This window comes from Aquarana catesbeiana, linkage group LG01 (genome assembly GCF_042186555.1).
Source record: "Aquarana catesbeiana isolate 2022-GZ linkage group LG01, ASM4218655v1, whole genome shotgun sequence".
In the NCBI taxonomy this organism is placed as follows: domain Eukaryota; kingdom Metazoa; phylum Chordata; class Amphibia; order Anura; family Ranidae; genus Aquarana; species Aquarana catesbeiana.
Genome location: NC_133324.1, coordinates 958,195,369 through 958,267,457, shown reverse-complemented (window position 1 = coordinate 958,267,457; position 72,089 = coordinate 958,195,369). Strand labels below are relative to the sequence as shown.

Here is a 72,089-nt window from a genome sequence, read left to right as displayed (position 1 = left end):
GGAGGAGGATATCAAATGTTTGGTGCTGACAACACTGCTTGATTCTCGGTACAAGGGTAATGTATTTGCAGGGGGCACACTGAGCAAAGCAAAAACTTGGCTGCAAGAAGAGCACACTTTTGTGTTCGAGCAACAAAAAAGAGCCGCCAGTGGAGACGAAGGACCAGAACCAAAATGGAGAACAAGGGTAGAAGAGGAGGAGGAACCCAGTCCCTCTGATCTTCTTGAGAAAATGTATGCAAACATTTTGGGGGCTCATGGAACTCCTGCTGAAGAGAGTGATGAGCACTCCATCTCAGAGCAGTTGGAAAAGTACCTCTGTGAGCCACTGATAGACAAGACAGACTGGTCTGCCACTGGAATGGTGGAAACAGAATGCACCCTGCCTGTGCCACCTTGAACCACTGGCAAGAAAATTTCTCTGAATACTCTTTCACTGGGAACAGAAGAGGCAGGTGGACAGTGAGATTGGAATCATCTATGACAAGAGGAGCAGGCTCACATTAGAAAATGCAGAGGGACGGTGTTTCCTGAACTACAACCTGAAGCTCTTAAACTGGGAGTACTAAGAGAACTTTTAAGCGATGGATGCGGGAGAAGAAGAGAATCAGGGACTGGAACTGAAGCTAAAAGCCTAAAACAAAAGAATGTGCACTTTTGTATTGTTTACAAACTTACCTCAGTAATGGCCATTATCTATTGCTGTTAATTACATTGATTTCTTATAAAAGTTTTGATTACCTCACCCGTTTGTGTATTTTTAAGATACATAGTTGTTTTTTTTATCTAAATTTACATACAAGTGCACTGATTGGAGGCTTGTTGGGAACTTCTGTTTAATAAATGCTTAATTTAAGCAATTGTCTGTATGCCATGAAACATCTTAAGAACTCCTTGAAGAAAAAATTGTGTAACACCTTTCCAGACACTGAGAGGTTACCATTTCCGGGACAGCGTGTTTCTCAGGCTTAGGTCAAAGGAAGAGTGATGGAGAAGGCGGCCTGCGACCGATGGCTTTAAACAATTCTTTAGTTCTCAGCACCCAGGGCTGTTAGGTTCCAGCAACCATCAGCAGTGTCTGCATCATATGGTGCAGGATTATCTAGGGGCAGGAGAAGACTTGGAGACCTTTCCAACTGAGCATCCACTGGGTTACTGGGCCTTGAGGATGGACCACTGGCCAGAACTTGCTCAACATGCAAATCGAGCTACTGGCCTGTCCTGCATCCAGTGTGCTTTCGGAGTGGACATTCAGTGATGCTGGAGGTTTTGTGACGGATAAAAGAGTGTGTCTGTCCACAGACTTTGTTGGCCAGCTGACATTTATCAAAATGAATCAGTCCTGGATCAACAGCAGCTTTCAATCCCCTGATGCTGATTGAATTTGCTAGGGATTTAGGATCCCTTGAAGACTTCCTCTGCTGCCTACCCTATTCCCAAATCTTGATTATGCTAGCTTCCAACAATGTTTTTGGTTTAGGGCAACATCAAAGGCCCATTTTTTTTTTCATTTTTATGCAACTTTTTTTTATAGTTTATGCAATTTTTTCCATTTTTTTGGATTTTGGAATTTTTTTCCACTTTGATGCACTTTTAGATCACCATTGAACTTTATTTTGTCCTAGAGGATCCCTCTATCAATCCATTTGTTGACACATTTTATGAATTACCATTATTTTATGCACAGTCACTTTATTTATGTGATTTCACTGTAGTTTATGTATTGAGGTTAATACTGTTTCACTCATGCACTTCATGCACTTAGTATTTGACATATTTTTTATCATCCTTATTATTTATGCCCTTTAGTTAGTGCCACATATTTCTTATTATCCTTCTTCCAGTGATTGCATTTCTAAGGGAGAAAGGCCTGAGATTTCATCACTATTTGGACGACATTTTGCTTCTAGCAGACAGTCAAGATACGCTGATTCATCACTGGGAGATACTGATCAACACACTTCAGAGTTTCGGGTGGCTGATCAACTGGAAAAAAGCAATCATCAACCTACACAGAACATGATCTTTCTAGGGGCAGAGATCAACACTCTGTCAAACAAGAAATTGGGAACTAAAGAAGTGGGACTTTGAGGGCACATGGGTATTCAGACTATGAAACCGTAAAATAATTTTTAAATTTTATTGGTTTTACAAAAAGACATATTGATTTAAAAACAATACAGCATGCGTGTGACAACCTTATTGCATATATCAGGTGGAAGGGGGGGGGGGAAAGGGGGGGTAGGGGGAAAGGAGGGGGGGAGGGGGAAGGGGGGGGAGGGGGAAAGGGGGGGAGGGGGGAGGGGGAAAGGGGGGGAGGGGGGAGGGGGAAAGGGGGGGAGGGGGGAGGGGGAAAGGGGGGGAGGGGGGAGGGGGAAAGGGGGGGAGGGGGGAGGGGGAAAGGGGGGGAGGGGGAAAGGGGGAGGGGGAAAGGGGGGGAGGGGGAAAGGGGGAGGGGGAAAGGGGGAGGGGGAAGGGGGGAGGGGGAAAGGGGGAGGGGGAAGGGGAAATAGTAGCTTTGATGCTGGGCTATATGCAGACTTACCTAAGGTAGATTAGGAGACAGTGCGGGGTACAATGGTGCCTCTGACTGGGGTAGTGTCTGTTAGCTAAGGAGAGAGGACACTGATGTGTCCTTAAATAGGATCCCCAACCGGAAGGTGCCGATCCTCTGGAGCTCAGCGCCTCCCGGCCCCACCGCATGTGCCGGACCCCGCCGCAGCCACGCAACGATGACCCGACGCAGGGACGGTGATAGACTCACCGCGCATGCGGTGGCGCCCGGCCTATTGCCCAGCAGCAGAGGCGGGTACTAAACGGGGAACCCAAAGAGTCCCCGTGCCCCCCGTCAATCGCCGCTCATCCGGCCAGAGAGTCGAACCGGATGCGCGGCGCTGTGCAGTGGAACTCACTCGGGCAAAACCCAAACTGCTCCCCAGGAGACCACAACCAGGGGGATTACCATGAAACCAATTCAAAGGGGAGAAAGCAGCATATTAACAAATATGATGTAGTGTGTAATTATTACATAAAAAAAACTTTTTTAGAGTCAGCTAAAAATTATATAGGACATAGATATTGTCAATCTAAATAGCTTTGTTTATATTGATATTAGTTAAAAATCAGGGAAAAGTATTTAGTAAGTATTTAGTAACTATCAGATTCAAATATGAAGTTAATCCCTGAATTGGAGATTGTATGTGCACTGATTAGTGTGTCTGGGGAGCTTTTATTGGGGGTGTGGTTGTTTAAAGAAATGGTCTGTATGATTGAGATTAATTTTATCCGGGTGCTTTAGTGGCATTCAAACGTTCGATCCACAGAGTTTCCTTTTGTAGTATGAACCTATCCCATTCACCCCCTCTGGAATCTTTGGGGACAACGGCCAGAACAGTAAAAAAGACAGATGAAGTTTCGAAACGGTGATATAGATCAAGATGTCTGCTGATAGTTGTGAGCATTTTACCGTTTCCTGAATAATAAATAAGATCATTTATTCTCTGTCTTAGCTGTCTGGCCGTTTTCCCCACATAAAAAGCTCCACAGACACAGATCATCAGATACACTACCCCTTGTGTACTACATGTGGCCGAAAATTTGGGGTGATAGGTCTCACCATTGGGCAGTGAGATATGATGTCCAGGCATTATCCATGGGCAAAAAGCACAGTTGTCACAGGGTGATGTTCCCCTTGGCAATTGAACTGTAGATGGATTAGAAGTGCTGTAGTGGCTAGACACAAGTTTGTCTTTCAGTGAATTTGCAGGTCTAAATACTAGTTCTGGGTGTGTATTGACGTATTTACTCAAAATAGGATCTTCAAGTAGAAAATGCCAATGTGTGTCCATGATGAGAATTTAGTAACTATTTTGACAGTAGACTCCTTAGGTTGAGCTCTAGTTATGTATAGTAGGTAATTTTGTGTTTTGCGCTTGGCTTTGTTGAAAGCCTCACGCAGAAGGGATCGGCTGTAGCCTCTAGCTAGGAGGCGTGATCTTAACAAGTTTGCTTGATGTTGGAAGTCTGCTAGGTTTGTGCAATTGCGACGGAGTCGAATATATTGTGCATAGGTTATACTCCGAATAAGTGTTGGAGGGTGTGCACTAGCAGCGTGTAGTAATGTGTTTACAGCCGTTGTTTTTCTAAATAAATTTGTTGATAAAACATTATTTGCATCCTTGTAGATCACAAGATCTAAAAAGTTGTTAGTTTTTATGCACAATATATTCGACTCCTTTGCCGCTCCAAAGAAGCTGCTGGCAGGACATTTTGTGACGCCTTGCCAGCGCACCGCTCCAGTGTGAAAGCCCTCAGGCTTTCACACTGGAGTGAATGGAGCCGCTTTTTTCAGGCGCTATTTTTTTGTGCTGTAGCGCCTGAAAAACGCCGGCAGTGTGAAAGGGGTCTTAGGGAGTGGGACTCATGTGGTTACAGTCAGGTGATTTATGAATTGAACCTTTTTGTGTACACACTCACATGGTGGTTGTTATCCACTACATCAGGGATATTCAATTAGTGGACCTCCAGCTGTTGCAGAACTACAAATCCCCATGAGGCATAGCAAGACTCTGACAGCCACAAGCATGACACCCAGAGGCATGATGGGACTTTTTTTTGCAAAGAGCTGGAGGTCCACTAATTGCAGATCCCTGGACTACATATTATATCAGTGATAGCAGACTATGGATCGAGTGCCATTATTAGTGTTTTATGCTATACATTTTGAACACCAATTTTTTTATATATAAAAACACATTTATTGTGGGGAGATTAGCTCGTGGGGAACACCTTTTCTTGAAATCAAGGTCAGCGTGTATATGCAGTTTCTTAAAAATCTGGGGGGTTACCAGCTTTATTTGCAGGTGGTTTGCAAAGTCATAAAAATAAACAAAACGGCACACTGGAGGCTCCCGGCTGGATTGTGCACTGAGATTACTATACATATATGAACAGTGAACATGGCAGAGGACAATTTTGATCCCTGATAATGCATCTGCTCCCATAACTATGCAATGCGAAGACTGATTTCTCTGCTTAGGCAGTCTCAGTCTTACTACACAGAATGCTTGCAAGAAATGCCTGGACCCAATTCATCTTCTTCTGATGGTGGCTTTAACGTTGCTATGATTGTCATGGCCTGGCTTGGCATTGGTTTTTTACTCTATACCTACTCAGACCCAGGAGTCTCTGAGGAGCCAGGGCAACTAGAAAGCCAACTAGCCCACACAACGATCCGAGTCATGAACCTCCAGCTTCTCCAGTAGACTAGCACCTCCAGGAGGCTTTCAAACTGCTACAGTTTTGCACAACCAAATGAAAGCAGAATGGCCAGACTACTCTCTAACGGTTACATACAAAGAAAAAATTGTGCGCTTGCATTAGATAATTTAAATCTATATTACTACATGATTATCATAAGTAGATAAACAAATAAATAAAAACATAAATAAAAACATAAATAAAAAACACCAAAGTTAATTGTGAGTGAATTAGAAAGTCGCTATGCTACAGAGCAAACAGCGACATGTAAGTCAAATACTAATATTGACCATTGCATACATATAAACCAACAATAAAGTTATAAACTGGTGTGTAAAAAAGAAAAAACAAACAAACAAAGGTTATTCCACCCAAGTGCAAAGTCATAAGTGAAAAAGTTCAAAATTGCATCCTGAGTCGCAGGAAAAACGCATATCCAAAGTTCATGAATTGCATTCCTTAGTGTGTATAAAGGAATAAGGGGACGTGAAGGGACCTCCAACCACCAGTGGATCCGACGGTTGAGAATAGATGTATCCTTACCAGACACGTTGGACCTCCTTTATAGCAAGGTCTTAGAAGCATGCAGATTTAGCCCTCTGCAGGGACAGTAGATGTCATCTCACCACACAGCTGGAGATGGTTCCGACACTTCCGCATTGATGTAAACACTCCCTCGTTTGGACTCGTAGGTAAAGAAGGGGAGAAAGAAAAAACTCCAATGGTATAGTATGTAAAAAAGGGGAACTTTATTGCCTCAGACAACTAGGCATCTTTAAAACATCCAAAACATAAAAGCCGGCAAAATATAAAAACAACAGAGACGCCCGTGCTAGGTTACATGGGGCTCTATGGCGATCTAGCGTACACTGCGTAGCCACGCCCTACATGTTTCATGATAGGTCACGTCTTCAAAGGGGCACCTTTTTCTTATATATATAAGCTTCTCTTGGGGGAAGCATTTTGTAGGGGGTACACATTTGCAACTTGGCTCTTTCTCAAAGTGGCGATTTCTATAAGTGAAATGCACTTCTGACTCTGCACTTCAGCGAATGCACTTCAGCGAAGGGACACAAGATAAACACTTTGAAAACCAGCACACAGACATCAGGTGAACTTGTTTACTCCTTTAGCTCTTTTTTCTTGTAACATGCTTTCTCTACCACTGCTTTTGACAACTCCGTCCTCCATCCTAAAACTCTCTCTCCTTCACCCCTCTCCCCCCCCCCCACTTCATATAAATCACACTCCCATATTACCTCCCTCACCCTCTTGCTTCTCCTAACCTCTGGAGATATATCCCCCAAACCCCGGGCCTCCATCATTTAACTGTACCCCATGCACCCATCACCCTCTGGCAGCAGCCGCAATCAACACAATTTAGTTCCCATTTCCATTCTTCCAAAAACCAGACTCCCTTTCTCTTGTGCCCTTTGGAACTCCCGCTCTGTCTGCAACAAGCTCACCTCTCTCCATGACCTCTTTATTGCCAACTCATTTAACCTACTCGCCATTACTGAAACCTGGCTCCACGAATCCGACACTGCATCTTCTGCTGCCCTATCCCATGGTGGTCTTCTCTGGACTCACTCCCCCAGATCCAGCGGATGTAAGGGAGGTGGTGTCGGAATCCTTCTAGCCCCACATAGCAGCTTTCAGGTACTTCAGCCACCTCCCTCTCTGTCACTCTCCTCTTTCGAAGCACACTGTATTTGTCTTTTCACTCCAATTTCGCTAAGAATAGCTGTGATCTACAGGCCCCCTGGACCAGTATCAACCTTTCTTGAAGACTTCTCTGCCTGGCTACCCTACTTTCTTTCTTCTGAAATCCCCACTATCATTCTCGGGGACTTCAACATCCCTATTAATACTAACACTCCTTCCACTTCCAAACTTCTTAGCCTAAAATCCTCCTTTGACCTGAAGCAGTGGATACATGCTCCAACTCACTCAAAAGGCAATATCCTTGACCTCGTGTTCTCTCACCTTTGCACTCCATGCAACCTCTCTAACTATCCATCCCCTCTCTCTGATCACCACCTTATTAGTTTCACTCTCTCCCTTTCCTTCACCTCCTCTCCCTCCAACCACCTTAAAGTTAACCGCAGAAACCTACGTCATCTCAACCCTTCTCTTCTCTATCAACAACCTCTACGACAAAATCTCACCCCTATCCTGCACCAACCTAGCCACTTCTGTGTACAACGCTTCACTTCTAGCCTCACTGAACTCACTTGCCCCCCTCACTACACACAGAATCAAGCCCAGACCCCTTCAACCTTGGCAAACAGATGATACTAGAAGTCTGAAAAAACGTAGTCGTGCTCTGGAGCGCCTGTGGCGTAAGACTAAGTCCCAGAGAGATTTCAACCAATATAAATCTGCCCTCCAAAAATACAATTCCAGCCTCCTCTCTGCCAAGCAGACCTATTTTACCACTCTCATTAGCAACTTATCATCCTGTCCCCGTCAACTCTTCTCCACCTTCAACTCTCTACTTCGTCCTCCACCCGCCAACTCACTCACTGCACATGAGATCGCCAATCACTTCAAACAGAAGATTGATACTATTCGCGCGGAGATCTCTACTGTGCCGACACCCTCCACGCTTTACACTTCATACCCACAGGCACAATCATTATTTCCCTCTTTCAACCCCACCACTACAGACAAAGTTGCTAAACTACTTGCTAATGTCCACCTTACCACCTGCCCTCTGGATCCTGTTCCCTCACAAATGCTACGTTCACCCTCTGGCCCTATACTACACTCTCTAACCCACATCTTCAATCTCTCCCTCTCTTCTGGCATCTTCCCTAACTCTCTAAAACATGCACTTGTCAGACCCATACTTAAAAGCCCTCACTGGACCCATCCAATCTTAACAACCTATGCCCCATCTCCTTGCTCCCCTTCTTATCCAAACTCCTCGAACGTCTGGTCTACAACTGACTGAGTGTCCACCTCACTGATAATGGCCTTCTTGATCCCCTTCAGTCTGGATTTCGTCCTCAACACTCCACAGAAACTGCTCTCCTAAAACTATCAAACGATCTACTAACGGCCAAAACCAATCGACACTATTCTGTACTCCTACTCCTGGACCTCTCTGCTGCCTTTGATATGGTTGACCTCCCCCTCCTCCTCAAAAAACTACACGCCTTTGGTCTCCGTGACTGTACACTTTGCTGGTTCTCATCCTACTTATCCAACTGCACCTTTAGCGTTTCTTATAACTCTACTTCCTCCTCTCCCTTTCTCTGTTGGGGTCCCTCAGGGTTCTGTTCTTGGACCTCTACTATTTTCAATCTACACTGCCTCCCTGGGTCAACTGATAGCCTCCCATGGCTTCCAATGCCACCTCTATGCCGACACCCAAATCTATTTCTCTACCCCTCGGCTCACTCTGTCTGTCTCCTCACGTATCAGTAATTTACTCTCAGATATCACACCACTTCCTTAAACTCAATCTAGCCAAAACAGAACTTTTTGCCTCTTCCCCTGATCTCTCTGTCAAAATCGATGGCACAACTATAAGCCCATCCCCATAATAAATATATATATATATATATATATATATATATATATATATGTATCTCATCAGTTATAGTTATAAGTGGATGCTACATTGCATTTTGGACTTGGCAATTTATATTTTACAGTGGAAGATATTCAGATAACGTTTTTTTAGCCACACATAGTTATTATTCATGCATTTGAAAGAGATTAATATGTTATGTATATGGTTTAGTTTTGTTTGATTGCATGGAGTTTTATTTTTGATGTGCATGTAATTCTCCTTTTCCTACATTTTTCAGTTTTGATTGCCAAGTCTGCTCTGCTTGCTTTCCAGCAAAAGGACATTGACCTCTTCACCAGCAATGTCTTCAGATGCACATCTCACTCTGTGAAGCCTACTGAAGCTGTGAACCAGAGGGAGGACATTTCCTCCGAACAACCATCTGCGCTGGATGTCTCACACAGCATTGCTGCTAGTATGGGCCCCTCAAACCTCCCTTCCAGCACCAAAGAGGATACCTCAGGGGAGGGGCAAGAGGGAGTTGCTAACACAACGCAGCATGCACCCTGGAGCAGAACATGTCACCGGTGAAAAAATATCTTCATTTTAGCCCCACCTAAAGGGCTAATTTTCCACTCGCACCAGTATGGCGCAAAAGAAAAATGTGGGATGAGATAACCTTGGCTGTTAATGTCGTGGGTGGCGAACCCCATATTGTGCACCAGGTTAAAAAGTATATGGTTGACTTGGTTAGACACACAAAGGAGAAACTGGCTTTGGTGGTTGTCAGCTGTGGAGTGTTCAGGCCAGGAGTCTTTGAAAATCAAAAAAAATTACGAAAAAGCCCTGCTGCCCATCATACAGTTCGATATCATCAGTGGTGTGGACAGCCGTGATGACAAATGCTTGGGCGACTGGTAAGAAAAACACACACAGCAAATTGGCTAACATTTGTCTATGTTGTCTCAAATGGTCTTTGGCCTTTACAGAAAACAAGTGAAATGTTTAGAAATTTTAAAGGCATTTTTTTCATCTCTAGGTGGCTCTGACTTACCTGCGATTGATGACTTCCTGGCAGAAGAGCAAACTCCTGGCCTGCAACCACATATTAATGAGGGCCTGGTACTCCTGCTGATAAGGAAGTGTTTCCCCAAATGTGTAACCAGATGATATTGACCAACATACAAACTCACATATTATTGCTCTATTCCCAGCAGGAGGTCAGGGGAGAGGTTTGCCAGCCCACTACACACGAGCCAGAGTGCAAATTTTGGTAAATAATGAGCTAGTGGAATGCCCTTTTCAAAATTGGCCATAGTTTGATAAAAAATGACACGTGTTAGAGGAATAACCACTAAGAATTTACTCTATTAGTATCTTTAGGTTACCCCATGCTCAATACAACAATGTGTATAACCTTCATATAAAACAAAATCCATTAATTATCCTTAACCAGTTTTCTACCGGCGCATTGTATAATGACACCAGCAGGAACATATTGTCCCTCTGGGCAAGCGTCAAATAATGTCCCCCCCCCATTCTCGCAGCTACTGCATGCACGGTGATCAGTGATGAGGTGTGTCCCTTGGGACACAGCCCATCCCTCATCAGGGTGAAGAGCCAATGAAAATGGCACTTTACTACATGACCAGCTGTGTCCAATTACTGCTGGTAACAAAATTTCCATAAACCACAATAATTTGCTTTTACTGGTGCTCCTCCTCACACACTACTCCTGTGCGAGGAGGAGATTGCGTTAACAGCTAGTAAATCGCAGTGGTGGGCTGGTGACAGGTACTTGGGTACTCTGATGGGCTGGTGACTGAGTATTGGTCACCAGCCCATCAGAGTATCTGAGTACTTTTTTGCAGACCAAAAGAGTACCCGATTACCTCTCTGCAGCCCATTAGATTATCTATACTCAGCCCATGCTTCATAGAATATATGTTGGGGTGTTTGCTTTACAAAATGGGGTCTTTTTGTGGGTGTTTCCATTGCCCTGGTGCTCCAGGGCCTTCACAGGTGTGATAGGTTGTCAGGAAATTATATGTGAATTTTACGCTCCCAGAATCTGTATGTGGCCAGGCTGTGTAAAAGTCTCACATATGTGGTATCACCGTACTCAGGAGGAGTAGCAGAATGTATTTGGGGGTGTAAATGGAAGTATGCATACGCTCTGTGTGGGAAATAACTTTTTGCAGTCAGTCAAGCTTTTACTATGACCAAATACGCTGGTAAAAACTGGGACATTATTATGTCTGGGTTTTAAAAAGGATTTTTTTTAACACAGAATGAGCAGAAAGATACAGAACTTTCATCTTTATTTTTGAATCTGAAAAAAAAAAAAAAAAAATAGAAAAGAATTCAGCTATTCCCTGGCACATACACTCCTTTTGAGTAGTATATAAAAGCAAAAATAAACCCATTTGGCCTACAAGTACAAATCTTCCCTACTCCGGACCATATGGAGACTTCATTTAAAAGATGAATGGGGGAATAATCTCTCTACTTGCTCAAGAAAGATGATATCCCTTCTGATCAATGAGTATCGGAGAAGAATAAAGGACCTAGACAGGGAAATAGATTCCATTTATGCCCAACTAGTTCATTTCAAAAACTATATGGCATATCCACAATCTGAGAAGGATCTAAATGAACATTTAGAACAGTACAATTGAGAAATTTTGACCACTAAGGAGAAGAAATTCCTTAGAGACAAAATTGCTTTTCAAGAAAACAAGGCATATACTTGGAATGATACACATTTTTAGAACTAGACCCAATTATAGGACAAGACAAAATAATAAGGAACAGGTTCTGTCTGATGCCTCATCTGTATCTTCTCTCTCCATTTCTCCTAGAGGATTGTCTAGATTTAACAAATCATGTAAAACCAAAAGGAAATCACCCAGTGGTGGAAAATTCTAATAAAAAACACATCACTGAACAAGCTTCTTCCAGCAGTTTGAACAAAAGTGCTCACACGGTGTTAGGTAACACTTCAGGTGGTTTGGGTTCTTCTCTTTCTACTTCTGCTGCTTCTTCAGCCACTAATATTTCACTTATTCCACCTTCTAAATCTTGTGCACAGAGGAACATACCTCTATGACACTATCATGATTAGATCCTTCGGGACCAAACACTGAACAACTCTCCGACTTCACAGCTCAGTTAAATTTGACCACTAATGTTTCTTCTGAGACCCAATTAAACATTGTTAATCTATCCACATATATTCTCACTTCCACAGAGACAGAGGTTCTAGCACGGGGCCTAAGTTTCAGTCCTAGCAATGACCTTGATAAATTTGAGGTCATAAAAGATCTTCAATTATTTGCTAGGAAAACAATTCTTAAACAACTATACTCTAAAGAGGGATTGAGTAATCCCTGCCTTGAACCTCAAGAATTGCAAGCCATTGATTCACTTATTGCTTTGTTGGAGGAAAATGACCCCCTGACCTGGTTGATCTGGAACACTTGCTCCAGCGTTTGGATCAATCCGAACCAATCATACATCCAACCAGACCAACTAATAAGAAAAAAAAATCAGATAAATTCTGGGCACTAAGCATCAACTCGAATGTCATGACATTTAAGTTAACTAGCAATTAGATTAGAAGATTAAAAGTAAAGCATAGGGGCTATAATAATTTGTCCTAAGATGAATGCGAGGCTCTTCAATCCTTGGCATCAAATTGCATGATCACGGTAAAGCCCTCCGATATGGGGGGGGGGGGCGCAATATCGTGATCATGGATAACCAAAAATACGTTGACATTTATTTCTCCAATTTATTTATTTTTTCCTTTATTTCATGCACATTTATGAATTTTGTTTTTTGGGGTGAACACCACTTTAAAGAATCTGAAATTTCCAGTAATTGTTTTTCAATTCTGTTAGTAATGGAGGACATGCATTCTTTGTAAAATTTGCAGATTGCTTATCACTTTTAAAGGGAAAAAAAGGTCACGCTACAAATGGAAAGTCCATACAGTGGTTCTTGGATGGACGATATTAATTCAATCTAGTGCCGATCACCCAGGTGAATCAGAGGTTATATCAAACGTGCCAACGTTTCAAAATGTGTCAAACTCCTGAGGGGGAGGGGCACAGAGAGTGTGGAGATCCCAGGGGAGGAACAGAGAGGTTTACCCACAGTTCTCGTATTAACCCCACAAATAAATAATTCCCTCGCCTCTGTTCCTCTAAACCCAGCAGTCTCTTTGCCAGGTCTCGTGTGGCCAGGAGTTTGAGGATCCAATCCATTTCATCCTATATCCAACCTCCGGTCCGTCAGCGGATCTCCCCTATGAGGAAAGGCCCTGGCTGGGTATAAGCCAACTGCCCAACTTACCTGCCAGCTGGTAAGCAGGTTTTTCTTTAGGTGGTGGCACGTTTGATATAAGTTCTGATTCACCTGGGTGATCGGCACTAGATTGAATTAATATCGTCCATCCAAGAACCACTGTATGGACTTTCCATTTGTAGCGCGGCCTTTTTTTCCCTTCAGTTTATTTGTGTTATCACATTCTGAACTGCTGCTTTTTGGACTTTATTTTTTATTTTATTTTTGGTTTAGTTATTGTGAATTTCATAATTATTTTCACATATGCTTCAATGTATATTATTTCTGACCTAGCGCTGTTTTTTTCTTACTTATCACTTTTAAAACTATGATGTTTTACTCTTTCCAATTAACAGTGATCTAAATTTTATATGGACGAGGTCTGCACTGGTTTTTGGCTGTAGCCAACCTAAAATCTAAAAGAGTGACAATAATGGACTCTCTAAGCGAGGAATATAAAACATACTGCGCTGTTCTACAAAAAGTGCTGTACGGCATCCACACACTCTGTTCCTCAGCAAAGTTTGTTGAAGCAGACTGGACTTGGATTGTGAGTGCTGACTGCCAAAAACAAAGTGATTCCTATGACTGTGGAGTGCATGTCATTCTAAATTCATACATTATATGTAATGGTCTGAAATACGTGTGGGGTTTTGACAGCAATAAAGTTGGACAGTGGATACACAGCAAGATACTGCAAGTGGATTACTCATACCTAAAAATGAAACAAACAGCAGTACACACATGTAGCAGGAAAAATGAAGAAATACAGCCCACCAATGGTCAAAATAGCAGAACAGGACCACACAGGAGGAGGACATGAGTACTTTCACATCCCGTTACTGCAATTCAGAAGGCTGGACATTTTGTACATCTTCTTTTACTGCTCCGGTGACAATATCCATGAAGAAAAACAGATCCTTTGCGTTGTTTGTCGAAACTGGTACCACCAGAAGTGTGGAGGATAGAAGGGTAGACCACCAACATATTTTGTTTGTTTACATTTGTTTGTTTGCAAGAAATTAGCACAAAATGTTTAATACAATTTGTAATCACCTATTTTGAAGCATGTTAAAATGATCTTGTTTTGCTTGTTTAGCTCTTATTGCCATAAACAACTTTGAACAAAAATATAAAAAAAAAAAAAAAAAAAATGTTTTAATAAAGGTTACATTTGATTGGTATTAGGGAGAACACTGTTCTCAGATTATAACATTTATATATCTGGTTATCCCCGTGTTTCCTTCATAAGGCAAATAGAGTGGTAGGGAGCATTTCCATATTCCCCAACCAGTAAGTTATACCTGACATGTACATGTTAAGATACTCATGTAATTTTCTTCAGCTAATGTTTATTAAGAATGATATTATAATTATAGATGTATAACCTTTTTATACTGTTTTAAAAGTGTTTTTTTTTTTTTAACATGTTTATTGGAATTTTGGGTTGTATTTCTATAAAGGTCATTTCAATGTTTTTGCTGGTTCTGTTTTTATTAATTTTATTTCTACATATTATATTTGCTTATCATGCTGTTATAAGTACATAACAATCTGCCCTACAATATGAAACTACTAATAAATAAGAACTTTTTTGAAAATTAGGTGTTCTATCATACAGCTTGCACACTATATATTTATTCTAAAAATCAGGGGAAAAAACAATCCTCCTTACGAGTGATGGCGCAATAGCCAATTTATGCATGGAAAACAAAATATAAAAACATAGTGCAATATTTCAAAAAAAAAAAAAAAAACATAATGATCCATGATGTGGGTGATTAAAATGCTCACTCATAATTTCATGATCAGTAACTGTTCAGTTAACCTCCCTGGCGGTATTCCCGAGAGTGACTCGGGGTTGATTTTCTCTGCCAGGAGCGGTAAACCCCGAGTCACGCTCAGGGTAACATTGCAGAGCTGTCAGCGGAGTCCCATTACTTTGTCCTGGCGATCCAGCGACGTCCTCCGCTGTGATTTCTGGCGAGATCACCGACGAGAGCGCCGACCGGCATCTGACTTCCTGGTTCCGTTCCCTGCGAGCAGCAGCGGTGCATGAGAGCGGAACTGGGCGGGTAATTCAAAAGTGACACACACACATCAAAGAGGTGATACATTGTAATCTGAGAGGATTACACTGTAACATCTCAGATCTGACACTAGATCACTGTACAGTGCCCCTTGCCTGCCATTTTACTGTCATTTGTGCCCATAAAATATTCATAACATGGCATCTAAAAAAGTGCCACTTTACTACAAAAGCACTTTTGGACCAGTTGAGTGACAGGGACATGGAGTTGCTCGCAGGACTGAGAGATAGTGAGTGGTGGGGAGATTTGTCTTCTGACACTGATCTGGCAAGTGACAATGGTGATGATCCTGCACCTGACCTCAGCGATGTGTGCACTTGGTGCCCTATTGACTATCAGAAAAAGGTTAAATATGTTCCTAGGTATGTTTAACTATAATATTCCACCCATAATCCCCATGTAGAAAAATAATTCTATGCATATTCTTATCAGAAATTAGTTAAATAGGTTCCTATGTATATTTATAAACAATATTCCACCCATAATCCCCATTTAGAAAAATTTATGTATGCATATTTTTTTTATCAAAAATAAGTTAAATAGGTTGCTATGTATGTTTAACTACAATGTTCCATCCATAATCCCCATGTAGAAAAATAATTAACCTATTTCTGATAAGAATATGCATATAAGTTTAAAATTATAACTGTTTTTAACCCTGTGAGGGAAGACTGTTTTCTTTATTTGCCAATCGAATAAACATGGGCAAGGAAGCCTTTAACCTTGCATACGGCTGGATTCCATGTCTTCACTTGGAGATAATCAGCCACAATATTATCTCTAGATATAGTATTGTTAGGTGTTTTTGTAAAGTTAGAAGATTGTGTTCAATGCACTGTGCGCTTTGTAGCTTTACTATGTATTTTAGCATTTCATGATTACATTTAAATGTTCCCATACAAAATAAGGGTTTAACCACTTTAGCCCCAGAAGATTTTACCTCCTTACCGACCAGAGCATTTATTCGGCACTGTGTCGCTTTAGCTGTCAAATTGTGCGGTCGTGCGACATAGTACACAAAAAAAATTGTTTTTTTTTTTTTTTTTTTTTCCGCAGACAAAGCGTTCTTTTGGTGGTTTTTGATCACCTGTGCAGTTATTTTTTGCGGTGTAAACAGAACAAAATTTTTTTTTTACATTTTGCTATAATAAATATCCCACAAAAATGTATATAAAAAAAAATGTGCTCATCAGTTTAGGTCAATATGTATTCTATATATTTTTGGAAGTCACACAATTATAGAAATATTTTATTTCACTATAATATTTTTTTCATCATATAGATATATGTATATTTTTCACCACAAAGATATATATAGATATCTCTCTCTCTATCTACATATCTACAACCCCTGGCAAAAATGATGGAATCACCAGTCCCTGAGGATGTTCCTTCAGTTGTTTATTGTTGTAGAAAAAAAAGCAGATCACAGACATGGCCAAAAACTAAAAGGCATTTCAAATGGCAACTTTCTGGCTTTAAGAAACACTAAAAGAAATGAAGAAAAATAATTGTGGTGGCCAGTAACAGTTGGAATAAATTATGGAATCACTCAACTCTGAGGAAAAAACGATGGAATTACCCTGTAAATTTTCATTACTAACACTAACACTTGCATCAGATTAAATCTGCTTGTTAGTATGTAGGTAAAAAGGAGTGATCACACCCTGGAGAGCTGTTGCAACAAGTGGACTGACATGAAGCATGGCTCCAACACCAGAGATATCAATTGAAAAAAAGGAGAGGATTATCAAACTCCTTAAAGAGGGTAAATCATCACGCAGTGTTGCACAAGATGTTGGTTGTTCACGGTCGGCTGTGTCTAAAACATGGACCAAATACAAACATGGGAAGGTGGTTAAAGGGAAGCATACTGGTAGACCAAGGAAGACATCAAAGCGTCAAGACAGAAAACGTAAAGCAATGTGCCTTGAAAACAGAAAATGTACAACAAAACAAATGAGGAACAAATGGGAGGAAACTGGAGTCAACATCTGTGACCGAACTGTAAGAAACCGTCTAAAGGAAATGGGATTTACATACAGAAAAGCTAAAAGAAAGCCATCTCTAACACCTAAACACAAAAAAACAAGGTTACAATGGGCTAAGGAAAGGCAATCGTGGACTGTGGATGATTGGATGAAAGTCACATTCAGTGATGAATCTCGAATCTGCATTGGGCAAGGTGATGATGCTGGAACTTTTGTTTGGTGCCGTTCCAATGAAATTTATGCAGATGGCTGTCTGAAGAAAACATGCAAATTTCCACAGTCAATTATGATATGGGGCTGCATGTCAGGTAAAGGCACTGGGGAGACGGCTGTCATTAAATCTTCAATAAATGCACAGGTTTGAAATTTTGGACAATTTTCTTATCCCCTCTATTGAAAGGATGTTTGGGGGATGATGAAATCATTTATGAAGATGATAATGCATCTTGCCATAGAGCAAAAACTGTGAAAAAATTCATTGAAGAAAGACACATAAGGTCAATGTCATGGCCTGTAAACAGTCCGGATCTCAATCCAGTTGAAAATCTGTGGTGGAAGTTAAAGAAAATGGTCCATGACAAGGCTCCAACCTGCAAAGATGATTTGGCAACAGCAATCAGAGAAGGCTGGAGCCAGATTGATGAAGAGTTCTGTTTATCACTCATTAAGTCAATGCCTCAGAGACTGCAAGCAGTTATAAAAGCCAGAGGTGGTGCAACAAAGTACTAGTGATGTGTTGGAGTGTTATTTTGTTTGTTTTTCATGATTCCATAATTTTTTTCCTCAGAGTTGAGTGATTCCATAATTTATTCCCTGTGCTTGTTCTATAAATCTAACTGTTACTGGCCACCACAATTATTTTTCTTTTAGTGTTTCTTAAAGCCAGAAAGTTGCCATTTGAAATGCCTTTAGTTTTTGGCCATGTCTGTGATCTGCTTTTTTTCTACAACAATAAACAACTGAAGGAACTTCCTCAGGGACTGGTGATTCCAGAATTTTTGCCAGGGGTTGTATCTATCTATCTATCGAGAGAGATCTATATATATCTTTTATATACATGTTGGATTGATTTGGTATTATATTCATGGTTATGTGTTGATTTTTATTAACTGTACACTCACGTTGGATTGGGTGTTATCTACATTATGGTTTTGTGCCAATTTCTTCACTATTTTTGCTTTATTAGTATTTCACAAAATTTGGTGCAGCATTACATTGTTTGTATCTATATTGGTACCATGCTCATTCTATATTTTTACATATTTTTAGTAAAAAAAAACGAAGTTACTTACTGGTAACGTTCTTTCCCGGAGTCTTTCAGGACAGCCACCTGAGAGCTTGGCTCCTCCCTTCTGTTTGGAAACACCTGCGCCAGCTTGTATAAATTTCCTCCTCCCCTGCTGGCTCCTCAGTTCTTTAAAGAGCACCTCCAGTCCGCTGGGGAGACACAAGAATATATGATAAACACAATTCATTATATCACATTTCCTGTAAGGAAATCTCTATGTCTTGATACACAATTGGGTGGGTACCCGGCTGTCCTGAAAGACTCCGGGAAAGAACGTTACCAGTAAGTAACTTCGTTTTTCCCCTAATCGTCTTTCAGGACAGCCACCTGAGAGGATAAACGAGCACTTACCCCTAGGGCGGGACCACGGCTTGTAAGACCTTGCGTCCAAAGGTCTGATCTTTAGCCGCCCAAAGATCCACTCTATAGTGTCTTACAAAGGTGGCAAAGCTGGACCAAGTTGCCGCTTTACAAATCTGTTCCGGCGTGGCTCCAGCTCTCTCTGCTTGCGACGCAGCCATTGCCCTGGTGGAGTGTGCCCTGATACCCTCTGGGACCTGCATACCTCCTAACCTATAGGCCTGTTCAATGGCTTCTTTTAGCCATCTGGCTATGGTACGTCTTGTGGCCTTTTGCCCTTTCCTTGCTCCAGAAATCAAAATAAATAAGGAGTCCGTCTTCCTAATATCTTTGGTTGCTTCTAAGTAATGCAAAACACATCTCCTTACATCTAAACTATGGAACTTTACTTCTTGTTCCTTAGAAGGATTTGGGCAAAATGATGGCAACACAATCTCCTGGCCTCTGTGGAATTTCGAGGCCACTTTAGGGAGAAATGCCGGATCCATTCTAAAAATTATGTGATCCGGAAAAATCTGAAAAAAGGGAGGCCTGATTGATAGGGCCTCCATCTCACAAACCCTTTTAGCCGTAGTAATTGCCACCAAAAAAACTGCTTTAAACGTCAGCATCTTCAGGCTGCAATCATCCAGTGGCTCAAAGGGGTGAGCTGTCATAGTTTGCAGCACTAATGACAGATCCCACTTTGGAAAAACTGTACCCTGTATCGGTCTTTGTCTGCTCAGTGATCTAAAGAGTCTGATTACCCACGGATCAGATGCTAATCTCTTCTCCAGGTAAACAGAAAGTGCTGACACTTGACTTTTAAGCGTGCTAAGACTTAGTCCCTTGTCTATCCCGTCCTGTAGGAACTCCAGGACTGCCACTGAGCCTCGTGTATTTAATTTTTTGTCTATACACCATCTGTTGAAACACCTCCATACTTTTTGGTAGATGTTCCTTGTCTACATCTTCCTGCTTTTCAGCATTGTGTCTATTAGACGGCCTGAGAACCCTTTCGCTTCTAGCAACTGCTCCTCAGACACCATGCAGCCAAGTTCCATCTTTCCACTTGGGGGCAGTGTACTGGGCCCTGGGAGAGTAGATCTTCCTGGATCGGTAAAAACCAGGGGGGTTCTACCACGAGTTCTCTGAGCATAGAGAACCACGGTCTCTTGGGCCAATAGGGCGCTATGAGAATTAGCGTTGTATTCTCCGTACGTAGTTTTCTTATTACCGCTGGTAGGAGAATAGGTGGGGGAAAGGCATAGCATTTTCTGAATGCCCATGCTTGTGCCAGCGCATCTACCCCGAGCGCTCCGTCCTCTCTTTCCAGGGAGAAGAATGCTCTGACTTTCCTGTTTTCCTTTGAGGCAAACAAGTCCACCTGAGGTGTTCCCCACTTGTGAGCTATCTGCTCGAATACCTCCTGGCTTAGCGCCCAATCGCCTTCTCTCACCTTTTTCCTGCTGAGGAAATCTGCCACTTTGTTTAAATCCCCTTTCAAGTGGATTGCTGACAAATAGAGTAGGTTTCTTTCTCCCCACTTCAAGATTTCCTCTGCTAATGTCCACAGGGCTCCGCTCCTTGTTCCTCCCTGTTTGTTTATATAGGCGATCACTGACACATTGTCGGACCTGACCTGTAAATGTTGACCCTTGAACTCTGACTGGAAGGCTTGAAGTGCATACCATACTGCTCTTAATTCCTTCCAGTTGGATGATCTCCTCCTCTCTTCTTTCCCCCAAGTCCCTTGCGCTATCTGAGCGCTTAAATGCGCTCCCCACCCTACGCCACTTGCGTCTGTGGTTAGGATTCGGGAAATGGGTAGATTCCACAGCCGTCCCTTGTTTATGTTCTCTATTGTCCTCCACCACCATAAGGTTCCTTTCACCCTTGCTGATAAAAGAACCCTGGTGTCTAAGGACTCCTGCTTGTGATCCCACATTTTTAACAGGAACACCTGCAGTGGCCGAAAATGCAGGCCTGCCCATTGGACCGCTGGAATCGCAGATGTCAACAGTCCCAGTGTTGACATTATCTGCCTTATGGCACACGGTATATTGGCTTGTAATAAGCTTACTTCCTTCTGAATTTTCCCTATCTTTTCTTTGGGCAGAAACAGTCTTTGTTGCGCTGAATCTATGACATACCCCAAGTATACTATTTGCTGACTGGGTTGTAAATTGGATTTTTCCAAATTTACCAGCCAACCCAGACTTTCTAAGTACGTCTGTGTGTAGCTGAGGTTTTCTAGTAACTTCCGGGGCGACTCTGCAAATAGGAGAAGGTCGTCCAAATAAGCTATGACAGATATGCCTTTGACCCGTAATGGTGCCAGAGCTTCGGCCAGAATCTTGGTAAAAATTCTGGGCGATGAGGAGAGGCCGAAGGGTAGAGCCTGAAATTGAAGATGCCTGATTCCTCTTCCCGTGTCTATCGCAAACCTTAGAAATTTTTGACACTCCCGCTGTATCGGGATGTGCAGGTATGCGTCCTTTAGGTCTAGGGAGACCATATAACAGTTTGGGGGCAGAAGGGCCCTTACTGAATATATGGACTCCATTCTGAACCTTTTGTAGGTTATGGATAAATTTAGAGGCTTGAGGTTGAGGATGGGTCTGGTCTTTCCTGAAGTTTTCTGAACTCCGAATATGTGGGAGTAGAAACCCTGCCCTCTCTCTCCCCTTGGTACCTTGATTATCACCTTTTGTTGCTGGAGCTCCTCTAAGGATCTCATTAACCCTCTGGCCTTCTCCTTGTTTTTTGGGGGTTTGGTGATGTATAATCTGTTTGGGGGTGCTTTTGAGAACTCCAAACGATATCCCTCCTTTATTGTTCTCAAAATGAATTTGTTGGAAGATATCTCTTCCCATTGCGGAAGGAAGGCCCCCAGTCTTCCCCCTACTACGACTATTGTGTCATTTCTTTTGGGTTTGCTCAGGAGGACGAAAAATCGCCCCCCCTTTGCCTTTCCCTCTCTGAACCCAAGGTTTCCTCTGGGTTTCCATTTTGGGAGCTGCAAATCGGGGTCTTGTATTCCCTCTTTGCCTTCTTTTATTTTGTTGTGGCTGTTTCCAATTTGCCTTACGTTTTAGTGGAAACGCCTTCTTTTTATCTGCCGTTCGATCCAGCACCTTCTCTAAGCCTGGTCCGAATAGCAGATCCCCTGTAAAAGGAATTCCACAGAGCTTGGCCTTGGACGCGCAGTCACCCTGCCATGTCTTAAGCCATAATGCTCTTCTAGTGGAATTGGCTAGGGCGGAGGACCTGGCTGCCATTCGCACCAATTCTGCGGATGCGTCTGCGATATAAGCAAGACCTCGCAGCAGTGTGGGAAATGAGTTTAGGATTTGCTCCTTTGCAGTACCTGCCTCAATGTGAGCCTGTAATTGGTTTAACCAGAACTCTACGTTCCTAGCTACCACCGTGACCGCCATTGCTGGCTTCAGGCTACCCACGGTTGAGTCCCATGACTTTTTTAACAGGGAGTCCATCCTTTTATCCATTGGCTCAGACAAAACCCCCATGTCCTCAAAGGCCAAGTCCGTGTGCCTCGACACTTGCGAGAAGGCCGCATCTAGTTTTGGAATCTTGTTCCATACTGATGCTGGGTCCTCCGAGAAGGGAAATCGCCTTTTTAAGGCCTTAGAAAAAAATGGCTTCCTTTCAGGTTCCTGCCATTCCTTCTTAATAGCCTCTATAAGGACCTCATGAACAGGAAAATTCTTCTTTTCCTGTTCCCCCAGGCCCTCATACATCTGATCATGCAGCGACAATGTCTTTTTCTCTGTTGGTATACCTAGCGTGGTATAGATGGCCCCTAATAGATGATCTACCTCATCTAAAGAGAGTTTATATCGGGATGGCTTCCTGGAATCCCCATCCAGGGCTTCCCCCTCAGACTCTTGGGAGCCAGATGTTGCACTGTCCGGCTCCTCCACCTCCTCCCTAGGGGCTACTGAAGAGCCTGCACTCGTGGAGGGTATTGCCTGTGTTTTTGGTAATGGTGTTGTCAGAGGAGCAGTCAAAAGCTGTGGCATTTGGAAACCCTCAAAGAAGGTTTTGAAGGATTCGAAGGTATTAGACAATTCCTTAACTGACGCCGCTAGCTCACCCTGCTCTGAAGAGTGTTCTTGTACTAGTTTACTAATACACTCTTTGCATAATGCCTTTTCCCAGGTATCTTTAAGGGTAACTTTACAGGAAGGACACCTCTTTTTTGAAACATGAGAGACCCTGGTTTTTTCTGTTTTCTGAAAAGACATAAGACAAAAAAACCCCATACCATTAATACACAGTACCCTTCCCCCGCACATTTGCAGGAGTGCAACACTTCATTCGGGCTTGCCTCACCAGGGGCCCTATGAAACCACCCTCTGACACATGAGGGTCCTTTAACCTACTCCCCCCTTTCCCTTAGCCCAAAATTGATGGGGGGGGCGGGGGGGGGGGTGGTGGTACAGGCCAGGGGAGCTCCACCCTAGGTTCCCCTTACCTTCACATGGCTGGAGCTGGTCTCTGCTGGAGCAGTGCGGTCTAGGTCCTCTGCATCCGCCATCCTCGTGTCACATCCGGAGCCTGTGCTGTCTCTACAGCTTGTCTGGCTCCTCTCCAGCCCATGCCTGGCTCCTTTTCAGCGTTCTTGGCCCGGAACCGGAAGCCGCGAACCCGGAAGTGCCCGCCCCCTTTCGGCCGGATATGACGTCACCCGCCACAGGCCGTGCAATCCCAATACCCGGCATGTTTGTTTTTTCACATGCTGCTGGGGGTATGAGACTGCAGGAGCTGCGCTCCGCTTCACTGCACTCAGCGTTTGAAAAGGCCGCCCCCCCGACCTCGACCTGCACTCAGGGATGCGGGGGTGGCAATCAGAAAAACGACTTTCCTGACCAGGTTAGTGTAACTGCTGCTCACAGGGCTTTGCCTCACCAGGCTGCTCTGTACACCAACCTCTCTGGTCTGTCCTAGGAGTCCCCACTCCTCTTTCAGGACATGTTTGCCTGAGCCTCCTCTGGCTCTCCTGGCTGGTTCCTATGGTGTCTCCCCACTGGAGGAAACACAAATAACTGAGGAGCCAGCAGGGGAGGAGGAAATTTATACAAGCTGGCGCAGGTGTTTCCAAACAGAAGGGAGGAGCCAAGCTCTCAGGTGGCTGTCCTGAAAGACGATTAGGGGAAAATAAAATAAAAAATAAATAAAAGTAAGCGTATAGGGTCTACAAAAAAAGGAGATATTTATGGCATTTTTAGTATATATATTTTTTTTTAATAGTAATGGGGGTGAATTGCAATTTTTAAAATCAGGACTGCGACATTATGGCGGAAACATCGGACACTTTTTGTTGTGGCCATTGTCATTTATACAGCAAATTTTGCTACAAATAGCCATTGCTTTCTGTATAAAATATATAAAAAGCAGTGCAGCGCAAAACATTGCTAAATAAATGATGGTAAAAAGAAAACAGTCTATGCTCTTCGCATAAAATCTTCATGTAAAAATGGTCAGCAAGCGCAAACAAGTGTCCAGTAAAGTGATTAAATATTGATAGATTAGGTGACTGAGTGACAACCTCCACTAACGCTACTCCTTGCGGTTCGCCTCAAGAAATGGACACTTGAATGAATCAGTTAGGTCTCATGGGCCGTTCCCTTAAGGGATAAGGCAAAACAGTATCTCTGGGTAGAGCTGGATAGATGCCGGTAACTTGCTAGATCATAAGGACTCTCACCATCGACTCCGGGTGGATAGGTACCGTATTTATCAACGTATAACACGTACCTCAATTTAAGAGGGAAGTTTCAGGAAAAAAACTTTTTTTTTTTTTTTTTTTTTAAATAAACCACTTTGAAGCAAAATAATGGTCAGTGCCAATTAATGCAGCCGGATTAATGCCCATCTGCAGCCTGATGTTTATCTTCAGCCTCACCATCTCCCATGCAGTGCAGGAAATCAGGAGGGGGGACGGGCGCCACCGGAATCACCAAGCCTTCATCTAATGTTTACAGTACTCGGCAGTCGCACGCACGTCCCGCCTCCGCCATCGGACCAGCTCCTGTGATTGACAGAACACTGGTCCGGTGCCGGTGGCATAGGCGGGACGTGTGTGTGATGTCAGAGCCAAGTGGGCGGGACATGACGGCTCGGTGATTCCAGCGGCGCTCATCCCCCTCCTTCTCCAAGGTACGATATTGGAGTATAATGCGCACCCCTGATTTTTTCCCCCTATTTTCAGGGGGAAAAGTGTGCGTTATACGCCGATAAATACAGTACATAGAAGAGGAAGCAATAATATCTAGTGCTCTCCGTAATCTCCATAAAGATTTATTAAAATGTGCACTTACAAATAACGCACTGAGCCTCGGTGAAAAGAATTCACAGCATATTGTAGTATACTCCACCAGAATCAGCGTGTAGGAAGCGGGTGACGTCACCAACAAAGTCACATGGTTACTGTATAAATGACACTGGCAGAGAAGGGGTTAAGTGTGTGTCCTAGGGAGTGATTCCAACTGTGGGGGGGGGGGGGTGGGCTCAGTACAACATGACAGATCACCGCTCCCGATGACAGGGAGCAGTAGATACCTGTCATGTTGTTAGGCAGAAGAGGAAAATGCCTTGTTTACAAAGGCATCTCCCCGTTCTGCCTCTCCTCAATGCAATCGCAGGCCACCGGCGGACATCGAGTTCATAGTGGCACGCGCCTGATAGGCAGCAAATTTAAAAGGGACTTACAGGTGCGCCCATTTTCCTGCCCTTGTCATTCTGCCGAGGTAAAATTGGTGTGCGGCAGTAGGGAAGTAGTTAAACAACAATTTTGCACAGCAGTAAAAAAAAAAAAAAAAAAATCTACTTCCTGGAATTAAATGTTCACTGACTGCCAGTAAATACATCATAATAACTGCAACACAGCCATCTATGTATAATGATGCAAAGCTTGGGCAGTACAGGCTCACTTCCTGTGGTTGTTGCACTAAGCAGCCCCGATACTCCTTTTTTCATGTCACACCAACCCTCCTGGCCCCTCCCTCTCGAGCAGTACCCACTGAGGAAGCCACTTGCTCTGGGGGCACAGGCTCGTACCCGAGCCACTGCTTTATAAAAAAAAAAAAAAAAAAAAAAAAAAAAAAAAAACGTGGTTTGGCCACACCCACCACTCTTCTAATTGGCTCACTGCCTGGGATTGACAGAAGTGGGTGCCAATGGCCTCCCATTGCTGTCACAGTAAATAGGGAGGGAGAGTCACTGCATACACAATGTTTTTTATCTTGATTAAAAAAAAAAAAAAAAAAAAATTGAGCCTTCACTACCCACTTAAAGTGGTTGTAAACCCTTACAGACCACTTTTACCTCCAGGTAAGCCTAGATTAAGTAGGTGCAAGAAATATCTCCTAAACCTATTTGTGAAAAAGAGAGGCACAGATGTCTATGGCGCAGGAGTGACGTCATCACAGCTCCAGCCAGACACAGCACCAGAGCCGTGATACCCGGAGGTCACTCCGGGAGTGATGGCGGCAACGGAGGAGGGGAGAGATGGCGGCAACGGAGGAGGGGAATAATGAGGACGGCTGCGGGGGCTTCAATCTCAGCCAAGTAATTCATAATGAGCTACTATGCTATGCATACTAGCTCAATATGCCTTTGTCTTGCAGGTTTTTTTTTTTTTTTTTTCCCCAGACGGTTTACTTCCTCTTTAAACTTATTCCATACACAAGGATTTGCAAAGGTTAGACGTGGGATAAAGCCTGGATCTGGAGGCATCATCACAGTATTTTTTTTTTTTTTTTTTAAGTGCGTGATGCATTGGGGGTGTAAAAGCAATAATAACAGCTAATTAGCAGATTAATTGCTTTTAATTGGCAGGAGGGTGTCGACCTCAGCCTTCTGGCAATTTCATATGCTTTCCTGTGCTGTGATTTCCTGTAAACACCAGAAATGTGAATTTTTTTAATGCAAAAAAAATAAGGTTTAAAAAAAAAAAGGCTGCACAAGTACCAACTGACATAAAAAATTGCAAAAAGCAACATTGTATTGTCCTTGGTCTCTGCTTTTTAAATATATATAAAAAATAATCAGAGAAGAGGCTATCTTTTGCTATCATTTACTACATACTAAAAGATATTAAATGCCAGCGCACAGCTCCAGTGTGAAAGCCCTCGGGGCTCTCACATTGGAGAGAGAGAGGAGAGGCGCTTTTAAGGCACTTTTCATGTGCTATTTTTAGCCTTATATCGCCTGCAAAGCGCTTCAGTGTGAAAGCAGCCTAAAGGCACGTACACACGATCAGATATTCCAACAACAATTGTCCGATGTACGTGTTTTTTTCGGATAATCCGACCATCTGTATGGTTCATCGGACAATTGTTGACGGAATTTCCAACATCAAATGTTGGCTGTGATTATCCGATCGTGTGTACACAAATCTGTCGGACTAAAATCCAAAGTTCAAACACGCATGCTCCAAACCAATGCTAAACATCAGACAACAATAGCAGAAGTTGCCCAAAGGGTGGCGGTAAAGAGCTGAAAAACCACGTATTTTGGTGTATGTTGGCTAAAAAAAGTTCTGCCGTCTGTATGCAGAACAAGTTCACGGACCACGCCCTTCGGAAAAAAAAACATGGGATTTGTCTGATCGCGTGTACGAGGCTTTAGAGTTTTTTTTTTTAATTATGCCTTAAAATGACAAGCATTGCACAACACTTGAAATATACTTTTAAATTACTTAAAAATAGCTGTCAGCATAAACATACAATTTTACAATTTAAATTATAATGAGTGCTTATTAAATGCAAAGGGAACAAAAAAATAAAAATTTTATGTATTCACTTTTTTCCCCCATTTACATTTATTTTGTGCAGATGACCTGCATGGCCTTTGCAGAATCTGTGGAGAAAAAGAGGACTTCCAAGGAAGTCAAATGGGTATGTTGCCCAAAACACACACACATATATATATATATATATATATATATATATATACACACACACACATATATATATATATATATATATATATATATATATATATATATATATATATATATATATATATATATATATATATATATATATACACACATATATATACACACACATATATATATATATATATATATATATATATATATATATATATATACACATATATATATATATATATATATATATATATATATATATATATATATATATATATACACATATATATATATATACACACATATACATATATATATATATATATATATATATATATATATATATATATATATACACACACACACCTATCTTCTTTGGATACCTCCCTATAAGTGGTATCTATTCTTTTTGCCATTATAAGATACATTGTTGGAAAACATATAGGAGTTGATTTACTAGAAATGGAAAGTGCAAAATCTGGTGCAGCTCTGCATAGCCATAACCAATAAGCTTATAACTTCAAGGCTTAATTGAACAGGCTGACAAATAAAAAATATACACGGAAGCTCATTGGTTTCTATGAAGAGCTGCACCAGACTTTGTACTCTACAGCCTTAGTAAATCAACCCCTGTTTGTTTTGCCAGTGACAGAGACTTGCACCTTATACAAGTTATACAAAAAAATAACATTTATATCACAAAATATATATTTTTTTTCCCCAGATTGCATGCAAAAAGTTTGACCTTTGGTTTCACTTAACCTGCATTGGCCAAGAAGTAAAAGAAGAAGAGGAATACAAATGCCCTTTGTACATATAAGTCAGCATATAAATATTGCACAAAAGTTGGATGATCATTGAATTTTAGTAATTTATTTTTTCAGATGTTTGTAGCGATTACAATTGTTTACAGAAGTTATTTATTTTTTTTAAGTTATTTTTAAAAAAATTGCTATAAACAGTATGTCAGGGTGTGTTGCAGAATAAAGATTTGTTTTAGAGTTAATTGACACTTGCTTCAAAACAAGGCTTCGGACACGCTGATTTTAAAGATCTCTTAAAGTCAAACCTCCTCTCACCAAAAATAAGAAAATAGCTCTGCAAAATTTGTCCAACAATCATGCAATCACCATAAAGCCCGGTGATAAGGGGGACAACAGTGTCCTTATGGACAACGAACATTATAGCACAATGTGCACCAACATCCTAAGCAATCGTGAATGGTACCGTCCCGTTGGATCCGACATTGTGGAGGCCTTCAACAAGAAATTCTACTCTTGTTGATGCTGCCTTTGAAAACAAGGTCATCTCCAAACAAACCTGGGACTTCATTTGTGTCCCTTACCCTAGAGTAGCAACATTCTATGCATTACCAAATATACACAAAAATGCAAACCCCCCAGTAGACCTATACTCTCTGGCAATGGTGCTATCACTGAGAATTTATCATGATTAATAGATGAACACATCAGACCCTTTGTTCTGGCTAAACCTTCCTATATCCATGATACTATCCATCTTACCCAAATCATTGAGAGTGTACAGGTTTCTGAGCAATGCATCCTTGCGAGTATTGATGTAGAGGCCCTCTACAGTTCCATCCGGCACTCTGGAGGGCTTGCCTGCATCCGTAAGGTGCTATCCCAAATAAGCGATCACAAAGTCTCATTCAAAGACTTTATACTCATGTCATTGGATTTCATAATGCATCATAACATCTTTTCCTTTGATGGCCGTTTTTTTTCCTCCAGGTGCAGGGGGTGGCCATGGGCACTTAATGTGCCCCTGGCTACGCCAACCTGTACCTGGGGGAGTGGGAACGAGCCATCTTCAGCAATGATCATCTCTCCATGTACCTGTGCCACGTTGTCATGTGGCACAGGTACATAGATGACATCTTCGTCATTTGGGATGGACCCCAATATCTCCTGGACGAATGTTTGTTGGCACTAAATGTAAATAAATGTAATCTTAAATTTGCAATGTGCCATGACACCTCCAGGATTACATTCCTAGATGTTGAGATTTTCAAAAACAGTATGAACATGTTATCCTGCAAATTATTCACGAAGTCCACGGCAGGAAACACTGTTTTACACTCGTCCAGTTTTCACCCCAGACCACTTGTCAATTCCATCCCTTATGGACGATATTTGCGCATCAAAGCATAATTGCTCCAATCAGGAGGACTTCAAATATGAGGCCAATAACCTCAAGAAATGTTTATGGGAACGTGGATACAGTCACAGGTGCCTCAAAAAGGCATTTAAAATGAGCATATGCCAATGATAGACACACCTTATTTTGCAAAGACATCTTTGGCTCCGTTTCAGGGCCAAATTCAGGCATAGATTCGGCCCTGATTCATCCCTGAAACAGGGAACAGGGACGCGCAGCGCTCCTGTGCGATCCGCAGCTGGTTCCAGTAGGAACCAAGCTTAAAAGTATAATCTTGAAACTGCTGGTTTAGTGGGAAGTAAAGGCATTAAGGTACAAAGAAATTTAAATCAGATATTAGAAGATATGGTTATTAAAACAGCTAATGTAATGGATCCATCTATATTACATCTTCAAAATATTACTCTTAATTTAATGAAAAGTGAACATTCTCATACAGCCAGAGCATGCTTAGAGATCCAGACTGAATATTCCACTAATTTTAAAATAATTGTGCAAGCATTTCAGAGTGTAATAACCCCTCTTGGCATTTTACAGAATTTACCCAGAGAATATGTATATGTTATAAATCATACACATTTGTGGGTAAATAAATGGATAGGATGCAATCGGGATGTAGGTTATAGTTCTTCTATGATTCCAATAGCAGGGAAAAAACAAATATTGTTTCCAATTACTGTCTTGGGATTACCGGTACACAATTATAAAATTTCAGTATACAGATTTTGCATTTAATAATGAAAATTAGAACAATTAGATCTGTCATCATGTTTACAATTCCAGTCTAAAGTTATCTGTTTACCTAATCAAGACAAAAGTATATTTCATTCTTGTTACCATAATCATACAGTGGGAGTTATTTATGAAAGGAAAATCCACTTTGCACTACAAGTGCACTAAAAAAGTGCAGTCGCTCTAAATCTAAGGGGTAGATCCGAAATGAGTGGAGGCTCTGCTGATTTTATCATCCAATCATGTGCAAGCTAAAATGCTGTTTTTTATTTTCCTTGCATGTCCCCCTCGGATCTACAGCGACTTTACTTCCAAGTGCACTTGCAGTGCAAAGTGGATTTGCCTTTAGTAAATAACCCCCATTATGTTCAGCAAGAATAGAAAAAGTTGAAACTATGTCTAAATTAATTACTCTTGTAGATAAAATGAAGGTTTTCAAATCATGACAGACACAAAGGGTTAAAACTTTTTTTCTCCTCTTGTACAAATACAGAAAATCTAAATCAAGAAATAAATATAGAAGTATAGAAAGAGACATTGTAGCAATAAGTGTTAATGGGTTGAGAACAAATTTAACAAATATTCTTATGAAAATTTAAGTGCTCTTCCCACACAATACAAAATACCTCAGATAGATTAATTTCCTTGGGAAAAAATGTCAAATGTAATTCAAAAGGATAAAGCTTTATTGATAGCTTTAGCTAAGGAACTTCAGAATGCAGAAATATTTTTTAAACATGAACAAGTAAATTTACAAGAAATAGCTCATCAATAGTCACAGTAATAATTGGTAAAATAAATTCAGTAATAGTATAATCAATTGGGTGAAAAACTATAATTACTTCATCAGCAGGAAATATTTTATCACATCCTATAGTTATTATTTTTATTATGTTATTCATTATATTTCAGTTATGTTTAATGTTTAGAATGAAAACATTATATTATTGAATTAGACATGAGAGGAGTTGATTTGTTGCAAAATAAGCTTAAAAGAAGAATGGGAGTTGCAAACTCATTAGAATATGAAATATGGTTATTCATATTTCAGAGGAGAATGTTATATTCTTTATATCTTAATTTTGTATTCGGTTTTAGAAAATGAGATCAACCCGAAATTTTTTTTTGTGTATGTAAAGTCTTTTGAGTTAATAACCTACTGATGGTGACATTTGAACTGAGCTCTCAATTTCAAGAAGCTGTCAAATCATTTTTGATTGATAGAACTGATTATATTTTAATAAAGGAATTTCTATATTACTGATATCTTGTTTTAAAAAAAAAACTATTGGTATAATCAGTCTGTGGCAGAACATTTACAACCACTACAACACTTCCTGTGTCTGGAGTTAATTAGAGATGTTGAGAGCTGTTCATAACACTACTCTTATGCCCCTTGGAGGGGAGGAGAAGGGAGAGGAAAGGGAGTAATATGGGAGGGTTTGGTTTTCAACGCAAAATCTAACAGTGTTTTTTTTTTTTTTTTTTTAAGGGAAGTTCAGCATGAAGAAGCTCTCTTATACAGTCAACACACAGCAAACTTCTAAAGACATCAGCATACGGACAGTTTCTTTAGGAACAAAGGAAACAGCAGCCATCTTAGAAACATTTCATGAACTATTTTTTTTTTTAATCCAACAATGCTATTTCATATATTTTATTAACATACCGGTATATTTTGAATGTGAATGTACAACCTTTTGTAAGTATCTTTGTAACTTGTGAAAATCACATGGTTTGATTTAGGCTGACCCAGTCACATACAATTAAGAAATTTGTCTCACAATCATTTGAAGACAGAAGAGCCTTTAACAGCTATAAAGCTATAGATTCCATGTATGTATATGTATACATACTGTATGTATATGTATACATACTGTATGTATATGTATATTTTTTTTATATATATATATAATTTCATTTAAAGTAGCAGCTTTTGCACAGTGAGGGTACCTAAAGAGTGTGTGCACGGATCTTTTGGACCAGCTATTTATTACAATGGTATTCTCACATCAACAATGAGTTTTTTTGATGCAGGAATGAGTCAATTTTGTTGTGGACTAAACACGGTGCAAGATATGTTACAAAAGAAATGTGTGGGCTGTTTTACATGACCAGGTTGGGCCAATAAATTCTTCCTTGTCTCCCATTTTTTGTTTTTTTTTTGTTTTTTGTTTTTTACAGGCATCTAAGGGATGGGAAGGACTGATTTATTTATTTTTGTTTCCAGGGGATGCTGGTTTTCCACAGCTGCCATGGCTGATGGCTCCGATCAGGTACCCCCAGGGCCAGCCAAAATATCGCTATAATAGTGCCTTGTGAAGAAGCCGGGGCATTGTTGAACTTACTATTGGCCTGCTTAAGTCCCAGTTTCTCTACTTGGCCAGGCCCGGGGGGGGGGGGGGGGGCGCTCTACTATACTCTCCTCCGAAGATTTCCAGGTGTCTTGCCTGTTGCATCTTGCACAACATGTGCGTTGCAATGGATGATTCCTGAGAGCTCATTGAGCAGAGGTAGCCAGAGGTCCGTCAGCTGTTGGTCCCCAGATAGCAGAGCAGCAATGCTGGTATAGCCACCTAGAATCGGCTGATTGCTGGCTACTTTACATGTACATATTACATAAATTCATACTTTGCAGAGTATCCCTCATAGGGAAACAGATGCTAAAAAAAACATCTGACAGTTGTGGTTGACCCTCTATTCAGTGTGTAGTCAACATAATAATCAGTTTGCTTGGCCACTAACACTAAACTCAATTCAGAATTGTGTGGCAATTTCAAAGAGTGGAGAGGGAGTAGAATATCTGGCAGGTGTTTGCTTGTGTCTGTGCCACCTGTATATATTTAGGAGGAACAATAACCTCAGCTAGGTATCTACTATAATATATACACACACACACACTATATATAGTTTTAGAATATATGATGTACACTTTGCATTTTTTTAGGATTTATGACAGCAATATAAGTCTCAACTCCTCCCTTTACCACCACACCTGCTATTAAGTTATTATTAATGGAGAAATATAAATATATTATATATATATATATATATATACATATTATATATATATATATATATATATATATATACACACACACATATATATATATATACACACACACACACACACACACACACACATACATATCACATATATATAATGGTTCTGTTTTCATTTTTGTGTGTACTGGGATTAAGGCTTTGCCAAAACACGTTGGCCACGTTTACTCGCTGATATGCAATAATAAACGAAACAAGTATGTATACAAAGCCAACTCCCCCATCCATCCATGTCTCCATTTTTATTTTTTTGAGCAGTCACAATCTGTGGTCTCATCACCATGATAAAACCTGGACCGGAGGGGAGCAGGGTCCTATTACTTCATCCAAAATGCTTCCAGTGACACAAATCATCACCCTCGCTGTCCTGGCCACATCCATGCCCACAAATGACCTAGAAAATAGGGGGAAGTAGTAGGTGGTCCTGGTGGCCGGCTCCAATGACTGGTACAACTACAGACACGCTTATCAAATTGTCAAGAAGAAAGGCATCCCTGAAGAGCAGAATGTAGTGATGATGTATGACAATATTGCAGATAATGAAGAGAATCCAACCAAATAAATCATTATAAAACGTACCAACAGAAAAGACGTATTTGCGGGAGTGCTGAAGGACTACACAAATAAGTTCCTCACTCCTGACAACTTCCTAATTACGGTTCTGAGAGGTGACGCAGAGGCGATGAAGGGAAAGGGATCTGGGAAGGTGATTAAGAGAAGACCTAAGAACCATATCTTTATGTACTTCACTAATCACAGAGCTCCAGGTCTGCTGGCCTTTCCCAGTGATGACCTCCACCTTCAAGGAACTGAACAAGACCATTCAGTACATGTATGACAACAAGAAGTACAAAAAGATGGTTCTATACATCAAGACCTGAGAATCGGGCTCCCTGATTTATCACCTACCCAACAACATTGACATTTACCCCACCATAGTCACCAACTCTCACAAGTCCTTGTATGCCTGTTAATATGGCGAGAAGCGAGACACATAACTCTGCTATCTTTACAGCATCAGCTGGATAGAGGACATGGATGATCTGTTCAAGGAGACACTACACAAACAGTTTTAACTGGTCAAGCAACAAACCAATACCAGTCATGTGATGCAGTATGGAAACCGGACTATTTCCAAGACGAAGGTAAGCCAGTTCCAGGGTATAGCTAAAACAGTGTCCCCTTACATTGGCCCTGTAGCAGGTACACAATATGGACCTTATCCCCAGCCCCAAGGTTCCCTTGGCCATCCTAAAGAGTATGTTCCTGGCTACCAATGATGCTATTGAGGCCCAGGATGTACTGACCAGTAAAAAGGCCTTACAGGAGACCAAAGCCTTGATAAAGGAATTGCTAAACCTGTATACTCTGTGTGATATGTTTTAGTGTTACTATTTAAAGGCTCTCCAAGGTCGGTGTTTCCTTGGAGGGTGTTTTTTTTTATGCTGTTTTCAAAGAAAAACAAAGATGTGCACTGCAAGTACGCTTTCTGCTAAATTTGTGTTTATTCAGGGGGCTGTGGATACATTTGAGGAAAAGTGTGAAAGCCCCATTCAATATATATATATATATATATATATATATATATATATATATATATATATATATATATATATATATATATATATATATATATATATATATATATATATATATATATATATATCTATCTATCTATCTATCTATCTATCTATCTCAATCATATAAAAATTAAAAAAAAAAAGCTTGCACCTCGGTGTAATTCTGAGCCTTTCCACCCCTGGAATACTGTTCCAAAGGAATGTGTCATGTTACTGCAAATGCTGAAAGATTGGCCAAAGCAACTCATCAAAACTCTAGGAAATATTTGGTGTTGATAGGTAATAGAATAAGCAATCTGATTATTGAGAGTTCCATAGACACTACCAATGAATTCCGTTGTTACAGAAATCTTTTCCCTGAAAATTGTGCATAGTATCTGACATCTGTCAGGAATAGGGATGAGCCAAACATTGCACCAGAACATGCGAACAGGCAAAAAATTTGTTCGAACACGCGAACACTGTTAAAGTCTATGGGACACGAACATGAATAATCAAAAGTGCTAATTTTAAAGGCTTATATGCAAGTTATTGTCATAAAAAGTGTTTGGGAACCTGGGTCCTGCCCCAGGGGACATGGATCAATGCAAAAAAAAGTTTTACAAATGGACGTTTTTAAGGAGCAGTGATTTTATTAATGCTTAAAGTGAAACAATAAAAGTGTAATATTCCCTCTCTGACGTCACGGGGAATGCCACAGGGAATTGCCCGTCAAGTCCCTGTGTGTCAGAGGGGGTGGGATCACCGGGTGGCCCTGCCCTCCGTTATTTAAGAACCGTCAGAAGACAAGAAGCATCACACAGCGGGAGCCTCCCATCATGGTGGATGCAGAGCGGCCCGAGAAGAAGGGAAGACGACGCCGTGGAGGAAGATGCCGGACGAGAACACCGGAGGAAGAACAAGAAGAACCAGAAGAAGAAGAAGGAAGAAACCGAAGGAAGATAAAGAAGCATTTAAATAAAGGAATTGTCAAAAACTGTCTCTTCATTTTTAACACTTTTTTTGTGAAATGAAGTACCCCCTTACCATTTCACACAGGGGGGAGGGCCGGGATCTGGGAGTCCCCTTGTTAAAAGGGGGCTTCCAGATTCCGATAAGCCCCCCGCCCGCAAACCCCCACAACCACCGGGCAAGGGTTGTGGGGATGAGGCCCTTGTCCCCATCAACATGGGAACAAGGTGCTTTGGGGGGCTACCTCAAAGCACCCGCCCAATGTTGAGGGCATGTGGCCTGGTACGGTTCAGGAGGGGGGGCGGCGCTCTCTCGTATAACCCCTCTTTTCTTGCAGCCTGCCAGGTTGCGTGCTCGGATAAGGGTCTGGTATGGATTTTTGGGGGGACCCCACGCTATTTAAAAAAAAAAAATTGGCGCGGGGGTATCCCTTAAAATCCATACTAGACCTGAAGGTCCTGGTATGGAATTTAGGGGGACCCCCCACATCTTTTTTTTTTTAATTTTGATTTGGGGTTCCCCTGTGGGGAATTCCCATGCCGTTTTTATCAATGAACTTTTATGTGTATTGTCGGACCAGCAATTCATTAATAGCCGGGAGTAGTTTTAAATGACTTTTTTCCTTTGAAATGTCATTTTGCTGTCAGACTGTTCTAAACACGGGAAACATGTGCCCCTTTACAGGCATACTATAGACACCCCCCAGGTATGAAATTTAAAAGAATATTACATTTTTATTGTTTCACTTTAAGCATTATTAAAAAACACTGCTCCCGAAAAACCGGCCATTTTTAAAGCTTTTTTCTGCATTGATCCATGTCCCCTAGGGCAGGACCCAGGTCCCCAAACACTTTTTATGACAATACCATGCATATAACCCTTTAAAATTAGCACTTTTGATTTCTCCCATAGACTTTTAAAGGGTGTTCCGTGGCTTTCGAATTTGCCGCGAACACCCCAAACTGTTCGCTGTTCTGCGAACTGGTGAACAGCCAATGTTCAAGTTGAACATGAGTTCGACTCGAACTTGAAGCTCATCCCTAGTCAGGAACGAGTACACAAATCTCATGCATGAACTGAGGTGGCAATGAGGCTGGAGTGTAAATTCTGTGGACACTATCCTCTGTGCCAGTTCATCTTGCTAGAAGACTGTCTGCTGTGTAGCTAACCATGTCATAGCACATTCATCTTCTGGATGGGATATTCACTAAGCTAGCAGCTAGGAGATAGGAGTGGCGGCCGGTATGGTTCAAAAAATGTCCATGCACATGGACAATGATGTCAGCGCGCATGCCCACCCCTTGTGGTTTACTTTCAGCTGTCACAGCCAAATGGTGGAGGGCGGTTGCTAGAAAAATGCTGGACTTGGTTATAGCAACCAGAGAGCTCTGAGATGATGAATGAACACATTACAGGCTTTGTGCTGATGGGGAGATGTACTCACCTTTTCACTGATATCCGTCTATATTCAAAGAATTTCTCCTCATGCGTATTGAGATCATTATACATTGAGCATTATACACTGGCCTAGCGGTTCTCCATTTGCATTACCATGATGGACCCAGTATTTGCACTTGCTTTCTTTCTCTTATTCCTCCAGCATTAGTAATGCAGCTGATGCACATGCCAGGAAACCGTCCTTGGCAGACGTGTTAACCAGTCATAGAAATGCAGGGAAAGGCACACGGAAGAGCTTGAGAGAACAAGCAGACAGCAAAATCAGGAAGAGAAGGATCACTGATAAAGAAAAAAAAAAAAACAAAAAAAAACACTGTTTTTCAATTGCCACTTGTCAGAACACTGAGCTCATAACGCCTGCACATAAAACAGAAAAACACTTTAAAATGCTGAAAAAAAGTTAGAAAATTGCTCGAAAGTCATCTCTGCTCAGGTGTGAATGCAGCCTAACATTTTGGAACAATAGACAGAAAGTTGAGGACGTGGTCAGGTTTTTATATTTTATGGACCCTAAATATTTATACGTAAACTTTAGGGACATTGAAAAGGTTATTCAATTTTGAAATGCCATAACATGCTTCCTCAAGAGCAAGATGACATGTAAATACTTAAAGCACATGCAAAATGTTTCCAATACTTTGTTTTCTATGCAAATTACCAATGATATATCGAAGAAAATGAAAAGCATATCCCATGACATTGTCGTTAAAAGGTTTGAATCCTTGATGATCATCTCCAGAACTCCCACTGAATGTCACAGGCTCCTGGAGGCAGCAAAGGAGTCCTTTCTTAAAGCTATTGGAAAAGCCCAAAACAACCAAATATTGGATTTGAGTGTAAAGTTGGACATTATATATTATCTGGAAGCTGTTTTGGTACTTCAACATCTGCAGGGACCAGGGGTGGTCAAGAACATGACTGTATAGGAGTGAGAGAAGAGAGTGGACCACCAATATGTCACTTCCAAGCACACAGTGCCTTTTACAACCATTAGGGTCCAGCTGGATAGATATCGATGAACCAAGTAGCAGCATTCGCTTTGACAGAAAAAGAAGAAATTAAGTTCAATATATATTTTGGGTGAGCAAAGCCAACCTTGCTGGATAAGACTCTGCAGAGAACACATCCCTTTTATCATCATTGTTACAGAACATTTACAATGTGGAAAATGACAAAGATATCATGCGAGGTTCAGACTACCACATGAAACAAGCCAAGTCATCAGTCCAGTATGTGAGACGTGGACAATGTAAGAATGTTCTGATGTTAAACAGGTGCTTGTTTGCTAAATATCTTTTGCTCACAAATCTGACAGCAGATCAGTGTTATGCCACGTACACACGAGCGGACTTTGTTGGACTGAACTCCGAAGGACTTTGATGGAGTTCAGACGAAAACGGACTTGCCTTCACACGATCACACTAAAGTCCGATCCTTTTGAACGTGGTGACGTATGACCGGACTAGAATAAGGAAGTTCATAGCCAGCAGCCAATAGCTGCCCTTGTGTAATTTTTGGTCCGGACTAGCATACAAAATGGATTTTTCGATAGGAATCGAGTCCATCGGAAAGATTTGAAACTTGTTCTATTTCTAAGGTCCGTCAGATTTTTAGACAGAAATGTCCGATGAAGCCCACACACGATCTAATTGTCCGACGGATTCGTTCCGTGGGACCTTTGATGCTGAAAAGTCCGGGTGTTTTTTTTTTTTTTTTAAGGCCCATAAACTCCACTCTGTTATCCTATGTGTCCATGCACACATGGACGTTGTTGAGCTTTTATCAGCAGTGGAGTTTATGGGCTGTTTTCTGAACGCCATAAAATCACAAAGAACCGTTTATCTGAAAACAAAAAAAACGCCAAACACCGATAAACGCGCATTAATGCCCGTTAATTAGCGTTCAGCGTTTATGTTGGAGCTTAAAAAAAAAAAATATAGGAAATCCTGTGCATACAGGAAGCAAAATTTGACCTCCCATCCACCCCTCGAGCAGACCACCTCCTCTCTTGCTGCACACAAGAAACCAAGGTTACAGTGTTCCCATACAAAATTGCTTTTTTACGTTATCGGATTCAGGGACTTCGGGTAGTTATATTTAACAGAGAATACGGTTATAATGCCCCTAGGAGGACCCCAGAAGTTTACTGTTCATGTCCCCATAAATTCAATAATAACCAGTATGGACCGGGCCAATACCCGGGACCTCCAGCAAATGAGGGGAATCAGAGTTGGGGTTCTCCCAAAAGTAATCAGGGTATAAAGAGACCTGTAGAACAAAGAGGAACTAGAGGGGGGAGGCAGGATCAATCAGCAAAAAAGAAAGAACTTAGGAGTGGGAATTTACAATCTAAGTAAACAAAATTTGACAGACCCAGAAAAAAAAACTTTTGGATAAGGGTCTGACATTTGCTCCACCAAGGAAATTGAGCAAGTTTCAGACTTATATGGATGTGCTCAAGTATGTGCAAAAAACTTTAAGTGTTACTTGTTGTCTAATCCTATTAGAGAGATTAGAGTTGTGACATCAGAATTTCAGCACTCTAATCTCTTGAATGCCTTTTTATTTAACCCCCCAGGCTCACTAGCACCTTCTATTAAGGTGTTTAGGGACGTTGTCCTGTGGGACCTGGAGCAGATTAGGGTAAAAACGTTAAGATGAAGAAGATCTAGAATTGTGATTAGATTCCCTGTGTAAGAATAAAACACTGGTTATCAGACTGGCAGATAAAGGGAGGGGAATCGTGATATTGGATCGCTGTAAATACTTGACAGAAATGTACCGTATAGTGGGAGTCTGAGACATATAATCCTTTAAACAGGGATCCTGTTATTAAATGTAGCGCTGGTAGATTTTAAATCTACTGCTGATAGGTAAATCTAGTGGGTTACTTATTATAGGAAGTTATATTTCCTCTGTTCCAGCTTGGCTGAGTTGCGTGTAGTTCCACACTGTGCCGGTGGGTGTCGTTGTCACCATGGGCCAGTGTTGGAAAAGCAACGTGTTGAAGCGTATGAGTACTTCTCTGTCCCGGAGATAACTTGGTGGAGGTGGTCCTCCGACATTCTGGGAGAGGGTATTTATGGGACAGACGCCATGTTCTGAGGTTCGTTTTCAGCCACCTGCTGGCCCTCCTGGCTGACAGGTATGTGTTAAGAGTACCACCTCGTGGTCCTCCGTTCCGGAGGCCCACGTCGCTGCGGCATGTGGGTGGGCCCAGAAGCCTGTCTGGGGCCTACCACAGCAGCCGAGGAATGGTCCTGAGCTGTCTATCCTGAGTGAAGAAGCTGGACAACCGAGAAGATCCCAGGGGAGGACCCGTCATGGAAGGATTATGCAGAGTGCTGGTCTGGAGAGGTGCCTGGTGACTCGGTTGGAGGACGTATCCTGAATTAATCTTAATGCATAGCACTGCCGGGTTGGCTTAAAGGTTCAAGTACTGTGTCTGACATTCATCGCAAACCATTACATCCTGTGGCAGAGGATCGTACGGGTTTTATTTCAAACAAGTCTGTGGCAGAGACTTTTGTTCGTGCTGCGTACTGGCTGCTAGACAAGTGAGAGAGGTCTATCCAGGCGGGCAAAGATTGAATCCCACAAGGGGAGCGCATTCAACTACAAGGGTTCAATTACAAAGAATGTTCTGAAGAATACTAAGGAAAGGTATTTGAGCTTCCCTGCTACTTCCTTTATTTGTTCATTAAAGCATTGGAAAATCTACTCAAGTGTTTGGTGCTTGTGTCGTCCAGAGGTAAACTCAACGGAACCCTAGACCCGGTGAAACAGAGGTATCGAGAGTGAAGGTAACAAGCCCACTTTAAACCAGCAGCTCCACCAAGAGTTATTGCTACATAAATATTAAAAGGAGCTGAAAAGCATAGAAGAAAGAGGGTTTAATAGAGGGATTATACATAAAAAGAAGGAGAGGCTCTTCTTAGTATCAAACGCTCCTCGTACCCCTATTTATCTCCCAAAAATTCACAAAAACCAGACTTGCCCCTTGGGACGCCCCATAGTTAGTGGGATTGACTGTTACATCCCGTGTGGGCAAGTATATTGATCATTATTTACAGCCCCTTGTGCAGAAGATGCCTTTATATATTAAAGATACTGTCATAAATTTGCTGTCAGAAATTATCCCCAAAAAAGGCTTGTGGCTGGTTACAGCAGATGTAACCTCACTATATACAATCATTCCCCATCATTTGGGTTTAGAGGCAGTGAGGTTGCCTTTGACAAGGGAGTCCGGCCTTGCGGTATCACAGATGGAGTTCAATATGGAACTACTGGAATATGCCGCGACCCATAAACATTTCTGGTTCAACCACCAGTTTTTCCGCCCGGATACCAATGCATGGTAAAATGGGAGGACAACGTCAGGTCTTGTGGGCTAGGTATATTGATGATGTCCTCCTCCTATGGGATGGCAGCACATCCGAACTCTACAACTTTATGGAGCTGCTTAATAGCAACAATAGGAGCATCAGCTCAACTTTCAGTCTAGTACGGAGGAAATCAATTTTTTAGATCTCAAAATTTCAGTAAAAGTGGAGAGGTTTGTTACATCTACTTTTTTAAGCCTACTGATAGAAACTTGTATATTCCCTTGGACAGCTGCCACCATGAATCTTGGTTAAGATTGGTCCCTAAGAGTCAACCCATGTTCCTTAGGAGTAATTGCACTGTGGTGAATGAATTTGACAATCAGGCAGCTGTCCCCTGTAGTAGGTTTATAGAGAAGGGATATGAGTTGCTGCATGATACAATAAAATCTATATGGGAGTTATATAGGACAACATTGTTGGCAGAGAAACAACCCAATATAGATAATACTAAGGTGTCTCTTTCATAACAACTTTCACTGTACAACATTGGAGTATTAATAGGCTAATTCAAAAACACTGGCATCTATTGGGTAGTGTCCAAATTCTCAGTACGGTCTTACCTAACAGACCACGGATAGACCCTAGTATCCAAGATCCTCCTAAAGAGAATAGACGCTTCTTTCAGCATCTTACAGGATATTATCACTGTAAAAAATGCCAGGTATGCTCTCAACAAATGTAAAGATATGAAGATTTGTGATTTTGCATCAACAAGCAAATCTCAGACTTTTTAAATAGAGCCATTTATTATGTGCTCATCAGTGGGTGTGGTCCATCTTATTCAATGCCCCTGGGGGTTCAGTATGTATGTAGAACTAAGAGGGCTCTCCAAGTGAGCCTGAATGAGCACATTAACAATGTCAGAAAAGGTTTTAAAAATCATTCTGTATCAAGACATTATGACCTGGTGCATGATAGGGACCCTTCCAATACCCTTTTTGTGGGTATTGACAAATACAGACCCCATTGGAGAGGAAACTCCCTGGTTAGGGAGATTTCCAAACAGGAAATGGCCTGGATATATAGATTAAAGTTGTATGTCCCCTATGGCCTTAAATGTAGACACTGATGTGAATGCATTTATTAACAATTCTTAACTAAGACTTTTTAGCCCTTTGGGATTTCTGGGTCTATTGTGTCAATGACCTTTGTTATCTCCGTATTGTTCCACATATGGGGATGTATTAATATTAACATAGATGATCAGGAATTTAATATCGTAGATGTGATGTTAGATGAACACCCGGGATATACATATTAAGTGTTAATAAGATTTAGGTAATAGGGGAGGTTTTATAAAGAACTATGTTTGCTTTATTTTTGAGACTGTTTTTCTGAGGTACATTTTAGCTTGTTCTTCAGTTATCCTGACTGGGCGTCATATGACATCCTTTAGGATAATAGCCGCCGCGCGCCCGTGGGGGAACACAACGCGGCGATCGGTGGTGTGGTGTGTCAGTGTGACACACCGATCTCGGTAAAGAGCCTCCAATGGAGGCTCTTTACCACATGATCAGCCATGTCCAATCACAGCTGATCACGATGTAAACAGGAAAAGTCATTGATCGACTTTTCCTCACTCGCGTCTGACAGATGCGAGTAGAGGAGAGCCGATCGGTGGCTCTCCTGACAGGGGGGTCGACATGAAGGTAGTGAACTTATCTGATCTGGAACTCACCCCTGAACACATCAGTTTATTAGAAAAGGGTATGACGTTTTCCCCTGTAAATAACATGGATGAGTTCACAGTCTTCAAGGACATTACGTTGTTTTTGAGGAAAGTTTTCCTGCGTTCCCTATATGACCGTACGGGTAACACCGCTGCACCTGTGACTTCCTTGGACGTTGAAGACCAGAAAGCACTAGACATACTGAACTCATTACTGGAGGAGAGTGAAGGGCCCCTTGAGACATCTATCCCAATAAGAAGACAGGCCAACATGAGAATCAGGTCCCAGGGGGCGTGGCCAGCAGCCGGAGGAGATGGCCGCATGAGGAGAGAGCTCCGTGCTAGCCAGCTGCACCGGCCCGTATAAAGCGACAACAGCCGGCAAACACTCTCTGAAAGCGACAGAGAACCCCATAACATTGATCCAGCGATGGGTAAGAGAAAACCCCCAGGGGGACCCCGCAAAATTGACTGACTTTTATCCGTCGGCTAGCACGCCGGAGAACCAAGATGGCGCCGCCACTCACAGGCAGCAGCGCGCCAGGCAGACTGACCTCAGAGGGAAGGGGAGAGAAAACAGCAGACCTCCATCCCTTTCTCCAGGCCACAGCAGCCGCTCTTCCACCTGCAATACCCCTTCTCAAAGCCCACAAAAAGCAGCCCCTAAGTGTTCCTCTGCCCATACCTATGCAGGTGAAAGAAATGAGGAGGACTACACATCCCATAACAGCACCACTGAGTTTATTGAGCAGATTCAGGAGTTCCCAATGTCTGGTCTGCCCCTAAGTGACACTACAATGAAGGAGATGCTGGTCTCATTGCGGGGGTCCATGCACAGGGATCTCATGGAATGCATATCACAATTAAAAACAGACATCACTGAAATTGGGGACAGAGTTAGCCACGTAGAAGACAAAATGGCAGAATTTACAACAGCACATAATGAGCTAGTGGACGCCCACAATGAAAAAGATGATGAGTTGGAAGCCCTAAAAAACAAAATGGCGGATTTAGAGGATAGGTCCTGCAGAAATAATATAAAATTGCGAGAGGTAGCGGAATCTGTACCTCCCTCTGAACTCCGAAACTATGTTCAGCAACTAATTCAAGACCTACTCCCAGACACGCCAATCTGGGAAATTACTGTGGATTGGACCCATAGACTACCTAAGCCGCAATACCTACCAGAAAAAATACCCCGCGACGTCATAGCTCGCATACACTTCTTCCATATCAAGGATAACTTAATGCGCTTTGCAAGACAAAACTCCCCATTACCCAATCCCTACTCGGGTATTGCTATATATGCGGACCTCTCCCAGCACACAATGCTGGCAAGAAAAAAATTACTAGCACTAACAAAGTTACTACGCAATAACAAACTTCCATATTCTTGGGGCTTCCCCACGAAACTTCTTGTCACTAAAGATGGTCGAACATACACCATTAGATCTCTGGAAGAGGGCCTTCAACTTACAAGAAAATGGGGGCTTCTCCCAACGGAAGAAGACACTCTTACCACCAAAACCCCTAGAGGTATATCCCCAGAATGGAAATCAGGCAACGATACTTGACTGATCTTTCATGTATCAGAAATCAACTACACACTTGATGTTTGCTCATCTAAATCAAGGGTCGAAGCTGGGTAGTAGGAGCCTGTACCCCCAGGTGTTTCTATGCGATTTTACTCGCACTATGGAGGAAAATCTCCTCAATTTTTTATGTTTTGCTTTTTGTTTGAATGTTGACGTTTTTCATCCTCTCTTTTTTGTTCTACCACCGACAACCAACCACGGCAAATCTGGTGACAACAATCTGGAGCCTAATTCTTCTGTGCAACCACTCCTCTCGAATGAGCACCCTTCACTCAAGGTCAAGACAACTTTAACCACAGGTACCCTCTTGTACTGCTCCACATTTCAAATTTTGATCGTATCTACACAAAAGAATTTTTCCCTACAAATCAATGGTTCTTAATTTTGTGACTATAAACGCTCATGGTCTCAACAGTCCTTTCAAAAGGAGGGCTATGTGGCAACAAGCGAAATCCTTAAAAAGCGATGTGTTATGCATCCAAGAGACTCACTTTGTCCAGCAGAAACACCCAATATGTAAGGACAAAAAATTTCCCCATATTTTCACGGCTTTAGGTCCAAAGAAAAAGGGAGGGGTGATGATTGCTATTAACCAGAATGTAGCATTTCATTTGCAGGAAATAGTAAGTGATAAGGCGGGAAGATATATTATACTGGTTTGTGGTTTAAACAATACTATGTACACTATCATTAATGTATATGCCCCGAATTGCAGACAGATATCTTTTTTGAATGCCCTCAAAAAAAAAAGTTGAGAACATCAAAAAAGGCTTAGTATTATATTGTGGAGATTTCAACTGTGTTCCTAACAAGCAACTAGACTGTTCATCCCCACGAAAATCTACGCGTAATGAACTTTAATCCTTTTTACACTTTTCTAATTTGTATGATGTATGGCGTTGCGTTAATTCAGGAGAAAGAGATTTCACTTACTACTCAGCTCCTCATAAGTCTTATTCAAGAATCAACTTATTTGTTGCTGACCTAGCTTGTCTTAACATTGCATTATGCGCTAAAATCCATCCAATTACCTGGTCTGATCACGCTCCCGTTTCCCTTTCAATTAAAGAAAAAAAATACAGCGTCACCTGTACATCTGTGGCGAAACAATATATCTATTCTGAATAATCATAAACACAGGGTTGGGTTGCGTGATCGGATCAAAGAGTTCTTTCAATTTAATGACACTCCGGATACGAATATTTTCACGTTGTGGTGTACACACAAAGCATTCAGCAGAGGCCTACTCTTACAAACAGCATCACGGGAAAAAAAGAGGAAATTAAAAACATTTACCACATTAATGGCTACACTTACATCTCTCGAACAACAGCACAAAGCAAATCCTTCCTCCCAGATAAACACAGAGTTAACTCAGACTAGACAAGAGGTGAGGGATTATTTAATTTCAGAACATCGAAGATGTTAGCATAAATTTAGAGCTACACACTATACCCAAGGAAACAAAGCTGGCAAATTCTTAGCGGCTTATATCCGCAAAAAACAACAGAAAGCTAAACTTCCTTACATTATAGATCCCATTACGTCACAAGCAGTATACCACCCCAAGGACATAGCAAACGCATTCTGTAGGTACTATAAACAACTATATAAATTTGAAATAAGACCCCGCAACGACACAACCTACCAAAAGAGGAATTAATGCTTTTCTTCAAACGGTTAATCTCCCTTCTCTAAACAGTGACCAATTAACTTACTTAAATTCTACAATATCAGATAAAGAAATTGCCCTAGCTGTTCAATTCCTACCCCACAACAAATCACTAGGTGCCGATGGCTTTTCGGCGGAGTATTATAAAGCCTTCTCCAGTATTTTAGTGCCATATATGAATAAGCTCTTCCAAAAAGCCACTACTGACAGCATTTTTCCGGAAGAAATGCTCCAAGCTGTTATAATAGCCCTCCCTAAACCAGGGAAAAAACCAGATGCCCCACAAAACTTTAGGCCCATATCCCTACTCAATACAGATTTAAAAATATATTCCAAAATTTTAGCTAACCGCTTAGCGGAAGTAACCCCTTACCTAATCAAAGCGGATCAAGTGGGCTTTGTAAAAGGGAGACAAGCCCCGGATGGAACTCGTAGAATGTTCAACCTCCTTAAAATAGCGGAAACGCGAAAGGTGCCCACAGTGTTCCTGACACTAGATGCCAAAAAGGCGTTCGTTTGGGTCCACTGGGGATACCTATTAGCGACACTTGCTAAGTTCGGTCTCGATGGTCCTGTCCTGTCATCTATCTCAGCACTCTATACAGTCCCAACTGCTCAGGTTTATACCTCTAACGCCATGTCTGATAAATTCCATATAACAAATGGGACCCGCCAGGGTTGTCCTCTATCGCCACTGATTTTTAAGCTGGTGATGGAACCCCTGGTGGAGACAATAAGAAAGGACATTCGTATCAAGGGCATTGGGGTTTCGGGCGTGGATCACAGGATAGGACTATTTGCGGATGACGTGGTACTGACACTAACTTCACCAACCACATCTCTTGACAGAACTCAACAAATTCTTAATGATTTTGGGAAAATATCATATTATAAACTTAATATCAGCAAATCTTCGATTCTCCCTATACACATTAATAACCCTAACCTTAAAAAAATAAAAATCTGATTTCCCTTTTATGTGGGCTCACAAATATTTGAAATATTTGGGGATTAATCTCTCCTACCCTTCCTCCTCTGTATATGATAATAACTACCCCTCCTTAGTAAACACAATAAAAAACGACCTTGAACATATTTCCTCACATGAACTTTCATGGATAGGGAGGATAGCTGCTTTTAAAATGACTGTTCTGCCAAAAATATTATATTACTTCCGCACTATCCCGATCATTTTGCCTGATCACTTTTTTATCACAATCGATAAACTACTAAGGAAATTTATATGGGCTGGTAAAATAGCAAGACTTTCATATTCTACGTTACAAAAACAAAGACAGAGAGGTGGTATGGGTTTCCCCAATATACGCAACTACTATGTAGCAGCGCTTCTGGACCAGGCTAAATCTTGGTTCAACCAGTCATCAGACAAATTGTGGGTGCAAATAGAAAAAGCAATAGTACAACAAAGAGACCTACCTTCACTTCTATTAGCCACATTAACAAACAGATCATTGTTTCATCCCAATTTTCCCTCTATAAATGCAACGGTTAAAGCATGGAAAACAGCTAATGCAAAAGCTGATAGCAGCAAAGCCGTACAAAAGAGAATAATTTCCTTAGGCATGTATGAATTCCTTATCCCTTCCTTAAAAGTAAACGAAAAATGCTTTTCGAAAAACTTGACATATACACAATTCAAAGCTCAAACTCCAACAACACCTACATACGCAACTATTCAGCTTCACCACTATCATATCAAATATCCAAACTCCTTTTTTAGCCACAACCCTGAAGTGTGGACATATATATCCACCTCTTTCAACAAACCTAAAGGCCTTACATGGTTCTACAAATATCTACAAAACACATATAGTCAAACCAAAACTACTAGCATGCTAAACTGGGAAAAAGACCTTAAGAGCAATTTTGCTTTATCTGAGTGGAACAAAGCTATTCAAGCTAACCATATATATTCCCACTGTACTAACCACTGGGATACGTCCCTTAAATTGCTATATAGAAGCTACCCAACACCGATGAGAATCTCACAAATCTTTAATAGCTCCGATACACAATGTTGGCGGAATTGCGGCAGTAAGGGAACGATATTTCACATATTGTGGGAATGTAAATCCGTAAGAAGCTTCTGGAACTCTGTTTTCTCTCTACTAGCAAAAATAACTGGAACTGTCATTTCTCCCACTCCTGCATTAGCTCTGCTTAACTTAGGAATAGATAAAATACCTATAAATTACAGACGTATAACTACTCATATATTAATAGCAGCACGCTTATCCATCACTTCAAAATGGAAATCAAATAATATTCCAAATATTAGTGAAGTAATACTCAGAGTGAATACCCACTACCAATATGAAAATTTTTTCGCTTACTCAGTTAATTCAATGGCAAAATTACAGAGTGAATGGGCTCCATGGTGCACAAGAGTTCCAGAGACTTCTCATTGATAATCTGGTATAGACATAATAGCTATACTATTATTTGGTGGTAAGCTGTTGTCAATGCAATCTTGTTTGGTTTACGTTTCTTTACTTTATAAGTTTTATAGTTTTTGTGTTTATTTTTCCTTCCTTTCTTCTCATTTTCTCTCTAATCTGTAAAGATGTGCTAAGTGAAAGCTTAATTACTTAGCCGTATATTTGACTTCATATTTTTTTATGTCGAGCTTCGTTAGCAATTCTATGTTACATTGCACCCGTATTCATAAGTATTTACAATGCAAAATACGTAGTGAGATTGGGAATTCCAAGTAACAATTGTTCTACCAACTGGATTATGCTGCAGAACATGGGGGGGGGGGGGGGGGGGGGAAAGTACCTCTCCGGACACAGTTTGTTCCCAGATGGGGTGTCTGGGGGGGCTCCCCGACCCTACCCTATTATTGTGAATACAAGAAAAAAGTTAGTAATGCTCAATTTAACCCAGTTAAAAGTTATTATAAAGTGTACACCGTGATATGTAGAATTACATGTTGGATGCATTTACAGAAAGAACTAAGGAATGATACTTGTAACTATACGGCTGTACTGTTATACTGTTGTTAATATGAAAATGAAACAGAGAATCAGGTCCCAAAAGATGCCTCCATTGTCTAAAAACAGATGGTTGAACCTGTTCCTGGACGTGGTTCAGACAGACTTGGGAAAGGTGGACTGGACTAAAAGATCCCCAGACAACCTGACAGTAGGTGAAAGGGCAGCACTGAATGACTTAAAAAAAAAAAGACAGAATATTGTAATAAAGAAGAGTGATAAGGGCGATAATGTTGTATTACTAAACCAACAAGACTATGAAAAAGAAGCCAAACGCCTACTTAATGATCAGACAACCTATGAAAAATTGGACAGTAACCCTTTCCCAGCACTGGTACTTGAACTAAATAGGAAATTAATGGATGCTAAAAATGAGGGCCTGCTAACCAACCGTGAGTATCAACATCTCCTATTGCAAGAGTTCAATTTACCGACCTTCTACATTATCCCCAAGGTTCATAAAAATCTAGAAAATCCTCCAGGCAGACCAATCGTCTCAGCCTGTCAGGGCCCCCATGGAAAGAGTGGGATGGTACTTGGACTCCCTTCTACAGGACATGGTCAAAAATTTTAAATCCCTCATCCAGGACACGAGACATGCGTTGGCTAAAATTACCAAACTCAACGTCTGCAAACAACTGGAGGGGATTCTGTTGGTTAGTATTGATGTCACTCTACACCTCAATACCCCACTCCATTGGTATCCATGCAGTTGAGCGATTCATGGAACTATCATACTCAGAATCTGAACCACAAAATGAGTTCCTGGTCGAATTGTTGGACTTTACCCTGTTCAACAATTTTTTCCAGTTCTTGACCTCCTATTACCATCAAATACGAGGCACCTCCATGGGAGCAGCGTGGGCACCAGCCTACGCCTGTCTCCATTTGGGACTTTGGGAGGAGGTCTATCCCTCGCCAATGTACCGCGGCCACGTACTTACGTGGTTGCAGTACATAGACGATGTATTAATGCTGTGGAAGGGTACCTTGGATGACTTACATCAATTCATGAGGGAACTAAATACGAACAAACAAAATATACGACTGACATACAACTTTGACCAAAATAAACTGTTGTTCCTAGACCTACAGATCACACTGGAAAATAGCCAACTTACTACCTGTACATTCCGAAAGGAAACAGCAGCCAATACGCTGCTGCATGCAACAAGTTACCATCCCCACAGGTTAAAAAATGGGATTCCAGTGGGACAGTTCCTACGAATCAAAAGGTTGTCCTGTATGTTTGTCTTTGTTATTTTGGCCAATCTGTTACTGCAATCAAACACTGCACCTTGTATTTCAACTGTGAATTTTAATGGTAATACGTGAATAAAATTGTTTTTTACCTTAATATCCAGGAATAATCTGTTGCTAATAGTAACCTCTTTTTAAGCCTGTCTTTAATGGCTTTACTCCCTTTTCCTCCATTCCCCTCAAGTGATTTTTATGTGCTAATGGTTACAGCAATAGTACCCTAAGGGGTATAGGATATAGTACCGGTCTTTAGACTGTCTTGACCACGTACAGGTGACCACTCGCGTGCTCCATCCCCTTCCCCCTCTTTGTGTTCTATTTTCTACCTTTGGCCGCTAGATGTCACTGTGCTGAGGTCTTGAAATCACGACACCAGTATACGGATTTGATCTACTTCATGTTCACTAAAATCAGAAGGGAGATTAATATGTATAATTTTCTATGCATTTGTGACCACCAAGCTGATGGCATATTGCAAGATGGGAGTTTGGGGGAATTATCATACAGAGTGGTCCCGTTTTGCACTTTAATTGTATTAAATTTAGTAGTAATGTGATAAGGCGCACTGGTATGATGCTGGTCCGTAAAAGAGGCTTGATTCATGCTATTGTGCAGGTCCGTCCGGCGAGTCACGGCTAAGATCGAGGCTTGGTTTGTTGTGACGACATCATCTCTGACGAAATGCGTAGGGTGGAGAGACGTGCTGATGTCACCTTGTGTTTTCCCTCATGTCCCAGAAGGACGTGTCTGTCTGGTTGTGCGACAGCCGGCACACCAGACTTGGGGCTTTCTATTTACACTGATGCTGTAAATGCAATATTCTGTATATCAATAAACATGTAAAGGGTTTTACACTATATGGAGCCCTTTTATTTTCTATATTAAATCCATCCATCCACCTGAGTGAATGAGAGGTGTCCTGAGGATAGTTGTACGCACATATTAGGAGAAAGATGCAGGTTGTGTTTAGACTACATGCACTTTTTGATCCTCTGTAACAGGGGATCATGTGGAGCTGGTAAGGAGCAAATTGTACTATCTGGTGGTGGATTCTGCACATATGGGGACAGTGGATGGACTTTACCATCACATACTTTGAAAAACCTGTAGTTTCAAGCACTGGTGGACTCACTTTTTTTCCATAGGTTACATATTGACTAATGGAATATAGATTTAGCGCAATTCTATTTTTTCTTTTAATATGTTTTATTGTGTTTGTGTTTTGTCATACAGGAGAATTAATGCTTATTGTTTTTGTTCTGCAAACCTTTCTAGCACAGTTTTTTTACATTCTTTCCAACTTGCTGCACACACGTCTGGTGAGTCTTGTGCAAAATGGCAAAGGAAGTTTCTCAGTCACAGCTCATTTCTGCAGTGCAAATGCACCCTGCAATTTGGGACTTGTCTCACCCTCGTCATGGGGACCGTGTATCCAAAAGGAAGGACTGGAATGAGATCTGCTGCAGCCTAATGGAGGACTGCGATGAAATGACCCATAGGATGAAGAAAGATCAAAGTGCATATGTGTGCATGAATGTAATGTTTTTATGTGTATGCTGTATATAGTTTCAAAAATTCTTAACCACTTCAGCCTCGGAAGATCCTTCAGAAGGAGTACATTAACCACCTCAATACAGGGCACTTTCACCCCCTTCCTGCCCAAGCCATTTTTCAGTTTTCAGCGCTGTCGCACTTTGAATGACAATTGCGCGGTCATGTTACACTGCACCCTAATGAAATTTTTATCATTTTTTCCCCACAAATAGAGCTTTCTTTTGGTGGTATTTGATCACCTCTGCGGCTTTTATTTATTGCGCTATAAACAAAAGAAGAGGGACAATTTTGAAAAAACACAATATTTTACACTTTTTGCTATAATAAATATCCAATTTTTTTTTTTTTTTTTAACAAATTTTTTCCTCAGTTTAGGCCATTATGTATTCTTCTACATATTTTTGGTAAAAAAAAAATTGCGATAAGCGTATATTGATTGGTTTGCGCAAAAGTTATAGCGTCTACAAAATAGGGGATAGATTTATAGCATTTTTATTATTTTTTTATTTTTTACTAGTAATGGTGGCGATCTGCAATTTTTATTGTGACTGCGATATTGCGGCGGACACATCGGACACTTTTGACACATTTGTGGGACCATTCACATTTACACAGCGATCAATGCTATAAAATTGCATTGATTACTGTGTAAATGTGACTGGCAGGGAAGGGGTTAACACTAGGGGGCGCTCGAGGGGTTAATGTATGACCTAAGGAGGTGATTCTAACTGTAGGGGGAGGGGACTGACTGGGGGAGGTGACCGATCGGTGTCCCTATGTACAAAGGACACGCCATCGGTCTCCTCTCCTCTCTGACAGGACGTGGATCTGTGTTTACATGCATAGATCCACGCTCCTGCTCTGTTACCTGGCAATCGCGGGTGCCCGGCGGACATAGCGGCCGACGGGCACGCGCACCGGGTCCCGAGCGACGCAGCGGGCACGCGCGCGCCCCCTAGTGGCTCGGGAGGGCGAGGACGTCATATGACGTCCTCCCAGAACAACAGAAGCCTCGTCCCGCCGTCATATGACGGTGGGCGGTGGCTTAGTGGTTAAAGGTAATATAATCAACATTTTTGTTGACTAATGTTCTTATGTGTAGGTGATAAACAGCAATGTTTTGTAGATGAAAGACACCATTGTATTTTTAAAGTTATAATAATTTGATTTGTTTTTAATGTATCCATAGATTCCAACAACTGAAGAGCATAGGATGGAAACGGCAAAGCAATTTAATGAAAAGTGGAACTTTCCAAATTGTGGCGGAGTAATAGATGGGAAACATTCAAATTTCACCCCCAGCACACTCTGGATCCTTCTATTACAACTATTAAAGATTTCTTCAGCATAATCCTTCTTGCAGTTGTCAATGCTAATTATGAATTCATATTTGTTGATGTTGGCCATAATAGTAGGAACTCGGATGGAGGGGTTATAGAAGAAACTGAGTTCTACCAACGTCTTAAAAACAGATCACTAAACTTGCACACATCCTTCAGGAAGTCCAGAAGTGACAAAACACAACGGGAGGAGTAATGGCAGAGTGATGTAAGCACACATGGGGCCAGTACACACACACACACACACACAGTTGGTGTGGTAGATTAGTCACCCTAACAAAGCTAAGTGTTTGTTCCTGCATGTGAACTCTTTGAGAAAGTTTGGTGTACACATTATATTATATAATGTAGTGTGCTGTGAAAAGTAAAGAAAATCCCCATCATGTCCGGAATGCCACCAAAGAGAGGCAGATGCTCACAGGCCACTAAAAGTGGGCAAGCAGCCTCTGTGTCTACAGTCAACAGTGGTGGTTGCAGACATGGTGTATCCTTTGCAGGTGGCCGTGGGGCGCACTTGTCCTTTTTTACTGCTGCTGGCCGTGTTATTGAGCCACAACATGCAGAAGAGTTGGTGGAGTGGATTACGAAGCCATCCTCAGCCACCCAGGCTCATAGTAGTTTGCCTTCCAAAGCGGCCTATTCTACTGTATCCTTGTCCACAGTTACTCCTTCTGTAGCCCCACCATCATGCACGGAGGAGTCCCCAGAATTATTTGACCACAGTGTTAGTTACATGCAGATAGAAGATGTGCAGCAATTTTAAGGCTCCAATGTTGGTTCCCATGTGGAGGAAGGGAGTAACGTGAGCCTAGAGAGAGGGGGTGTCACAGAAGGACAAGAAACTGGCATTCACGTTCCCCAAGCTGCAGCATGCTGCCAAGTTTGCTCCAGTGACAGGGAGGGAGGGGATGATGAGGTCACTGACTCTACTTGGGTGCCTGAGAGAAGACAGAAGGAAAATGAGGAGGAGGCAGCAGGATGTCCTCCAGGGGTCAGTTTAAAGGCAGCCACCCTATTGCACCTCCGCAGGTGCAGAGCGCTGCTGACTTTTAAAAGTGCCTTGGTGTGGGCCTTTTTCGTCACATGTGCAGCAGATCGCATTGTTGCTGTTGGCAACCTATGTCTGAAGCGGATAAAGCGTGGCCAGAACAGCAGCTGCTTGGGAACCACATGCTTGACCAGACATATGAGGTTAGCAGCACCACCTGCAAGGCCCACATTATAGAAAAAGGCAGACTTATCCTTGCTCCTTATCTGGGATCTCAAACCCTACTATACCTCCAGTCCTCTCAAAACCTGCACTGAGAGGAATGAAAGTATAGCAATAGTGTCAAGTACTTGCACCCAATCTGCTAGTAGTAAACCACTAGTTGAATTAAGCAGGCAAAGTCTCCCTATCCCAGATGCTGAACTGTAAAAAGAAAAATATTGGTCATTTAAAAAAAAAAATAAAAATGCATTGATACATGTCCCCATACACTTTTTATGGCAATAACTTGCATATAAGACTTTAAAATGAACACTTGTTTTCATGTTCCTGTCCCATAGACTAACAGTGTTCACATGTTCGCACACATTTTTTGCCTGTATGCGGTGTTCTGGTGCGAACCGAACCGGGGGTGTTTGGCTCATCCCTACTTGTGAGTGTCAGTAACTAAAATTAACATTTAGTCCATTTATCAGTGAAGAAAGTAAATGTACCTGTACTAGTCCACAAAATATTTAAATAAATTATCTTCACAATCTCACGCTTTTCCTCTCTCTTTCGCTCATGCTTTTAGACATACTGAAACTTTCTATAAGTTAAAAGAAATGTTGAAGCCCTTTCTCCCTAATGGCCCGTACACACGATCCGAAAATTGTATGAAATTTTTTTATGACAAGTAGTCTGACGATTTTCGAATCATTAGTACAGTGCTTTCGACAGCCAATTCTGATTTTTTGTCAGGCAAAAGCTGGAAGTACAGACTATAACATTTTTGGCCGATTTTTGTTTAATTAGTTTTCATATTTAAAAAAAAATCGTAAGAGCAAGACTACACAAGCTCAGAAATTAAATATACATACAGAACTATTCAACACATTACGTCACTTCTGACGTATTCTATCGTATGGAAATTTTCGTATTGTGAGTAACCCTTCACTTTCGACATGAGACTAGCATGCCACAAAAAGTGGACATTCGGTCAAATCTAAGCGTGTGTATGAGGCTTTAGAGTAAAGATTTTAAATTATAAATGTTTGTGTTTTCTAGGTACATACAGCTGAACTTACAGAACTCCCAATGTTATTGAAAATATTTCAAAGTGGTGCCTTTTTTTTTAAGAAATTGATCACAACAATTTGTCACTCATGTTAAGCAATCCTAACGCTGCAGATTAAAAAAAAAAAAAAAAAAAAAAAAAAACTACATCTGGTATATTAGAACTAAAAAGTGAATCTGAAATGGAGAAAATGCACATTGTTGACTTCTCTGAAAAAATGCCATCATGCACTTGTATGGACTGGAAAAAAAGGGCATGCCTTGCAAGCACATGTGCTTCATTTTTGCTTTTGTAAATGAATATGATGGGAAAGCTTCATCCCACTTAGAGAGACAATCCCCTTTTTTGGATTAGTTCTGATTGTTGTTTTACAGAAACTGTACCGACTGCAGGCACTGAATGGTGTATTCCATAGGCATCCATAGAATATGATGTAAAAAAACTCCCATCATGAAGAAGAATCAAAAGAATAAGACTGTTACGAAGTTGTTCACAAAAATTGATAAAAACTTGTGGATACTGTGTATTTATTAAAGGACGAAGAGTGTCTATCAGAGGCGGAAGTCGCAATTGATGTTCTTTTAGAAAAGTGTTTGGAGGAAATCTCACCATTGTGGGAGGGGCAGAGGCAGAAAACCCGGACTGCAGACCGCTGGAGGGGAGCAGGATCCTGTTACTTCATCTAAGATGCTTCCAGTGACACTAATCCTTAGCCTCAATGTACTAGCCACATCCATGCCCACCAATGACCTAAATAATGGGGGGGAAGCACTGGGTGATCCTGGTGGCTGGCTCTAATGGTTGGTAAAACTACAGACATCAGGCCAATGTGTGCAAAGCTTATCAAATCGTCAAGAAGAACGGCATCTCTGATGAGCAGATCGGGGGGTATATGTAGTACAATATTACAGATAATGAAGAGAATCCAACAAAAGGAATCATTCTAAACTGGCCCAACAGGACAGACATGTGTACAGCAGTGCTGAAGGACTACACAAAAAAGGAGTTTGCATCTCCTGACAACTTCCTAGCAGTTCTGAGAGGTGAGACAGAGGAGATGAAGGGAAAAGAATCTGGGAAGGTGATTTAGAGGGGACCTTACAACCATATCTTCATCTTATTTCCTAATCACAGAGCTCCGGGTCTGCTGGCCATTCCCTGTGATGACCTCAACGTTTAGTACCTTTACAAAAATCTGCCTCATTTCTGTGCCCAGTACCAAGCCAAAACATGACATCGCCTCAACCTCATAACCCACTCAAATGCATTCACTTTAAATTTCAGAATAGAGCGATAAATGTGTGCTCCAGCTATAATAGCAAAACCTTTATTATGTCCTTGTAGGAGGGTAAAAGGTGAAAATGCACACTGAGAGTAAATCTCACCATTGTGGGTGGGCAGAGACATAACACCCAGACAGCTGAAGGGGAACAGGGTCCTGCTACTTCATCTAAGATGCTTCTAGTGAGACTAATCCTCAGCCTCAATGTCCTGGCCACATCCATGCCCATCAATGACCTAAACAATAGGGGGAAGCACTGGCTTGTAAAACTACAGACACCAGGCTGACATGTGCCAAGCTTATCAAATCGTCAAGAAGAACGGTTTGCCTGATGAGCGGATCGGGGTGATGAAGTACAACGATATTGTAGATAATATATGATTGGGGAGGGTGAAAATGTGGGGGTAGTTGTCGAAGCTATCCCATACACACATAGATACCCAAAAGGAATTGAATGGACTTTCTCGGTACTGGTATAACCACAAATTTGATTAAAAAAATACAAAATTTTATTCTGTAACAATGTACAAATAATATCTTAAAAACACAGAAATGTATACAGAAACAATTTACAGAATATAGTACAGTATACACCACACAGAACTAACTCATAGCAGGTTGCCGCGATACAGTTTCTGTTAAGGTGGGGTATAAATATTCCTCTACCGGTTTTGCGGTAAAACCGCTTCTTCAGGAGGATGAAAGGTCTATGAGAAAACAGTATATTAAAGGAAATATACAAAAAAACCATTTGCAAGGCATAACAGTAGTAACATGAATACGGAAAGATCTGCTCACCCAAATGGATCAGATACGGTTAGCAGCAGAATTCCACAGATCCCCCCGCCGGACAAGGGGGAGTGCAAAAAGCCATCTCTAATTAAAATAGATATATCAGGTATAAATTGTGGATGTTTATTAATTTTTATCAAAGGTTATAAGGATACTGATGGGTAAAAAATTAAAATATTATCAAAATAAGATCGTAATAAACTTAACTTGGAGCGTGAGCTCACGGAGCGTACCCGACACTTCACCATGGAGGAATTCCAGGTGCTCCGTGACCTCATGCTCCTCTATGATGAGGGTGATATAGAAGATCTGGAAACTTCCCAGAGAGCTACTTCTTCCACCCACGGACCGATGCCTAATCCTTGTAAACTACATTTACTCCAATTCCCAATACTAATGACATGCCCGACTATTTGGACATTTCTGCAGGCCACCATTAGGGATCTCAAGCAGCAACAATGGCATGATATCCCTTCTAACCTCACCAAGGGCCAAATCAAAGTACTGAAATCTCTCCAAAAATGTTCAGACATCATCATAAAACAATCAGATAAAGGCGGCAACATCGTCCTGATGACGCACAGTCAATACCAACGCATGTTCTTGACCATCCTCAATAACCACCACTGGTATCAACCCATTTCCCCATCCTTGGTGTCCACCTTTTCCTTGGAACTCCAAGTCCTTTGCAGTGAGGCCTTCAGGCTAGGCCTCATTGACAAAACATTGGAGTTCCTTGTTCCCAAATTTCCTTGTGTTCCTACCTTTTATGCCCTTCCCAAGACTCACAAGAATGTACAAACTCCACCCGGGAGACCCATTGTATCTGGGATTGGCTCCCTAATGGACAATGCAAGCAAGTTTGTTGATGCCTTCTTGATGCCCCATCAGATACACTACAGATCTCATGCAACACCTGGAGGGAGTCCAGATCCCTCCGGACGCCCTGCTCGTGGCTATCGATGTCGAGGCTTTGTACTTGAGCATCCCTCATGAGCAGGGCATCTGGATGGCTGGATCCTTTCTTGGAGAACAAGATACCACCACTTGGCCTCTCAATGACTTTATTCTTGAAATTACTGTATTTCATTCTGACTAAAAACTACTTTACCTTCAATGACCAACTGTTTTTACAGACCCAAGGGGTTGCCACGGGGACATCATGCGCTCCGTCCTATGCTAACCTTTATCTAGGTGGATGGGAGAGATACATTTACTCGAATGACAAATTCTTGGATTTTTTGGACAATATACTTCTATGGCACAGGTTCATAGATGACCTGTTTCTGGTGTGGAGTGGGACCAGGGAGAGACTCTTGGAATTCATTCAGAATATTAATGACAATGATTTCAATCTCAAGTTTACTTTTCAGTGCGATAATGGCCAGATGGCATTTTTGGATCTGTCCATTATTAAACAAACTGATGGCACATTGGGTACCGATTTATTTTGGAATCCCACTGCCAGGAACACATTACTATATGCAACCAGTGCCCACCCTAAACCACTGGTATGCAGTATACCTTTTGCACAATACCTGCGCCTTAGAAGGAACTGCACACTTGAGAGTGATTTTAGGACTCAAGCTAACATTCTGCATGAAAGACTATTACTAAGAGGATATTCTCGGACAAACCTCAGAAGGGCCTTCAACAAAGCCCTTTCGCGACTGAGGAACTCCTTAGTATATAAACGTCCCAATCACCCTCTGCCAATGAATCTGTCAAATTTATAACTACATATTCCGCTCACCACAAAACATTGAGAACGATTTTATCTAATCATTGGCATTTACTTGCCGAACATCCTATCCTGAACAGACATGTACGACCTGCTCTAGAACTTGTATTCCGTAGGGCTCGCTCTTTAAGTGATTGTCAAACTTCTAGCCACTACGTGGCAAAAAACCCTCCCAAACTCGGACCTCCTGGTACTTACAGATGTGGTGACTGTCCCCGATGCCCATGGGTTTTAGAGGGTAAATCCTTCACCCTACCTAATGGTGAACTTCTATCTCCACGTACCTTTGCAGATTGTGGAACTAGGGGAGTCATTTACCTGATGGTATGCAGGTGCAAAGCATTCTATGTCGGTAAAACCATCTGACAACTTAGACAAAGGATAGGAGACCACCTTTACTATTCTGATAATGGCAAACTTACCACCATAGGCAGACACATAGGAGTGTATCATCACTATGATGTCTCTATGGTTCAATTCTTGGTTCTCGTAGTGGTCCAACCAAGCCCTAGAGGTGGCAATTGGGACCGAACGATCCTACAGAGAGAGACACTATGGATCGAACGGCTCAACGCCACCTATCCCCCAGGCCTTAATGAGATGATCTCATATAAACCTTTATAAATTGTTGTGAGTCCTTTTGTTTGTTTTTTGTTTGTTGTTTTTTGTATCTCGTTTTTATTTCATTTTTCCCCTCCCCCCCTTCCTTGTGTGTCCCTTGTGCGTTTTGGTGCAATGTGGTTGTTGTTTTTCTCCTCCTCCCCACCTCCCTTCCCCTCTTTCCCTCCCCCTCTGCTCAATCCCCTCCTCCCACTGCCTGCGGGTCCCCCTAATGGGAATACATTTATTTGGTCTGCACGCTATAAATACAATGGCCTCCTCTTTCCAAATGTTCATTGTTCAGATCCAAATGGATGACCCTCACCCCTAGATTATGACATATCTTTGGTGATACTCTGGTTTTGATTATTCCAGCATTTCAAATTCATTAAGCTTGTGTTCTCTAATTTTTTTTATTCTTGTTTGCATGAATTTGTAATCCTTAGACCATGTACTTCTTCTATTACTGATGCAGTCGGTCAGCTCCCCCCTGTGGTGGATTCGGCAGCACAGCTATCCCCTCTGTTTTTCTCCCCGGCGGACTTGTGTTCACCCTGGCTAGGGGCGGCCTTTGCCGCCCCGGCTTGCCCCGATTGTCCTGGTCCTTTGGCCCCTAGGCTTTATCGGGACGCACATGCGCAGTAGCATGGAAACGTGCACCTGCGCAGTGTGGGTGAACTGACCCTGTGACGTCAGATGCCGCCTTCGGCGGCATGCATTGACGTTCGCGGGGTTGGAGAGCTCCTATAGCAGTCCCCATGGACTGATAGATGAGCAGCAACCTCCATCCATGCAGCGCTGATACACGGGCATAAGGCTACATTGGTAAGCTATTACTATGTATGCATCTCCCTCCAGAAATATCTGGACCTCTTGTTACTTTGCTACTTCCTTTCTTGTCCTTCCTGTATCTTGCAACTGCTTGCTTACAGAGCCATTTTTTATGTGTTTTGTTCCCCTGCAGCCAGTGTCCCTACTCCACGGACTTGTTACTTCTATTAGTTACTCAGATCTACAGTACCCAGCGGCTCTCGGTTTTACTGGATAACTATCCAGGATGATGCATACTTACATCCAATCCCTTCAGTCCGAGCAATTCTTTCCACCAGTATAACCGCAATTTGGTGAGATTCCTATCCAGCATGCGTTGTGGTGATTTCTAATTTTCTGAATTGTTCTTCCCCTTTCTTCCTATCTCTTTTCCCTACCCCCCTCCCTCCCCCCTTTTCTCTCTCCTTCTTTCTCCCTCCCTTTTTCCTTCCTTATTCTCTTGTCAATCTTTTCCTTTTTTTACTTTAAACCACACATGAACCTTTCTTCGGTCTCCCACCACCATAATTTTTCACCCATCAATATCCTTATAACCTTTGATAAAAATTAATAAACATCCACCATTTATACCTGATATAATTATTTTAATTAGAGGTAGCTTTTTGCACTCCCCCTTGTCCGGCGGGGGGGGGATGGATCTATGGGATTCTGCTGCTAGCCGTACCTGATCCATTTGGGTGGGCAGATCTTTCCGTATTCATGTTACTACTGTTATGCCTTGCAAATGTTTTTTTTGTATATTTTGTATATTTTTTTGTATATTTCCTTTAATATACTGTTTTCTCATAGACCTTTCATCCTCCTGAAGAAGCGGTTTTACCGCGAAACCGGTAGAGGAATATTTATACCCCACCTTAACAGAAACTGTATCGGGGCAACCTGCTATGAGTTAGTTCTGTGTGGTGTATACTGTACTATATTTTATAAATTGTTTCTGTATACATTTCTGTGTTTTTAAGATATTGTTTGTACATTAAAAAAATAAAACATTTTATTCTGTAACAATCAAATTTGTGGTTATACCAGTACCGAGAAAGTCCATTCAATTTCTTTTGGGTATCTATGTGTGTATGGAGTAGCTTCGGCAACTACCCCCACATTTTCACCCTCCCCAATCATATATGTCAATTTGGACGATGGTACTCCTTTACTGTTATTAACTTAATGTTATGTGAGGCTATACTCAACGTTTAAAGATATTGCAGATAATGAAGAAAATCCATTAGGAATCATTCTAAACTGGAAAGATGAAAGACTACACAAAAGGAGTTTGTCACTCCTGACAACTTCCTGGCAGTTCTGAGAGGTGACACAGAGGTGTTGAAGGGAAAAAGGATCCCGGAAGGTGATTAACAGTGGACCTAACAACCATATCTATCTACTTCACTGATCTTGGAGCTCTAAGTCTGCTGGTCTTTTCCAGTAATGACCACCACTTCAAAGAACAGAACAAGACCGTTCAGTACATGTATGACAACAGGAATTACAAAGAGATGGTTCTAGACATCGAGGCCTGTGAATCGGGCTACATGATGAATCGCATCCCCAACAACATTGATGTTTACGCCACCACAGCTGCCAACCCTCACGAGACCTCTTCCACCTGTTATTCTGGTGAGGGAGCAAGACACATACCCCAGCAATTTTTACAGTGTCAGCTGGATGGAGCACTCAGACAAGGAGACACTACATAGTTTTTACTCTTCAAGCAATACATCACTAGCAGTCAGGTGATGCAGTATGGGAACCAGACTATTTCCAAGATGAAGGTGAGCCAGTTCCAGGGTAGCACTAAAACAGTGGCCCCCTCGCATGACCCTGGAACCAGGCCTGTACTGGCCATCGGGACTACCGGGAGTTTCCCGGTGGGCCGATGGCTCAGTGGGCCAGTATCAGTGACAGCCTGTCAAAATAATGGAATGCGCGGCCCGCGCAGACATTATTTTGAGCACTGCTGCACTGCCTAGGGCCGGCCTTACCATGGCGGCAATTCAGGAGTGGACTGGGTCGGGATGGTGCTTCAGTGTATCGCTGCTTCTGTTTCCAGCCCGCCCACCACCTGTTGCACAGAGCCGAGGGCTCTGCTGCTGCAATAGGCGTCTGAAAGGTCACGCTGGTGGGCGGGGACAGAAGTCCTCCGACGGCCGCTGAATCCTCCGGAAGATCCCTGGTGCCAGTGTGTGGGCAGCGGCTCGGTACAGCTGCCCTAGAAAAGTGGGGTTCGCACACTGCTATGTTCAGCTGTAAATGAGCCAGCTTGTGACACACCGCTTCCCGCCCCTCTCTCCCTGCCTGTGTGTTACATCGATGAAGAGCAAGAGGAGCGGGAAGATTAAGCAAGTAGTCGACAGCCACATTAAAGCCCCTCCTGCACCATTCAAGTGTGTGAGCTGAGCACTGTCACTGACCAGACCCGGACCACTCTCTCTGCCCCCTCCCTTCTCTCTCTTCCTGCCCCCCCCTCTCTCTCTCTCCCTGTCCCTCTCTCTCTCCCCCCTCTCTCTCTCCCTGTCCCCCTCCTCTCTCTCTCCCTGTCCCCCTCCTCTCTCTCTCTCCCTGTTCCCCCTCTCTCTCTCCCTGCCCCCATCTCTCTCTCTCCCTGTCCCCCCTCCTTCTCTCTCCCTGTCCCCCCTCTCTCTCTCCCCGTCCCCCTCTCTCTCTCTCCCCGTCCCCCCCTCTCTCTCTCCCCGTCCCCCTCTCTCTCTCTCTCCCCGTCCCCCTCTCTCTCTCTCCCTGTCCTCCCCCTCCCTCTCCCTGTCCCCCTCTCTCTCCCTGCCCCCCCTCTCTCTCCCTGTTCCCCCCTCTCTCTCCCTGCCCCCCTCTCTCTCCCTGCCCCCCCCCTCTCTCTCCCCGTCCCTCTCTCTCTCCCTGTCCTCCCCTCTCTCTCTCTCTCTCTCCCTGTCCTCCCTCTCTCTCTGTCTCCCTCCCTCTCTCTCCCCCTGTCCCCCCTCTCCCTCTCTCTGTCCCCCCCTCTCTCTGCCCCCCTCTCTCTCCCTGTCCCCCTCTCCCCGTCCCTCTCTCTCTCTCCCTGTCCTCCCCCTCTCTCTCTCCCTGTCCTCCCTCTCTCCCTGTCCCCCCTCTCTCCCTGTCCCCCCTCTCTCTCTCTCTCTCTCTCTCTCCCTGTCCCCCCTCTCTCCCTGTCCCCCCTCTCTCCCTGTCCCCCCTCTCTCTCCCTGTCCCCCCTCTCTCTCCCTGTCCCCCCTCTCTCTCCCTGTCCCCCCTCTCTCTCCCTGTCCCCCCTCTCTCTCCATGTCCCCCTCTCTCTCTGCCTGTCCCCCTCCCCCCTCTCTCTTCCTGCCCCCTCTCTCTCTCTACATGTCCCCCTCTCTCTGCCTGTCCCCCTCCCCCTCTCCCTGTCCCCCCCCTCTCTCCCTGTCCCCCTCTCTCTCTCCCTGCCCCCCCTCTCTCTGCCTGTCCCCCCCCCCTCTCTGCCCTCTCCACTTTCTCTCTCTCTCTTTCTGCCCCTTACACTTTCTCTCTCTCCCTCTCTCTCTTTCCCTTTCTCTCTCTCCTTGCCCCCCCCACTCTCCCTGTGTCCCCCCTCTCTCTCCGTCCCCCCCTCTGCCCCCTCCACTTTCTCTCTCTCTCTCCCCCCCTTTCTCTCTCTCCCTGTCCCCCCTTCTCTCTCTCCTCCCTCTCTCCCTGCCCTCTCTCTGGCAGCAGACGACGTGGCATGTGACACACTGCATGTGGTGGCAAGTAATATGCAGCATCTGGTGGCAGGCGATGGTGGAAAGTGACACGCTGCATCTGGTGGCAGGTGGCGGTGGCAAATGACATGCTTCATCTGGTAACAAGCAATGGTTCCGACTGATCCTGCATTCTGGTGAGTTGAATTATTTCATTATGTATTACAATGTAGTAATAGAAATAATGTGATTTGATCATCCTGACACCATATTAAGCATGGTGTCAGGATGTTTTCACTGCTAGCACCAGCCATTTACCCGACAAATCATCCCCACCGCTGAATTCCCCGTCAACCCTGAGACTATCTTCCCCCCCTGGTCCTTGGCAAAATTGTTCCTGAATGGCAGTCTGGAAATGTGGTCACCCTACTAAGGGGCAAGGTGTCAATTTTCCCCCGGGTCGCTCTGATGGCCCATACAATGGCCGCACCGCCTCCTTCAGATCCATCCCAAACTCAATAAGTATCCATATTGCGCAACTGTATATAGTTTTATATACTGTTTTTGTGCATGTTTGCAAAATTAAAGTGGGCCGCTCTGGGTGAAGTCCAGGGCCAAATTTTTGTCCCAGTCCAGCCCTGCCTGGAACCAGTACACAATATGGACCTGATCCCCAGCCCAGAGGTGCCCATGGCCATCCTAAAGAGGAAGTTCCTGGCTACCAACAATGCTATTGAGGCCTGGGAAGTACCGACCAGGATAAAGGCCCTACAGGAGGCCACAGCCTTGATCAAGGAATCAGTGAAGAATGTTTCTGTGGTGACAGAGTCTGATGAGTTAGCAGAAGAGCTTCTCACTGATCAGACTGAAATAATGATCAATTGTGTTACTCTGCAGCAGCTGAGCACCCCAATAACCAGTGCTTCAACTGGCACAACCCTCTGTATAAATACTCCATGAGACAGTTGAACACTCTGGTGAATCCAGATACTCACTGAAGAGCATCACCCATGCTATGATTAATGTCTACCAAAATCTGCACTGACACAGCTGGCGACACCAAGTCCAGTAGAGGGGGATGAGTGATGATTAACCCTCTCCGAGATTTGCCCCCTCTGAAGCTGCTGCCTCAAACCCAATCTCTACTCAAAGACCGTTTTACTTGCCTTAAGCCCTGGTTCCAACTGACAGCGGGAATGAAATTGTGTGAGTTCAGCTGAGCTTGCACAATTTAATTCCCGCATGTGTCAGTCCCAACTTTGGGGGCAATTTCAGAGACATCTATGCAGGTTCCTGATTTCGCTGTGGATTTCGGTGTGGAAATCACACCCCGAAATCGCCAAAAAGTAGTACAGCAACTGTACCGTGTCGCACCAATTCGGACGGTGCCATTTCCGGCAATTGTCGCTGATTTGGCATGCAATTTGAAATGTCAAATTGCTTCAATGTGAACCAAGGCTCCTCGTTCACAAACTTTGAGTACAAGCCCCAACCTTCACTTACACAGCCAAGTCCATCTAAGTTGACTCGAATTCCCAACCACAAAACTACCTGTGTAATGGATATTTTAGGCAGGCAAGGATTGTTGCCTTCGGATCACATTAATATTGTCATTAAAAAAAAAAAAAACCCTCCCCAACAAACATTATCCCTTATCTACCACACTTGTCCCTTGTATAACCCTTAATATTAACGTGAAAACTTTTTATGGCATAAAGCCGCTGACACAATTTTGCACAGACACACAGAGTTGGTGGTAGTTAGTAACCCCATGCAGGATATTGATAGGAGGGGTATTCTTAAATTTTTTATGTTATTAGGGGTCGTAAAAGGGACAAGTGTAGCGGATAAGGGATCCTTATTTACACTGGGGGGTGGGTATACACACACAGAAAAAAAAAATAAAAAAATGCTCTCATTATATGGCCAATAGGCCTCATATATAATATTGCACAAAGACAGTGAGTTAGTGGGGGGTGATCCCCAGTAGCTCGCATACCTGATAACGACACTGGATTTCACAGGGAAAGGGGGCAGCGAGGTGTTAAGCACCCCCTTTACTGAGAGGGGGCATTACTTAGTTAATGGTTGGGCTCAAAGTGGTTGACAAAGGATTTGGGTCTGGTGGGTGGCACTTAAGTTTAATGACTTGGTAGGCCTTAACCACTAGACATCCGCGCTATGGCCGAATGACGGCCACAGCGCGGACCTTAATTCCCAGGAGGCCGTCATATGATGGCCTCCCCTGTGCGCGCGCCCGGCGATCACCGAGTCGCTGAGACTCGGCTGATCACCGATCTGAGTAAGGGGCTGATCCCGGCCCCTTACTATATGATCAGCTGTCAGCCAATGACAGCTGATCACATGATGTAAACAAAAGATCGGTAATCATTTTTTTTTTTTTTTTTTTACTCACGCTGAGTAGAAAAAAAAGCCAATCACCAGCTCAGATGTGAGGGACATCGGTCCCCAAGTGGAAGAGGCACATCTGCCTCATCAGTGCCACCTTATAGTGCCACCTAACACTGCCCACAAGTGCCGCCTAACACTGCCCACCTGTAGTGCCCATCACTACCACCCAGTGCCCATTACTGCCGCCTCATCAGCGTACATCAATGAAGGAGAAAAATGACCCGTTTAAAAATTTTTTATAACAAAATATAAAATTAAAAAAAAAAAAAAAAATTCAGTTTTTTACATTTTTTTAACAAAAAGTAAAAACTGCAGAGGTGATCAAATACCACCAAAAGAAAGCTCTATTTGTGGTGAAAAAATAATAAAAATTTCATTTGAGTACAGTGTTGTATGACCGCGCAATTGTCAAAGTGTGTCAGCGCTGAAAGCTGAAAATTGGTCTGGATAGGAGGGGGGTTTAAGTGCCCTGTAAGCAAGTGGTTAAACACATCTTAATTTTTTTTTTCTTTTCTCCCTTCTTAGGAAGGGGGGTGGGGCAAATAGGGGGGGGGTGGGGCAAATAGGGGGGGGGGGTTGGGGGGGACTCCCTGGCAGGGAAAGGAGGTCATCTGTTGACTTTGTCCAGCAGTAGAGGAGTTGGGATGAGAAGCGAGAGAATTGAGGAAATTTTCCCCCGTTTTGGGTATTTTAATTTTTTTTTCTTCCTCTGTTTTTTCTTTTTGTCTTTGTTTCTTGAATGTAATATTTGTATAATTTTCTTTGATGACTTTGCTGAATGTTAATGGCACATATAGAGAAGCGTATTTATTAAATGGAAAAATAAAAAATTTTGATTACAAAAAAAAAAAAAAAAAATTGATTGTCATTAATAATTTGACAGTGAAATTTTGACAAAGTTAATTAAAGTTACTAATTTACATAGACCAGTAACAGTGCGTTATTCAAACTATACTTTAGCACAATATTTTAGAAATGGCTTACCAAATATAGCAAAGAGAGACACAACCCCACAACACTCCTCTGCACACCCACAATGGCGCACAGTGCAATGTGGTCTATATATAGGGTATTTGGGCACACAAGCTCATTTGCAATCCCAAATTTATGTGTGCCAGCAAACCCCTCTGATTACAAAATAGAGGTGGAGGATCAGCTTATGTTGATGGTGGCAGTATTCGTTGCTGCCTTTTGTGAGGCAGCAGAGCAGGTGGCAGCAGAGCAGGATGCACCCATGGTTTGCCTTTATCAGCCATGGCTTTTTGCCCTACTAGCATATTTGGAAAAAGCAGGACTCTGATATCCGTAGCAGGTTTTGCTTAGGGTTAGATGCAATTATGCAATTCTATCAGCTCATACAGTATAAAATTTCACCATCCACAGGCAGCAGTCATGCTGTGCCAGGCATGGTCAGGTTGCTTGCAACTTTGTAAATCTTGGGTTGGGGCAGCTTCCAAGCCACCTATGGAAGTATTATGGGTATAAGCCAACCCACGGTGTCCAGGGTGTTTAAGCAGATCATAGATGCCATTATTGACCCTGTACTGCAATTTATCCACTGCCCACCAAATGAAGGGCAGTAGAATGAAGTGAAGGTGGCTTTCTACCGCCGTGTGCAAATGCCACAAGTCCTGGAGGACATTGAGTGTATATGCGTGGCAATCAGGGCCCCCAGGAAAAAGTGAAGCTGGCTATCAGAACCGCAAGCAGTACCACTTCCTCAACCTCCAAGTTGTGTGTAACGCCAAACAGCAGATCATGAGTGTTCAGGTGGCTTTCCAAGGATTGTGCCATGATGCCTACACATCCTAAAGCAGACTGGCCTCTTCCGGAAGTTTGAAGGTGGCCAAATGCCACCCGGGTGGCTTATTAGTACAGTATTTTTTTTGGCATAACAAAAGTTACATACAGGCATACATGGTTGGATAATTTTGTGGCTCTACAGGGAGAACCGGATTTAGAATCAATGTATGTCCACCTTGGTTGGACACAAACCTAGATCTTAATCCATTTGTGTGCACCCAGCCTGTCAGCTCATCCCAGAAAAATTAGAGGAGGTTGTCTATAGCCAGCAACATTCATTGTGTCAAAATAACTCACACAGCCATTAATGTCTAAACCGCTGGCAAAAGTGAGTACACCCCTAAGTGAAAAATTCCAAATTGGGCCCAATTAACCATTTTCGATCCCCGGTGTCATGTGACTTGTTAGTGTTACAAGGTCTCAGGTGAGAATGGGGAGCAGGTGTGTTAAATTTGGTGTTATCGCTCTCACTCTTATTGGTCACTGGAAGTTCAACATGGCACCTCATGGCAAAGAACTCTCTGAGGATCTAAAAAAAAAAGAATTGTTACTCTACATAAAGATGGTCTAGAGTATAAGAAGATTGCCAAGATCCTGAAACTGAGTTGCAGCACGGTGGCCAAGACCATACATCGGTTTAACAGGACAGGTTCCACTCAGAACAGGCCTCGCCATTGTCAACCAAAGAAGTTGAGTGCACGTGCTCAGCGTCATATCCAGAGGTTGTCTTTGGGAAATAGACATATGAGTGCTGCAGAGGTTGAAGGGGTGGGGGGGTCAGTCTGGCAGTGCTCAGACCATACGCCGTTCACTGCATCAAATTGGTCTGCATGGCTGTCGTCCCACAAGGAAGCCTCTTCTAAAAATGATGCACAGGACAGCCTGCAAAACAGTTTGCTGAAGACAAGCAGACTAAGGACATTTATTACTGGAACCATGTCCTGTGGTCTGATGAAACCAAGATAAACTTATTTGGTTCAGATGATGTCAAGTGTGTGTGGTGGCAACAAGGTGAGGAGTACAAAGACAAGTGTGTCTTGCCTACAGTCAAGCATGGTGGTGGGAGTGTCATGGTCTGGGGCTGCACAAGTGCTGCCGGCACTGGGGAGCTACAGTTCATTAAGGGAACCATGAATGCCAACATGTACTGTGACATACTGAAGCAGGACATGATCCCCTCCCTTTGGAAACTGGGCTGCAGGGCAGTATTCCTACATAATAAATGACCCCAAACACACCTCCAATACGACCACTGCCTTGCTAAAGAAGCTGAGGGTAAAGGTGATGGACTGGCCAAGCATGTCTCCAGACCTAAACCTTATTGAGCATCCTCAAAACGGAAGGTGGAGAAGCGCAAGGTCTCGAACATCACCAGCTCCGTGACTTTATGCCCAAGAGGGTTAAGGCAGTGCTGAAAAATAATGGAGGCCACACAAAATATAGATACTTTGGGCCCAATTTGGACATTTTCACTTAGGGGTGTACTCACTTTTGTTGCCAGCGGTTTAGACATTAATGGCTGTGTGTTGAGTTATTTTGAGGGGACAGCAAATGTACACCGCTACAAAGTAGTGAGTGTACAGCTTGTATAACAAAGTGTCATTTCTTCAGTGTTGTCATATGAAAAGATAGAATAAAATATTTACAAAAAAGTGAGGGGTGTACTCACTTTTGTGAGATACTGTATATATATTCTGTTTTCATTGTTAGGTGTACTGTGATCAAGGCTATTCGCCAAAACATGTTAGCCACTGTTTTTACTCGCTGATATGCAATAATAAAGGAAACAAGTATGTATACAAAGCAAACTCCCCCATCCATCCATGTCTAAATTTTTATTTTTTTGAGCAGTCACAATCTGAGGTCTCATCACCATGATAAAACCTGGACCACACATCACCGGAGGGGAGCAGGGTCCTGTTACTTAATCCAAGATGCTTCCAGTGACACAAATCATCAGCCTCGCTGTTCTGGCCACATCCATGCCCATCAATGACCTGGAAAATAGGGGGAAGCAGTAGGTGGTCCTGGTGGCCGGCTCCAATGACTGGTACAACTACAGACATCAGGCTGAGGTGCGCCACGCTTATAAATTGTCATGAAGAAAGGCATCCCGGAAGAGCAGATTGTAGTGGTGATGTAGGACGATATTGCAGATAATGAAGAGAATCCAACCAAAGAAATCATTATAAACCATGCCAGCAGAGAAGACGCGTATGCGGGAGTGCTGAAGAAAAACACAAATAAGTTCCTCACTCCTGACAAATTCCTTAATGCGGTTCTGAGAGGTGACGCAGAGACGGTGAAGGGAAAGGGATCTGGGGAGGTGATTAAGAGTAGACCTAAGAACCATATCTTTATGTACTTCACTAATCACGGAGCTCCAGGTCTGCTGGTTTTCCCAGTGATGACCTCCACTTCATGGAACTGAACAAGACCATTCAGTACATGTATGACAACAAGAAGTACAAAAAAGATGGTTCTAGACATTGAGGCCTGTGTAACGGGGTCCCTGATCAATTACCCACCC

At 42.5% G+C, this 72,089-nt stretch overlaps 4 pseudogenes; all 4 read left to right on the top strand.

The window, feature by feature from the left end:
- Window positions 1-4,958: 4,958 nt before the first annotated feature.
- Window positions 4,959-6,202, top strand: LOC141126610 (small integral membrane protein 14 pseudogene; annotated as a pseudogene).
- A 27,856-nt stretch (window positions 6,203-34,058) lies between these two features.
- On the top strand, window positions 34,059-35,113 carry LOC141128537 (legumain pseudogene; annotated as a pseudogene).
- Window positions 35,114-57,156: 22,043 nt separating this feature from the next.
- Window positions 57,157-66,389, top strand: LOC141126598 (legumain-like; annotated as a pseudogene).
- Window positions 66,390-71,493: 5,104 nt separating this feature from the next.
- LOC141128530 (legumain pseudogene) overlaps window positions 71,494-72,089 on the top strand; it is a 9,168-nt pseudogene continuing 8,572 nt past the window's right edge.